Genomic DNA, 72,089 nt, shown 5'->3' with positions numbered 1-72,089 from the left:
CGATGCTGGTGGTGACCGACTGAACCACCGCATCAATCGGATCAGTGGAAGGAGGTGCGATCACCGCGACAGATGTAAATAAGTCCCAATCAGCCTTATTCAGAGCCCATCTGGAGGGGCGTTCAGAAGAGTGACGCTGTGGCAGTGACAGAAAGATGGGGAAATGGTCACTACCACATAAGTCGTCATGGACCCTCCAGTGGATGGATGGTGAAAGTCCGGGGCTGCAAATAGAAAGGTCAATGGCCGAAAACGAGCCATGGACCGCACTAAAGTGGGTCGCCTCTCCCGTGTTGAAAAGGCAGAGGTCAAGCTGTGACAGAAGAGTCTCGACATCTCTGCCCCGGCCAGTAATCGCGGCGCTACCCCACAAGGGGTTATGGGCGTTAAAGTCGCCCAGCAACACAAAGGGAGGCGGCAGTTGTCCTATCAATGCAGCCAACACATGACGAGAGACATCACCATCCGGCGGAAGGTACAAACTGCAGACAGTAATAGGCTGAGGCGTCCACATCCTTACAGCGACAGCCTCTAAGGGTGTATGAAGAGGCACACACTCGCTGTAGATAGAGTTAAGGACGTAGACGCAGACTCCACCAGACACCCTCTCATAAGCTGCCCGGTTCTTATAATAACCCCGATACCCTCGTAGGGCAGGGGTCCGCATTGCCGAAAACCACGTTTCCTGGAGGGCAATGCAGAAGAAAGGGTGACTGCTGACGAGTTGGCGGAGCTCAGCAAGGTGGTGGAAAAAACCGCTGCAGTTCCACTGGAGAATCACTTTGTCCATGGGCGAAATAGGCGTGAAGGGACCGAGGAGGCAGATCACGTCACTGGGTCACCTGCTGTCACCGATCGAGGACCAGTACAATCGGCGTCCTTGGCGTCTGAGGGTATGGCGAGATCCAGGTCCTCAGCGGACGGCAGGATCTCCACCTCATCCCCAGACGCAGAGCCTGTATGGAGCGGTGGGGTGGATGCCACCGCGCGTTCCTTGGCCTTAGAGGCCTTCTTCTTCTTCGTCTTCTCTCTCTGCTCCTTGGGCTTTACTGGCTGGGAGGGCTCCACCGAGTCAGTCTCCGGGACGGAGGAGGAGCGGGAAGCCCTGCGACCAGCCGCTGGCCTGCTTTTCAGCCATTGGCTGACGTCACCCTTCCCAGAGGTGGAAACCTGGGAAGGGAGGGACCCGAGGGATCCCTTGCGAGAGAGAGTCGCCGAAGAAGTCGGACGCTTCTCCGGCTTAGAGTTGGGGACTTGTGTCCCCGATGGTTGGGGGGTCGTTGCTCCTGAGGTAGGTGGTGCAGGAGCAACAGATGGGGAAGTGCCCCCCACCATCAAGGGGGCAGGTGTAGTATTCCGGCTCAGAGTGTTCAGTGGAATCGGTGCAGCAGATGACAAAACTACTGTTTTGGCAGCGGTGGCATAGGAGCTGGTCAGAGCCACAGGATGTAGCCTCTCGTATTTCCGCTTAGCCTCAGTATAGGTCATGCGGTCCAGGGCCTTATATTCCATGATCCTTCGTTCTTTCAGTAGAACCTTGCAGTCTGGCGAGCAAGGGGAATGGTGTTCGCCGCAGTTCACACAGATGGGAGGCGGCGCACATGCAGTATTAGGATGTGAAGGGCGTCCACAATCTCTGCATGTCATGCTGGAAGTACACCGAGATGACATGTGGCCGAACTTCCAGCATTTGAAACACCTCATCGGGGGAGGGATATAGGGCTTCACATCACATCGGTAGACCATCACCTTGACCTTTTCGGGTAGGACGTCACCCTCGAAGGCCAAGATGAAGGCACCGGTGGCTACCTGATTATCCCTCGGACCCCGATGGACGCGCCGGACGAAGTGAACACCCCGCCGTTCTAAATTGGCGCGTAGCTCGTCGTCTGACTGCAAGAGTAGGTCCCTATGGAATATAATGCCCTGGACCATGTTGAGACTCTTATGGGGTGTGATCGTGACGGAAACATCCCCCAACTTGTCACAAGCGAGTAACCGCCGTGACTGTGCAGAGGATGCCGTTTTGATCAATACTGCCCCAGAGCGCATTTTGGACAAGCCCTCCACCTCCCCAAACTTGTCCTCCAAGTGCTCGACAAAAAACTGAGGCTTGGTCGCCATAAACGATTCCCCATCGACTCATGTACAGACTAAATAGCGAGGTGAATAAGGTTCGCTGCCAACCGTAGCCTTTCGTTCCTCCCATGGTGTGGCCAGGGAGGGGAACGATTGTGGATCATATGCCTGAGCGTTGTATTGAGGCCGAGAACGCTTAGAGACTGCTGGCGGCTGGCCGCCAGCAAGAGATGATGTACCACGCTTCATCGCGGGTCATCCGCCCTGATGCCACCTACTCCGACCAAGGGCCCTCCCCACGGGCGCCACCCAGCCTCAGCAACGACCACCTGGCGGGATGGCCATTGCCGGGAGTCCCGATGCCCCAAGGAGACAGGCATCTACTCCTTGGCATACGCGGGGAGTTAACGGCGCAGGCATCAGTAGAGCGATCCCTGTGTTGTCAGGGGGCTACAACCGACAGGGTACATGGCGGCCCCACCACAACGGACTGGCTACCGTGCTGGATTTCAGGTGAAATGTAGCCCATGATCGTCATTGGCGCATAAAGCGACACAGCAGAGCAGACTGCAAAAACCGCACCCAAGAACAAAGCCACGCCCTAGAGATGGTGAGTGGGCGGGACAGCTATGCGACGACGACCAACCAAGCTAGAGATGGTAATGAGCGATGGACACATTGCACCTTGTAAGGCGCCCTTCCCCAATCAGCTCGCTCTTCGGAAGAATTTAGAAGATGGAGGTCAAACCCGGTAGGGGACCATCACATAAGGCCGAAACGTTTGAGACTCCTTTTAGTCGCCTCTTACGACAGGCAGGAATACCGTGGGCCTATTCTTACCCCCGAACCCACAGGGGGGACTGTCCCCAGTAGGGCCCATATCTCGGATGGTGGTCGGAAGACAGTGTCAATTTTATGTTGTTTTAGCAGTCTCCCAATTTTTGGTGTCATGTTGCCTGCATACGGTAGAAAAGCAAGGCTTCTTTCCTCATTTTTAGACTATTCTTCATCTGGGTTTCTGCAGTGTTTCCATCATCTTAGGGCTGTCTGAATCTGTTGTTTGCTGTATCCATTCTTGTGAAACACATTTTCTAGGTGTTTGAGTTTTGTGCAGACTTTGTTTGGCCGATACCGAGTATGCCCAATGAACCAGTGTGTTGAGCAGGCAATTCGAGGCATGTAGATATAGGTCTGTATGCGTAGGCTTGTGGTACATGCTATGACCCAGTGTGCCATTTGATATCCGCTCTACGAGTACATCAAGAAAAGGTAATTTACCTTCCTTCTCGATCTCCATGGTGAACCATATGTTGTCATGGACGGAATTTAGATGTTCTAAAAACATCTGTAGATGATCAGGTCCGTGGGGCCAGATGACAAACGTGTCATCCACGTATCGGTAAAAACACACAGGTTTCCGTTCAGCCACTTGAAGTGCCTCCTCTTCAAAACTCTCCATAAATTAGTTGGCTACCACTGGTGAGAGAGCGCTCCCCATAGCCACACCGTTGGTTTGCTCATAGTATGGCCGGTGTTACACTATCAAATTTCTTTGTCAAAGATGTGATCAAATATTCTGTCAAATATATTTGACAAAGATCTTTGACGTAGCACTCGAAGGCTATTACACTGTCATCATATTTTTTGTCAAAGTTCAAGATGGCTGACAACAACAACCTGTTATTAACCGCAGCAGTTGCATGTACCACAATTAAATTATGTGCACACGCAGAAGAGAAGCGGGGGAAAGAAAGGAAACATATCTGGGTGAAGCCGTGGGTTTTACGACAACATGATAAAAGCATTCAACAAAACTGGTTAGGTGAGCTTATAGTGGAGGACGTCAAGTCGTACATCAATTACTTAAGAATGGATGAACATAGATTTCTGTATGTGCTCAGTGAAGTGTATCCTCATACCACAAAGCACAATATTCACTTAAGAACTGCTACATCTGCAGAAGACAGGCTCACTGTAACACTCCTGATTCCTTGCTAGAGGAGAGGGTTGGGTTGGGTTGGGTCAGGTCAGGTCTACAATCTTCTTAATCTATTTTTGTATTCAGGGTGCCTCACGTTGTAAAGCACCTCATCAGCTTCATACATACCTATTAATTTTGTAGTTGTCGGCACACACCAATTGTATTTACCGCAATGTTTATAAAAACACTACAGAACGCTGCAGCGATGCTAGCGCTCCATGTGGTAACATATCACACTGCAGTGAACAGAAGACAAGCGACTTCTTTGATCAAATCTACAGCAAGGCCCTAGATTTGATTAAATATTGGACGACATTTGACAAATTTCCCTATTACACCATCAAATACCTTTGATAAAGATTTTTGACAAAGAAAATTAATAGTGTAATACTGGCCTATTGGCCGTTTAAGACAAAGTAGGTGGATGTAAGTACGTGCCTGAACAGTTTTGTCAACTCGGGACCGAATTTCTAGCTGATAAGGTGAATCGAATCTTCTAGCGGGACCCTTGTGAACAGTGACACAAGATCAAAGCTCACCAAGATGTCTGTTTCTCATAGGGTCAGCTCCATGGGATGACGAATGAAGTCTGTTGAGTTCGGAATATGGTGTTCGCACTTTCCCACTTACAGTCTGAGACCTGCCAGGTGTTGTGCGAGAGGGTATTTGGGCGCCCCTATGTTGCTGACAATGGGACGCATTCACACGTCATCTACAGACGTTTTTAGAACATCTAAATTCCATCCACGACAACATATGGTTCACCATGGAGATCGAGAAGGAAGGGAAATTACCCTTTTTTTATGTACTCGTAGAGCGGATATCAAATGGCACAGTGGGTAAGCGTGTACCGTAAACCTACAAATACGGACCTGTATCTACATGCCTCGAGTTGCCACCATCCTGCACAACTCAACGGGATGCTCAACACACTGATTCATAGGGCATACTCAATATTGGATGAACAAAGTCTGCACAAAGAACTCAAACACCTAGAAAATGTGTTTCACAAGAACGGATACAGCAAACAACAGTTTCAGACAGCCCTCAGACGACGGAAACACTGCAGAAACCCAGGTGAAGAACAATCTAAAGATGAAGAAACAAGCCTTGCTTTTCTACCGTATGCAGGCAACATGACACCAAAAGTTGGGAGACTGCTAAAACAACACAAAATTGACACTGTCTTCCGACCACCATCCGAGATACGGGCCCTACTGGGGACAGTGAAAGACGAATTTGGCCTCAAGAAAGCGGGTGTATATAATATTCCATGTGGTTGCAGCAAATCCTACAACGGTCAAACGATACAAACAGTTAAAGACCGCGGAAAAGAACACTAACGCCACACGTGCCGAGGCCAGCCCACCAAATCGGCACTGGCAGAACACCGCTTGGAAATTGGACAGAACACGAAATACTAAGAGAGAAAGATTCTGGCCCCTACCAGTTTCTACTGGGACAGCATCTTCAAGGAGGCCATTGAAATTTGCATAACACACAATCTCCTAAACCGAGCCATGGGTTTTCAACTAAGCAAGGCATGGCAACCATTACTTAATTCCATCGAGGAGTCACGCCACAAGTGGACACAAGACCCTTCTACGATGGCCGCAGAGGACACTCCATGGGATTCTGCTCTTCCACCACCTGGTGCGACGCCGGGGTGGGCGCGGACCTGGCTTGGCGCCTGCAAATGGATTGTCGGCGGCCACAATCGAAGCGTCTGCGCTCACAAACGGAATGTTGGCAGCCGCAACCAGAAGTTTGTCGGCCACAATCAGGCCGTCGGCGGAGGGAATCAAAGCGTGACTGACGGACATAAATAACACTGACAATGAGCAGACAGACCATTCCATCAGAACCACCTGATGGTGGTGGAAATGTTATTCGCCAAAATATCGTGGGTCTTCAACGATCGCATCTAGCTGGACATCCGAGAGCCCTGGAAACATTTGATAATACTTCTGAGATTTGTGACTAATGACATTGGTACATGTTACATCCCATGTCTGATAAAACTGAATCTGTTGTCACTGCACATTTCCATTTGTAGATGCAAAAAATAGTTGATGTCCACTAAAATTCAGTATAATTCAGTAAAATAGTTGATGTCCACTAAAATTCAGTATGTGCAGCATCAAAACCAAGAACATTATAATAATTGTAATTAAAGGGTAGCCATGATGATGCCTCAGATTCCAACTTGAATTTCCAAGCAACTATTGCACCAAAACTCTAACTTAGTTAAATTAAGGAAAGAGCATTAAGGGTGTGTAACAAGCACTGGTAATCTGCCCAAAAAAGGGATCCAAGTAACAATTTCCTTTATAGTTAGGTAAAGAAATACTTGTAGAAATTTTTTTCAATATCTGAGAGGCAGTAAAGTGATATTAGATGTGATAACGAAAAGAAGACATTTATTTGCAATAGAAAGTTACTGTGCATTGAGCATAGCCTGTAATTTTCTAGAATTCTTTGTCATTTTTGAGAAACTTGGTTTTTATATTATTTTATTCTTATGATATTGCATGAAAAGTTTTGAGGCAAATGTGTGAGGTATAAAAGCTTTCACTTTTTTGGGAGGGGGATTCATTATCTCTCCCCCTCAAATTTGCACGTGTGAATTACAAGAAAAATGGGAGGCTACTGTATGGGGCTAGCCTATATAAAATTATGAAAAAGATATATAGTGAACTTACCGAAGCAGCAGCAATTTATTTATTTAACCTGATCTGTATAGAACCATCTAGCCCTCTCTTAGATGGGATCAGATTTTAACAAACGCAGAACCTTGCTGTGTCACAATTACCCAAGAAATAACCATTTTAATGTGACTAAATGTATTAAAATGATTTGAGTGTGTATTGAGGCAATGCAAGTAAATATACTAAGAACTCATGAAGTTGCCACTGCTGTTGCTGTTGCTGCCACTGAGGAGTATAGTGATGATGATGGTAGGAGGACATACAAAAATAATTAATAGGTGTACAACGTAGATATTTTCTGATATAGCGAGTATTAATTTAATAAGACTACCAGCTAAGAATACTGGAAAATGAGGACGACCTGGTTGAAAGGACATAAACGGGGTAACAAGTGTATATGGAGTCAATGGAAGTTGCTAAGTTGCTTCAGTAGATGTTTTTAACAGTCTTTTGAAAATGGATATGTTATTCAATTATCTAATATAATATGGGATGTTATTCCAGAGTTGAGTTGCTGCTACTGAGAAGGACGCTGAGCAAGTGGCTGAGTGAGTGAGTAGCACAGAAGAGATTTTGCTGTGATGGGGATGGGTGTTTCTGCCATGTTTTTCACACAAGAGCATTTAGGTCTAGGAGAGACACAAGGGATAGTGTACATTGATAAGACAGTTGAGACACAGAGAGTATGGGAATCTCTGCATTTGTCTGCCAGGATAGCTGTGCATATGATGGTGAAATATAATGAAAGAAGTTAACATCACAGATATATTTAGCAGTCTTTCATATCCAGTTCCAGGTGTGGAGCTTTCCTGACAAAGACCTTGCTGGATAACATCACTGTAATCAATAACTGGAAGTGTAAGCATTTGTACAACTTTCTTTTTCAGGTCAAGAGGGAAGAGCTTATTATATTTTTGTAAGACATCGAGAGATGCTGATATCTTCTTGCATATCGCAGTTACATGCTTAGACCAGTTAAGATTTTCATCTATTGTGACCCCGTACACTCTTTGCTTAGAGAGTGAAATTGGAGGTCATCAGCTTATATGTGATATGTGCAGTAGGACAAAACTGATGACCTGTCACTGACATACAATGAAAGGAGTATAGGACATAATACCGAACCCTGAGGGATGCCTAACATTAGCTGTCTCCTCTTTGACTTTATGGTGCTGGATACAATAGACTGCTCGCAAGACATCAGCAGTAAGTGAAACCAACGCACACCACTTTAGTTCAGCTGTGGTTGTATGTAACGTGAAGTATAGGTTAGATCAGTTGCTGCTGTTACTTTGCCTATACAAGACCATGCAGCTATTTCCATAGAACAGCTGATCATAAAGTCCCATGCAGCTGACATCAATAGTCCCTTCCCTTCCCTTCCCCCCTCCTCACCTCACCTCATCTCCAGTTTACATATAATGTATCACAGCTACAGACTTGTGGTGTCTGTTCTTTCGGACATGTCTGAGAGAACAGACACCACATGTTCATATAAATGGCCTAATTCAGGTATCAGCGTATGTACGGGCATGCTTGAGTATATGGTAGTGTTTTTCACAACTTGACTCTCTTCCACTTCTGCTTGAAAGCAATATGATTTTCAGGTGTATGGTGTAGTCTGTATGCACCTCAGTTGCAAGTTCAGATACATTAATGTGTTCGAAGTCTCCATATGTAGTCGGTCTCAGTTTCTTTCTGGGACATTCTAGTGAGTATGTTATGAAAATTATGTCATGGGCAGACATGCCAGGTGCAAATATGAGAGAGGTATGTTTGGGGGTTCTGTTGCAAATTTACCTATGAGAGTGTGATGGGTAAGTGCAAGCTGAAGTAATGTTACATTTGAAGAAGAAAACATTCATTCAAATTTCACACTGGAATGACTACTGTATCAAAAATTTATGTTAAGTGTCACCAGCTATAATTATGCCCATATGCCGATTTGTCCTGACTTCCAAGTGACAGTTTTTTCGGAACATATTAAAGCAAACTATACCTGCTTAATACTTTGGCTCTAAATTCTAAATCCTTTAAAATGTTTTAAATTCCAACAGTTCAAACACAGTGCACTGGTATAACCACAAAGTCTTTCATGATGTATTTGTTGTATCAAATGTGGTGTACTTGTTATTTCTTGACATAAATCTGGGTTTTACACAGTATCTACTATTCTCTTCATCAAGAAGATAGTTGCTTTCCTAATGAAGACAATGGTCAGTATTGTCGAAAGTTAAGATTTTCATGGAGAATTAATGTAAGGGCACTGAGAACATTTCGTACTACCCTACACTGGCATTTGAGGGGCAGCAATAAGCATAAATTGTAGTAAAACAGCCCATGAAAGTACCACCTCATCACACACTATGTCACAGTGTGTGGATTCTGGTGTGAGCCACCCTTTCCATAGCAGGAGAGTTCCATTTACTTGAAGGGGAAGAATATCCAGGAAATTAGTGACCAACTGCATGCCACACAGTGAGACAAAAAAGGTGCATAAGGCAAGACAGCATTTGCCATTATAGTGAAGCAAGTAATATAAAAAGTTAGTTCCTTTCCACTGGCGGAAGCGAGTTATAAAAGTGTAAAAATCTTCACTTGCTATTGCACTTGTAAAAGCACAACAGCCACAGTACTAGTTTCGCCATCCAAGCAGTTACACTTACCGGAAATGCATAGCAAATCACAGCAAGCAGAAAAAGACAAATCCTTCGGTGTCTTTGCAACAATTATATCCACACTGTTACCACAAAAAACACAAGTCCCTTTACAAACTGAAGCTAAAACTGCTGGCTCATTCAACCTTATTGACATCATCTATACACCATGAGCTACTCTATAAATGTTAATTTGCCAAAACTGGTTTTTGGGTTTATAACCCATCATCAGTGACATCTGATACTGAGGAACAAACAACTATACATACATCTGTTTCTACAAAATGACAACTGTATATATAGTAGTGGAAATATAAGATTACTTACATTATGTACTTTATAGCAATGACAACATTGTGTCAGTTAAAGACAACAGGATATGAAAACTGTCTGATCACGTAATATAGGCCTACAGGTTGTCAGATCTTAGGCAGTGACAATTCCTGATTACATTTGACTTACTTATCATATAATGTAAACATGGAACTGACAGGTTAAAGAGTCCTGCACTAAAAATTCTCCAGTTTGACATATGTAGGAATATTTAGCAATTTTATACCTTTGTGTAGTTTACCTTCAAACAGCAATAGTCAAAATACTGTAATCTACATATATGAATGCACGTCACATATGTATATAAATACAATGTTAGAGATAACAAAAGAAAGGTAATGTAGACTCTTTGATCTGTCAGTTCCATGTTTACATGTCAAACGTAATCAACAATTGTCACTGCCTTACATTGATAGCAGTAACATTTGGTATCTGACAACCTGTATACTATGTGATAGGACTGATTCCATATCCTACAGTATTAACTGATACTAAGTCACTGCTATAGAGGTTCATAGTGTAATTTTGGTAATTTGTGGTAAGTTTCTGTGATACCAAACTGCTAAGGTCATTGCTACCTAGGTTCACACACTACGTAATCTAACTTAAACTAAAATTACACTAAGCACAAAACACACACACCCATGCCCGAGGGAGGATTTGAACCTCCGATGGGGAGACATAATCTAAATAAGCTTATACTCGTATTTCTGCTACTATAAACACAGTTATTTTGTAGAAATTGATGTACATATAGCTGATTGTTCCTCTGTATCAGATGCCACTGATGAGGGGTTATAAACATGAAAATTGTTGTCGGCAAATAAACATTTCTAGTCCCATTCCTGATGTACAGGAGATGTCCTTTAATAAATATATAAAAGCATTCAGGATTTTTACATTCAACCCTAATTTTATCTGTTGACTTTTTAAATAGACTTTCGACTGTGAGGTCAATTCCGAGTGAACCACAGAAACCTTCATCTAATCCCCTACCCTTACCCCATATGGATTTCTAACTTGATGAAAGGATAAAGGAAAAAAACATAGAAAAACTTCCTCCATTCAGATGGCTCGCAATGCAGTGGCACATTAATTGGTTCTGAATGCATGTGGTGTATTTGAAACTCCTGGTGCATACTTGTAATTGGAAGAGACACATTAGTGCCTGAGGAGTTATACCCTGCACTGCAAGTATGACTTTACTCAAGACAGGGCCAAATGTGGCAGGACTGCATTTAACAATGACACATGGCACTCTTTCAGCATCACATGCACTTCATCACTAGTGCAGGGTCATCTTCAGTCATAGATCCCACAGATCTCTTGTTTTGTTCTCCAGACTGCAGATTCTTATCAGTGAGAAGTTACTGATTACCAGTCCAGTGAGCAGTTGTACCAGATGGAACAGACCCGAAAGGAAGCTACCAAGATAGGTGATGCACAGAGCAAAGTAAATGCTAGAGTTTCAACTGTGTATTTACTAAAATTAAAATAATGTCCATGGTGAACCACATCATACCAATCTACCATGCCACTGATTTATCCATCCCTAAGTCTTCAGGTCACCCTGTCACTTGGTGGAATGGTGGGTGTTGCTCTGCAATCTGATAACGTGTGCAGCTCCATTACTGTTTAAGTTAAAACTAATTGCAGAAAACTTCTCTGCCTTTTAAGTTACAAAGAGCAAAAATTGACAAACAGTCAGAGTGGAGAAAAGAGGTCCCGTGAAGTATTACTGAACTAATTCAACAATTCCGATATCTCCACTCAAGTATGTCAAATAATCAGGAAAATTTCTCTTAGAACACTGTCCGCCACCTATTTTGAGGACGCTGTATTTCCAGGCATCTGGAGACATTATAAAGACAATGGCAGAACACTTTGATGGCATCTGCTGCTGTCAACCAACGTCTATCATTCAGCCACAACTATGTGATTGTGGAGAGGGGCTGAGCAGATTTCTGAATGACAACTAATGAGTGCTATAAATGTCCTTGCTCCCTGTGTCAGCTGGATTTGGCATTATATCAGTCTCTTGATACTGTGACCAATCTAAACTTCTAGAGATTTTTGCTACTTGACTTTCGGTCTGTGGGTGGATAGCGGAAGGGGAAGTGTAGTTTAATTACAGCCTCATGACATATTTGCTGTAAATCCTTTCACAAAATACAGACACTCACACTTCGGTTTCTTTTATTTATTACTAGTGAATCCTGAAATGCTTCACAATTGCTTAACATGTATGGGAATTAGACATATGTTCTAATCCCCCCTACATCTCCCACCTCTCTGACCTTGAGCCTTTCCTGTTATTGCAAATAAATGCTCGATCGGGGACTGAAGTCACTTAAAATGTATATCTAAATCACATGGGATGACTGATATATGGGGTAGGACAAGACCACTTCAGCTGCTGGATCTGAGAGGATGTGGTGTGTGTCATATATAAATATAAAAGTCTGAGATTTCTGCTAATGTTCGAGTCACATTAATGTTGTCACCACCTATATTTGATGTCAATGCCCAATAACCACTCACAGATGGCAGGGATACCAGTGGTGGAAGGTACTTGTATAAAAGTTGTTTAAGGGGGGGACAGTGCAATTGTTATAATGCAGGAATGGAATGATTTATCTCGCTTCTGCAATGCCCTCATCATTGGCTTTTGGGCTAAGGGTGGAAGCATTTCTGAAAAAGTTAAGTTTGTAAACTTTTTGCTCGGTGCTGTGGTTAAAGAATGCTGTGCATAGCAAAATGATGCTATCCAAAAATGATGCCAAAGCAGCTGTGGTGCACCATGGGCCAGAGATGACAGGGGTGGATGATGAATGCAGAGATGTGTACAGACAATTAGATGTGCAACTGCGGAGCAACTCACCACCCAGAGGAACTCCTCAATGACCGTTTAGCAAACTGCTGCTTAAGGGCCTCTGCACTGGTACCTGGTTCATACGTCCATGTTGACTGTTGTTCAGTGACAAAGTCTGGAATTTGCAAGCCAGTACCACAACTGGATGTCCATCAAGTAGCGACAGGCGATCTTTTCAGATGAATCACGTTTTCCGCTCCATCGGTCATGAAACATCTGAAAGCAAACTCCCTGTAACAATCATCAGATGGGTCCAGACCAGAGGAGGGAGTGTTATGGTCTGGGTAATGTTTTCATTGCATTCACTGGATGAACTCCTCATTCTGGAAGGCACCACGGACCAGCTCAAGTATGCACCTATCCTTGGGGACCATGTACATTGCTACACGCAGTTTGTTTTTCCTTGGCTTGAAGACATCTACCAGCAGGACAATGCAATGTGTCACACAGCTCACGTAAATGGCTCAAAGAGAACCAGGATGAGTTCACTGAAATATCCAGGCCACCAAATTCCCTGGATTTAAACCCAATTCAGAATCTGTATGACCACCTGGGTCGGGCTACTCACACCTTGGATCCTCAAATGAGAAATCTAGTGCAATTGGCTACAGCACTGGAGTCAGCATGGCTAAACATCCCTGTCAGAGCCTTCCTGAAACTCACTGACACTCTCCCTGCATGTCTCACAGCAGTCCATGTTGGTAAAGGTGGTCATTCAAGCTGTCGCTTTCATGTGACTGGACATAGAGAGAGAGAGAGAGAGAGAGAGAGACTGTGTGTGTTCCCCTTTATATTATACACATGAAAAAATATGTAACTTATGTATGAATGTTTATTAGAGCATTGTGTAAAAATTGGAACTCAATTTGTCAAGAACTTTTTTAAATTTTAGGTAACATTGGGAAAACAACCTGGCTTTATGTGATGGGGGAATCAAATTAAAACCTTAAAAATCATAGTATCCATGTTGTTCAACACACTTTTTCCAGTGAATAGGAAATGCACATGGATTCCACTGAAGATGGGTGATGGTGACACACACACACACACACACACACACACACCGTGCCATGGCATCCACGTTGCAAACACTTTGTGAAACTTAGGCACTTCATGAATGATGTGATTTGCTAAGCCATGACTAATGTTCAAATAATTTGCAGCTATTTCATCCACTGTCACACAGCAATTTTCCATCACAGTCGCTTCTAGAATCTGGTGTCACAGGTGATGTGCCTGATCCAGGCATTGAGCATTTGTCACAAAAGTCAGGCCACTTTTGAATTTTCTACTCCAGCCAAACAGTTGCTGCAGCAATAGCCATGCATCACCATACTAGACCTTCTTTCACAGATGGATTTCAATAGGTTTTGTACCTTCACTGCTCAGAAAATGTATGACAGAACACTGTTCTTCCTTGGTTCAGGTCACAAACCATTTTGAATTGGTATTGTGGCTGTATTTTGTTTGTCTGTAGTATGCTGCCAGTTATAGTGCATTCCTTACATCATTGGCAACAGTACTGGCAACTTACTGAAAAATGGTGCAATATGTCTGTTTTTAATTACACTTTTAAGGTTTTCATTTGACACTGCCTCGTATTTATATACTCTATATGTATAAAAAATATGTAGCCTATGCCCATCCCCAAATGTATATTAGAGAACCATGTAAAAATTTGAAGTAAACTGCTCAAGATCTTTTAGTGAAGAACTTTTCAATATCTCTGGCAAGAAAATTGAACAACTTGCCTTTATATACTGTAGTAATTTAGGTAAACACACACAGTCACTGGATGCACCCTCTAAGTCAAGGAGGACTAATATTGTCCAGAATGCACTAGTGAGCTTGCTATGAGCTTATTCCTCATTTGGCCACCAAATGGTTGCATATGTCTGTAGATAACAAATTACTGCAATTTATTGAAGTTCTATACGAAGCTATAGAACTAGTGGTTGCTCTTGCAGAGCCCAACATAGCTGAATAGTCCGGATACAACTATATGCTGCATGTTCAGTAGAAGTGGTTCACTAAAGAAACTTTCACCTTAACATCCATTCAGCTCCTCAGTGTGGGGCTCACCTTTAGCTTGAAATTTGTTTAAACAATTTTATAACATGCTTACGATCAAGTGTGAAGCCCACATCCCAAATCTATGCAACCTATTGTCCCCCATTGCATTCAAAAGTACTTGCAGAGCATGCCCGGAACTTACACGTATAAAGTATTGGCAGCACTGCTTAGTGCCCAGATCTGAAACATATGCACCATCAAATGCAAACAGAGTTATTTCTGGTTTAGCTTGCCGAGATTCTCATCATTAATACTACCCAGCAGGTTCATGTAGTTTATGGATCACAAGGAACTTGTTATTACCATCCAATGTGAAACATGTTGTCAGTTGCTGTAAACAAAACCACTAACAACACACAACAGAACACACAACATGATTTAGTCTGTGGATAAGTGTAAAATAGGTAATTGAGAACAATGCTGCTCCATAAATTTGTGGATTTTTGTTACATACTGCAGCTTTCAAAGAAACTGCACTTTTCTCAAAACTCACTGGTAACCACAACTTTTAGCATACTAAACAAAGTCCTAAGAACACCTGCAGTTTTTGTCACTGAACTGAAACAACTTAAGTATCAGAGCTGAAAACGTTAAGCTGTCAGGATAAAGTAAACTGGCGTTAATTTTGGAATGATCTATATGGCAGTTATGCATCAGGCAATTTGTAATGCCACACACTACAGACTAAGAACTCTCATAAAAATACAAAGGCATTTTAATCACAATGGAGCATCTGCCATATGTATACTCCCCGTACACTTCCACACAAATCAGGACGTAGATGACTTCAGAAAATATGATTAAAAATGAGAATCCATCTTAGGATTTGAGAGTAAAATGAAGTATAATTAAAATTAAACGTGCAGTTCAGCTTACAGTAAGGTAATACTGGGGACTGTAAGGAACAGTCTCAAAGAAACTGCTTTCTTTCTCTGTAGATATTCTGTAAATAGTAAAATCAGCAGCAAAAACACACATTATAAAGAGCACTTAAGATGCTGTTAGTTATGGATTTTGCACAAAGGTACTATTTTTTACAAATCTGCAATGTCTTATTAAAAGCACATAAGATGTGATGAAAATATATTACAATTTGTCATAAATATTTCTGCTGTCTTCAGGAAACAGAGTTTTTGGGAGCTTCTCTAGAAACAGAATTTTGAGATTCACAGCCACTGTCATATATCTGAAGTTCACGAAAGTTCAGTATTTCAGGATTTTCATCCCAAAACTGTTTTCCAATTATATCTATACAAAATGGTAAAACAACTTTGCGAGGTCTTCCACCCTCTTCAACTCTAATCAGCTTCCTGAGCAATACTGTACCCTTACGAAACATTGGAGGTTCATTATTGTAGTTTATACCAAATTCTGAGTAGAGTATCTCATTCTTATCTGCAGTGAGAGTACCACGTAGTCGTTCCTCTGCCTGTAATAAAAAACAATAGTGATATATGTGAATACAAATCAACATTTCTGAAAACAGTGCAATTATGTGACATAAATAAGTAATATACATTTATAAATTATGTTTATAAGCTTATATTTGCCTTTCCCTTTTGCAACTTAAACATGTATAATCTACAGTGGAGTCATATCATAAATAAGCACATAATTTTCCATTATTTGCAACTAGGATAGGCTTTTTTTGTGAAACACCAGATGGTCACCTAAAAATAAAAATACTGAATATGTAATGGTTTCAATTAATTCCATAAAAATTTGAGCAGACCATGTACTCTATGCCAAATATGTCTTGCAGTTGTTCAATGACAGTACACCATGGCTACACCTTTTAAGAATCTCCTCTCACATTTAAAATGAAGAAAGTACCATACCTAGCTTTTAGAAATGTAAGTTCTTCATGAAGGATTGAAGAGCAGGCTGGATGGGAGGGACAAGTCATTTAGACCTCGAGTTGAGAAGGAGCCATCTGTTGTGATGACAAAGACAAAAGTTCATGGGAACTAGTAATTTTGTCAATTGGCAAGTTTCTGACATAATTTGTGTCTCCGCCTGATTCTGTTCCAGGCCAGTTACTTCATAGCATGGTACCTTCCACTTTACCCAGCATATTTATTCTTCCCCTTCCTATTTTCCTCTGTTCTTGTACTGTACCTTTGATAGTTGAGATAATTCCTTTTCCTAGTAGCGTATGTCCCACCTTCCCAGTTCGCTTTTTTCTTTTCTTTCGTTAGTTTTAGGAGTGTTGCTCTGATCTTTCCATTGCTCCATTGTTCTTCATTGTACATTCCCATTTTATTTTCTTTATTTTTCTCCAAACTCATATCTGAAGTGCTTTAATTTTGCCCCTTTCTCTCTTCTTCAACAACCAACATTCAATGTTCATAGTTGCACAGAAAAGTGCTCGACATGAAGCACTGAACCACCCTTTTCCTCAACTCTACCTACAGTGCCACCATGCAAAGTGGCAAATTTCTGGGGATGGCAAAATGTTAAAATTTAATATGGTTCAAAAAAGATGAATTAAAGAAGACTACGAAAGTTTTTCATAAATGAAGAATGTGAGAATAAGTTGGAACTACAAATCATTCACAAAATCTAATTTGTTACTGGAAATTGTCTGCACTATAGTAGAACTGATGACAAATCAAGAACTGGAGATAATTACTTTGGGTACATCTTTCAAAATGGGAAAACTTACCAACTCTATTTCTATCATTTGTTACACAACACTTGAACTGTACCTACAGCAGCTTGAAAGACCCTATAGAAGTGGAACACTTTATTATAAAGAAGTAAAGATAAATGTCAACTTGTGATGGCCTAACAGTTCCTACACAGTTTACTCAAACACCTACAGTGCTATCACTGAGAAAGACATTTTGTAATAAGTGAATAAAGAATAAGTAGAATATGCATTGCCCATCACATGCCATACCCTTCTTTTATTCAGTCATTGAGATGAAGCATCGCTTACACGTGAGAAGGTACATGGCATCTTTCCCTCATCACTCTGTCTTTCTTGGATCTGCCATCAATATGATTTACATTTCTTCATGACACATTCCTCTAAATTAATTTTTCTTTCTTTCTCCGCAACTTCTTTTAATCTTTCCCTCATCATCATTTCTTTCTCTATGAAGAAGTCATAATTAATATATGTTAATACTGAGATTACTCAGGAAAAAATCTACCAAACCTTATTTTGGAGCTAAAGCATCGCAACAGCGTAGTACGAACTGTTTAAGCAGTTTCATTGTATTTCACACTGGTTGCAAGCCAACAACTTTGTTCAGGATTTAACCGTTGCTTTTTGCTACATTAAATGACAATGCTTTCAAAACTGCTTGTTTTGAGCCATAATTGGCGATTATGCCATGTCAGAAAGCATGCCTTCTCGATACCCGACTTCAACCACTTGTCCTTTATATACTGTGGACACACTATGCAGGCATTGGGGCTTTACAACTTTTTCCAGCAAATCATTTATATGTAAGAAGAATGGAAAGAAAATATAGGATGTGTTAGGTGCCTATGAGTTTGGCACCAGAAAGGCAGTTCTGAAATATTGGTTGATAATGGAAACAAGACTGAAGAAAAATCAAGATACATCCATAGGAATTGTTGACATGGAAAAAGCATTCGACAATGTAAAATGGTACAAGATGTTCAAAATTCTGAGAAAAAAAGAGGTAAGCTATTGGGAAAGATTGGTAATGTATTATATGTGCAAGAACCAAGAGGACACAATAATACTGGAAGTGCTCAGATTAAAAAGGGTGTAAGGCAGGGATGTAGTCTTTCCCCTACTGTTCAATCTACACATTGAGGAATCAATGACAGAAATAAAAGCAAAGTTCAAGAGTGGGATTAAAATTCAAAGTGAAAGGATAGCAATGAGAAGACTTGCTGACATCACTGTCCTGAGTGACACCATCTGTTGAATGGAAAGGGCTGTCTAATGAGTACAGAACATGGACTGAGAGTAAACCGAAGAAAGACGAAAGTAATGAGAAGTAGCAGAAACAAGAACAGCAAGAAACTTAACATCAGAATAGGGGATCACAAAGTAGATGAAGTTGAGCAATTCTTCTACCTAGGCAGCCAAATAACCCACGACATACGAGCAAGGAGGACACAAAAAGCAGATTACCACAGGCAAAAAGTACATTCCCAGCCAAGAGAAGTCTACTAGTATCAATAATTGACCTTAATTTAAGAAAGAAATTTCTGAAAATGTATGTTTGGAATACAGCATTGTATAGTAGTGAAACACTAACTGTGGGGAAAACCAGAAGACAAGAGAATGAAAGCACCTGCAGTGTGGTGCAACAGGTGAATGCTGAAAATTATGTGGACTGATAATGTAAGAAAGGATGTTCTTTACAGTATCAGCAAGGAAAGGAATATATGGAAAACACTGGCAAGAAGATGGGACAGGTTGTTAGGACATCTGTTAACACATCAGGGAATACCTTCCATGGTGCTAGAGGGAGCTGTAGAGGGTACAGGAACTAACAAAAGTGACGTTTGTCTCACTCCTAAATACCAATGTCAATTTTGTTATTCCGTACCTGCAACATTTGGTAACACTTATCTCTAAGCTTTTACATTTGATGGTTAGCCCATCTTTCATGCATGTCTTCAATTACTCTGTGAATAAGGCTGACTAGGTCTGCAAATGGAAGTAGGGTTGTGGGTGGGAAGGAGAGGGTCGTAACACTTGATATTTTCGCATGGTGCTGCAAAATCCCTGGACCCAGACATGTTATGGACATAACTCAACAGTAAAACAGTAATTCACTTCATATCTGGAAAGGGAGAAGCAGAAAGCTGTCATCCAGTGTCAACAAATAGGGAAGAGGTTTGAATCTGACTGGAGTTGGGTAAAGTGGAGGTTGCCACTGAACATGGCAGACAACACATTTCTCTTTGTAGATGATATACATGTTATTGTGAAAGACATGGAATGTAACATAAATAATGTTGCTAATATGTAGGTAGTAACATCAGCACATGACTTTCACAGAACAGATTAACATTTAACGGCACCAAAACACAATGCATACAGTTTCTGATATAGAACTCATCTAAAAGCAAAATTTTACTGTCGAAGCTGGACAAACAGCTAGTGAAGCTGACTATTTTAAATTCTTGGGACTGTGGACAATTGAAGACTTTCTTGGAAATATCAAATTCAATAACTCTGAGGAAAGAATGTGCCATCTTCACTCCAAGAATGATCTCCACTGCCTCCAACAAAAATGGTTGTATAATTTGACTATTACCCGTTATATTTTGGGGCAACTCTGTGTGCTCAGCAAGAATATTCTTAGCTCAGAAAAGGGTGATCAGACGACCTCCAGTGTCAATTCATGAAATTCATGCAAACTGTTGCTCAGGTGTCTTGGAATTTTAGCTCTGACATCCCTTTACATATGAGGTGTGGCTATAAAATAATGGGACTACTGCTGTAACACTTTTTGCTTCAAAAACATACATATTCAGTTACTGTCACCCTCAATATACTCCTCTCCTCTGTCCCTACAACACTCCTTGCTAATTTTCCATTGACACAAACCGTTCTGGTGGAAGTCTTCCTGAGTGAGCTCCTTGATGAGATGTGCCACTTTTTCTTTCACTGCTTCAGTGGACTGGAATCATGTTCCTTTTAATGCGCATTTCACCTTGGGGAGTAGATAAAAGCCACCACATGGTGCTACATCAGGGGAATACGGTAGGTGGTGTAGCACGAGGATGCTTTACTTCGCTAGAAACCTTTTAATGCTGTACTTTGCTAGAAACCTCTTCATAGATAATGTGGTACGAACCAGTGCAGTATCTTGATGCAGAACTCCATGACTTGTTCTTCCACAGTTGGGGTCTTTTTTTTTCTCATGGAGTTGAGCAAGAACCGCAAATAATAATGTTGATTAATAGTTTGACCTCACAATTCCACAAATATCAAACAAAATAGTCATCATTGCTTTGAATCTTGATTTGCTCATTTGAGCTTTTTTCACTCTCAGTGAAGTTGGGTCGTTTCGACATATGGATTGGCGCTTAGTTCCTGGATCGTAAGTGAAAAACCAAAATTCACCACATGTCACTCTTTCCAAAAAAAAAATAAAAATAAAAAAAATAAAAAATAAATAAAAAAATTAGGATAATTTTCAATGGTATTCAAAGTGTCAATACAAACATTCTCATGAGCTTCTTTTTGTTCAATTGTAAAATTTGTTAGCAACAGTCTCGCATACACTTTTCTCTTGTTAAACTCATTATATAAAATTTGCCTTACACATTCTTTGTCAATTTGTAGTTTCAGAAATTAATTGAGTACCTAACCAACAATCAGATTGAATCAAATTATATACTTTTAAGATATCTTCATCTACTTTTGATGTTGAGGGGTGTCTTGGGTGTGAGTCTCTTCAATGTCTTCTCTGCCACCTTGGAAATGTTAGGACCACTCTCTTGATGAACAGTCTCTGCCCTACACTTCTTTTCATAACATATGCATTTCAGTAACAGTTTTTCCAAGGTTCATGACAGTTTGTTGCTCTTTTATTACACTCATCTTTTTCCGGCAAAGCAAAATAATGGCTCTTACACAAATGAAGGCCACGGCCGCACTGGTTTTCTACAGACATGACATATGCCACATTGGACTAAGAAGCTTCACACTTCACTGCTATCAGTAGTTCATCTTTGCCACACGTGAACTTACTCTGTGACATCAGTTCCATTATTTTATAACCGCACCTCATATATTCCATCATGGCTTTGTTGTTACTAATACTTCACACATCCTTATGCACCATAGATTAGATTAATACTTGTTCCATAGATCATGAATACGACACTTCGTAATGATGTGGAACGTGTCAGGTTAATACAAGATGTCTGTACAAGAAATTACATTACACAAAATATTGCACGACACTAATGATTAAGTTTTTTTTTTTTTTTTTTTTTTTTTACTTAGTTTATATCTAAAAATTCAGCCAATGAGTAGAAGGAGTTGTCATCTAGAAATTCTTTTAATTTATTTTTAAATGTTAGTTGGCTATCTGTCAGGCTTTTGATGCTGTTTGGTAGGTGCCCAAAGACTTTTGTGGCAGCATAATTTACCCCTTTCTGTGCCAAAGTCAGATTTAACCCTGCATAGTGAAGATCATCCTTTCTCCTGGTGTTATAGGTATGCACACTGCTATTACTTTTGAATTGGGTTGGATTATTATCAACAAATTTCATAAGGGAATATATATACTGTGAGGTTACTGTGAGAATCCCTAGATCCTTAAATAGATGTCTGCAGGATGATCGTGGGTGGGCTCCAGCAATTATTCTGATTACACGTTTTTGTGCAATGAATACTTTTCTACTCAACGATGAATTACCCCAGAATATGATGCCATACGAAAGCAGTGAATGAAAGTAGGCATAGTAAGCTAATTTACTGAGATTCTTATCACCAAATTTACTGAGATTCTTATCACCAGCATACAGAAAGTTGTGCAGTATTCAGTAGGTTTCATTTTCACTTTCCAACAGAAATGAAAAAAAATGAGTGAGAAACCCCAAGTATTTAAATCCAAGTTGATAGGTTGCTTTGTGTCACACTCCTTTTCTGTACAGGAGTTCCTTGCAGTAGTTAACTTTTCTCTGTAATATGTTATTTAGTTGTACAAGCTCTTACAAATTTTTTCATGATTTATTAATTCTTTTGTTAGAAATTTTCTATTGAACATTTTGTAGACAATGTACTGACTCGTTCCATAAACAAATAGCTGAGGTCTGTATGGTCACACAAAACTGATAAATAAATAAATGAACTGCCCTTCTCTCTCCAAATCTTCGATACCAACACACACTTATTTAACCATTACTCCCTCACTTTCTGAGTACCCCTTCTCAACTGTTGATTTAATCTTTTGTGTATTCTCATCTCCTTTCTTTTTATATTTTCTTCTTCCTTCCATTTTCTGCATCATCTCCATTATTATCTAAGGTATATTTACTCTGTTTCCAGGGAAGTATCCTCTCTCTCTCTTTTTTCTTTTTTATTGGGGGGGGGGGTTATAATATCTTTGATCCTAGTCCCTCTTTCCTCTACTTCATCTTTTCTTGTTTCATGGTTTGTTTTTATTATTTTTCATCTCATTCTTTCTATGGTCCATGTGTTTACTTGTATGCTTTCTTCACTTGTTTCAATGTTGTACTATCATGAGGAACATGTGATCGCTACTAACACCAGTTCCCAGTAGCCTGTCAGAGTTTTTCACTGCCAGTCAACAATAATCTATTTAGTATCTAGTTCTATCTCCTGCCAAGACCCATGTACAGTGCTGTCTTTTGTGGTTTGCATACCATTTATCAATGATGAACATTTCCTTTTCAGACAAAACTAAAGTGACCTTTTTTTCTCTCATTTCATCTTGCCAATCCATATTTTCTCAACAGAGCTTCAATACGTTCATACACTTGCTGTATTACTACTACATCATCATCATCATCATCATAGGATGTTAGCATGTACACCTGGACTATTAATATATCTTTCTGTGAGCACTGAGTTTTCCTGCATTTGAGTACAATTTTCCATTGTTACAACCTCTCGATATACTACAGCATCATCCGCAAAAAGCCTCAGTGAACTTCTGATGTTACCCACAAGGTCATTTATATATATTGTGAATAGCAATGGTCCTACGACACTCCACTGCAGCACACCTGAAATCACTCTTACTTCAAATGACTTCTCTCCATTGAGAATGACATCCTGCATTCTGTTATCTAGCAACTCTTCAATCCAATCACACAATTGGTCTGATAGTCCACATGCTCTGATAACAATGCCTCTTCCCTACCACTTTTTCCCCAGTTGTAAAGTTCATCATTTGCTCCATTACTTTTTTTAAAAAATTTTCATCGCCCACCTCTTCTCTATTCCTCATTTTATTTGCTCTCATCTCTTTTCCTACTTTCCTTTGAGTTATTAACCATACTTTTCATTTAACTTCGAATTTCTCTTTTTCTTAATCCGTCTTTGTGGAAAAAACTAACAATACTGAAAGTTAAGTACGTTCTTTTTCCCTGTTTCTTTAATTTGGAATTTTGCCTGCCGAAGCTACGAACTAGCCATTAATTTCATCTCCTTGTAATGTTACAACTTTTCCAAGTGTTCCTTTTGATACACAGGCATCAGGTATATAACTGTTCATTTGTAAACATATTTTCAGCACACTGCAAATTATCCTAATTGACCTAATTCTCCTTCTTGCAATTAATGTCTCTCTTGTACTCTCACTTTTAAATCACAAAAGTGCAATGTTTATCCATTTATTTCAGGGGGCTCTTATGATCATAATGAGACATTACCTCATCAATTTCTAAACTTCAGATTTCTTCTTGTAAATCCCTTCCAGTCCGTGCAACATTTAATTAATCCAGAGATGATTTTCATTTATGTTTGCTCAAAGACACTTAGCAGAGTTTCTGATCGGTAGTAGGATTACAACTGTTTCTCATATTGATTTTATATTGCTTATAACATGAAACTTCCTGGCAGATTAAAACTGTGTGCTGGACTGAGACTCGAATGTGAGACCTTTGCCTTTCGCGGGCAAGTGCTCTACCAACGGAGCTACCAAAGCACGACTCACTACCTGTCCTAACAGCTTCAATTCTGCCAGTACCTCATCTCCTACCTCCCGAACTTCACTGAAGCTCTTCTGCAAGCTTGCAAACATATGTAAACATAGGCTGTGGCTCCATGTCTCCCCAATATCCTTTCTTCCAGGAATGCTAGTTCTGTAAGGTTTGTAGAAGAGCTTCTGTGAAGTTTGGGAGGTAGGAGACGAGGTACTGGCAGAATTGAAGCTGTGGGGATGGGTCGTGAGTCGTGCTTGGGTAGCTCAGTTGGCAGAGCACTTGCCCGCAAAAGGCAAAGGTCCCAAGTTCGAGTCTTGGTCCGGCACACAGTTTTAATCTGCCAGGAAGTTTCATATCAGTGTACACTCCACTGCAGAGTGGAAATCTCATTCTGCTTTTAACATATTAGATTAACTCTCAAAGTTTTATTTATTTTACTATCAAGAAAATTACACACAATATCTACACTTGGCCACTGCAAACCTCCAGCTTAGCTGATAGTTCTAATTAATAATTTGTGTGTGGTGAGTAGTAATCTGTCATTTCCATTGTGTAATAATGTTATTGTCTTGGGCATCAGAGGGATTTTTTTTGGGGGGGGGGGGGGCATTGTCAACTTAAGTTGTTCAGCTGTGTTGGGTACAAAATCAACAATACGTTTCTTTCACATGTACTTCAGACGTGTGTGTGTGTGTGTGTGTGTGTGTGTGTGTGTGTGTGTGTGTGTGTGTGTGTGTGTGTGTGTGTGTGTAGTAGATAGGCACAATAAATAAAACGCACAAACACACACACAGAATTTCGAGCTTTCACAACCGGCGGCTGCTTCGTCAGGAAAAAGGGAAGGAAAAGGGAAGATGAAAGGATGTGGGTTTTAAGGGAGAGGGTAAGAAATCATTCCAATCCCAGGAGCGGAAAGACTTACCTTAGGGGGAAAAAAGGATAGGTATATACTCGCGCACACGGGCACGCACGCGCGCACACACACACACACACACACACACACACATCCATACATACACAAGCAGACATATTTTTATGACCTTATAACTTATCTTAGAAGAAAGATTAAGAAAAGGAACCTACATTTATAGCATTTGTAGACTTAGAGAAAGCTTTTGACAATGTTGACTGGAATACTCTCTTTCATATTCTGAAAGTGGCAGGGGTAAAATACAGGGAGCGAAAGGCTATTTACAATTTGTACAGAAACCAGATAGCAGTCAAAAGAGTCGAGGGGCATGAAATGGAAGTAGTGGTTGGGAAAGGAGTGAGACAGGGTTGTAGCCTCTCCCTGATTTTATTCAATCTGTATATTGAGCAAGCAGTAAAGGAAACAAAAGAAAAATTCAGAGTAGGTATTAAAATTTATGGAGAAGAAATAAAAACATTGAGGTTCGCCGATGACGTAATTCTGTCAGAGACGGCAAAGGACTTGGAAGAGCAGTTGAACGGAATGGACAGTGTCTTAAAAGGAGGATATAAGATGAACATAAACAAAAGCAAAACGAGGATAATGGAATGTAATCAAATTAAATCAGGTGATGCTGAGGGAACAAGATTAGGAAATGAGACACTTAAAGTAGTAAAGGAGTTTTGCTATTTAGGAAGTAAAATAACTGATGATGGTCGAAGTAGAGAGGATATAAAATGTAGACTGGCAATGGCAAGGAAAGCGTTTCTGAAGAAGAGAAATTTGTTAACATCGAATATAGATTTATGTATCAGGAAGTTGTTTCTGAAAGTATTTGTTTGGAGTGTAGCCATGTATGGAAGTGAAACATGGACGATAACTAGTTTGGACAAGAAGAGAATAGAAGCTTTCGAAATGTGGTGCTACAGAAGAATGCTGAAGATAAGGTGGATAGATCACGTAACTAATGAGTAGGTATTGAATAGAATTGCGGAGAAGAGAAGTTTGTGGCACAACTTGACTAGAAGAAGGGATCAGTTGGTAGGATATGTTTTGAGGCATCAAGGGATCACAAATTTAGTATTGGAGGGCAGCGTGGAGGGTAAAAATCATAGAGGGAGACCAAGAGATGAATACACCAAGCAGATTCAGAAAGATGTAGGTTGCAGTAGGTACTGGGAGATGAAGAAGCTTGCACAGGATAGAGTAGCATGGAGAGCTGCATCAAACCAGTCTCCGGACTGAAGACAACAACAACAACAGCATCTTGTCTTACACTGGATTGAATATATTAACACTTATGGTGATTACTTAGTACTTCCATTGTATGGAACATTTTAAGGAACTCGGATACTCTACAAGTAATGGCACAATTGAGCCTAGATCCACAGCTGAAGAACCAACTTCTTGCAAGAGCTGTTACTTCAGTGAGATTAAGTTTCTTGAAGAATACAATGCTGATAGTGTTGGAGTCTGTAGAGGCTATTCAAAAGCAGTGTGATGAATGGGACATAAAGGAAGTTTGCATGGATGCATAGTACATCAGTGTACATAGTACATCAGTGAGCCTAAGAGCTATGACGCGTTAACTGAGACAGTGGTCTGTATACTGGATTGGAATAATTGATTCCTTGGTATGTACTGATACTCTTGAGAGAGGAAGCCGAAGTACAATTAAGTCTACAATTAGATGGTGTAATTATTTTCATGAAATACTTTAGGAAATGAAAATGACTTCAATAGCTACTTCAGTACCAATATCACATGAACTTGCTTATGCACTGGGCTATTTCACTGAACTGCAATTGCGGAATATCTTCGCCTATAAAATCATTGTTTGCACAACACCCCTGAAGTAAGTCTCAGCATGTTTCCATCCTGGGCTGACCACTTTTCACTCCTGCCCGCACTCATTCTTCATTTTTCATACGTTTCATCCATCATAACTTTGGACTCTCAACCCATTCCTCCATTTAGTTGTCAATTTTCCTAACCATTTGCTGCATGAATTGACATTCTGCCACTGTCACTATGAGCAATTTGCCTCCTCCTCATCCTCCTACCAATAATTCCTTTCGCCTTATCCACCTCCTTCCTGTCCGCCGCCCTCCCCTCCTTACCTCCCACATATTCCCTAATTCCTGCAGCCACTCATCAACCCTCTATCAGAACAACCACTCATTAAAAGCCTAGCGCGTGCATATTTATGTCATACCTTTTCCTCAGTTTGTGTCACAGAGCCTGACTGACACACACATTTTCATTACTAACAGCTAGTTCCCTTCAAATTCCTTGGTTTTTATGTACTGTAAGGAAGTCACACTAAAAAAGGAAACTTACTTTCATTATCTGGAGACTGACATAAGAAGGCTATTAAAGGAGCAGAATTACTCAACTCGTCCTTTGAAAGAAAGTCAAGTTATTGTTCTAGTAACAGTCCTATCCACTGCATTTTTTGAAACATAAAGCGTGGATCTGGTTGAAATTAAACTGCATGGCAAAACTGATATACTAAAGCAAATGGAAAATATATTTTCACATTTTTATTTTCACAAACATGAAAATATCTCATCCAACACAACAAAAAGTCACCATGTGTACAAATCAATCAGGAAAACTATCAAATACAACTTTCCAACAAACTTTATAGTCGTAATGTGCCCCCCTTTAGTCTCCCTCTCATGAAATGAGATATGTGACTGTAATATTACGGCCATGTAAGAAATACGGCTGAGAATCAGTCCCACACAACAGCACTCAGGGCATACAGATTCTTGTGGCTAGATAATACAATTTCACAAACCTGAAGGGAGCTTACAATGAGGTATAAAAATCTTTTATAAAGAATGGAGGAAAGGAAGTAATGCAAGGATGACTTGTTCTTTTAGTTCTTATGTCTGACTAAAGACTTCTGAATGGATCTTTCTACATCTTAATCAGGTATGTGTCAGACATGAAGACAAAATTATAGGGCTACGCGCTCACTCAGGGGATGGTTCACATTCAGTTTATTTGTGAACAAAAAATGGCTCTGAGCACTATGGGACTTAACACCTATGGTCATCAGCCGCCTAGAACTTAGAACTACTTAAACCTAACTAACCTAAGGACATCACACAACACCCAGCCATCACGAGGCAGAGAAAATCCCTGACCCCGCCGGGAATCGAACCCAGGATTTGTAAACAATATAATATTGGAGAGAAATGGTCATGGTAAGGATGATCATCGCAAGCGTCACAGCTACATAGTGTGGAGTTGACTCTAAAGTACCAGCCCACACATATCAGTTTTCGATTATAGAAGTGCCACTTATTGTGATGGGATTTGAGTACGGGTATCATAACATTATTCCAAAAGAATTGTAGTGAGAAGTAGTCTCATGCAACAATACACTCACAGCACACAGGTTATTATGGCTAGATATGTTGTGTACTACCTCTTCTTGTTAAGTCACTCTGTTTTGAAAGAGCTAAAATACTCGAGATTAATTATTAAGTATTCCCATTTGCTATACAACTTATTTCTCCTACTGGAAGTAAGTTTTGCATTGCATTGGACTCGCAGGGTTCATACCCCTGTCACTCCATTAAGATTTGTTTTCTGTAATTTCTTTAAATTACTTTTAAGGTAAATCCAGATATTACTATACTGGTACAGATCCTATTTCTGAAAGGCCTTTTTCAATCCAGTTCCTTCGACAAAGACATAACCCTTTTCTTCTCCTGCCTTGTCCAAGCCGAGCTTGTGGTCCAATGGTCCATCTCTAATCTTCATTTCTTTTATAAGATCTCTTCTCCTTTCCTTGTGCACACAGTACCACTTTTTTGGAAGTAGCAGTGACACACTGCTTAATATATCAATTGCCATTCACCTACCATAAATTCAGCAATGTTCTGGCACTTTAGTATACGAAAGTCAGTATATTGACACACACACACACACACACACACACACACACACACACACACACACACACACACACACGCTACAAATCTGTGACAACACACAAAAAAATTTCCATAGCACCGAACAGAAACATAAGACGATGACAGATCCTAAGCTACACATCCCAAATTTAATTTATACTGTTCTCTGGGACTACAATTTGAATTCTTCCCCTCTCTCTAGTCGCACAGCATTCCTCTTATTAAAGCAATGGCCTTCAAATGGACAGCACATCCAACCTACTTAAAGATTATTGCTGAATAATAACCGATGACTAGCACTGTGGTAAGGCATCTCTGACTCTTCCCGCATGGGCAAACGAGTCAGCATAATTTTGCCAACAGCCCTTTGCACATTTATATATCTGGGATAGCAAGGATTATAAACATTTCCATTTAGCGCATTTTATCCCACTTTTTCATCCAGCTGGAAAAGAAAAACTCTTTGTCTAGCACACTGTTTAATGGTCCCAGCCTCCGTGTACAACTTTCTGCAGACAACTGGTAGACTGCAACAGCTTGCACAGTGATACATCCTGCAAGACTAATGGACCACCACTGACTAACAACTATTTCAGTCACAACACATATCGACTCCAATTTCTTTTGACAACAGTGGCATGATCTACAGATTAAGAACTCTGAGTATCAGATGTGATCTCATGAACCATAAAGGACTGCTATTTGTATTTCCAAATCCAGTAATAGGGCATGTTTGACTTTTTAAGTTATATGTAAGAACTAACTTAGGCCTCCAACCAGAATACTTTTTTATAAAACAAACTTTGCCACTGTAAAAAACATTAACATGATTTACATTTGTATACACAACTATTTAGAAAAACTGATATACAGGGTATGGGGAGAAAGTTCTTCCTTCCAATAAATATAAATTTTTATACCTCTTGTAACCACAGTAAAAGCAGAAAAACATCATGGCATTCATGGTAGTCAATGTAGCTCACAATATTGACAATGCTATGCTGTTCTCTAAGTCAAAGAACAGCACTGATAGCAAAAAAAGGATTTTTTCGTGGTAATCGATGAACAGTTTAGTTCCCTGAAAGTTTATTCTATTAAGAATCTAACCATCATACTGGTGTAAGAGAACAATATAATTTAACACTGAAACCATGTGTGGACCCAGCATTTATTAATGCTTAGAGATGGATAAATAAATAAGCCAAAATGTAACTTGGCACTTTTAAGGTACAAAAAGCATAATCAGGGGTGAAAGCCATGTTGAGCTCCATGTGGGGGGAGATAATCATTATATTTAACAATTCATGAGCTGCTCATCCACACCTTGCAGGTTCAATAGGAATAATATCTCTGGATTGATAACTCAACGTCTAACAAATGCACTGCACAATCACCTCAATCCTACACTTTATGTTTATCTATCAGATATTTGGCACCATTGGACAAAGAAGTAATGAAATGGTTAAGTAACACAACACTTCATGGAACACAAGTAAGGATATAATTAATTCCTGATAATCTAGTAACACAGCAATTACTGCAAAGGGCTTGCACGAAGATCTACGACCAATAAAATACTTTCAAAGGATGGAAAAATGATTCTAAAATAGATCATATTTCTACAAGTGGACAAAAGGAAATCGACGCCCATGTAAGGCTTGTACAACAGTTAAAATACATTTTCAGATTCAAACAACTTTTAACGTTAAGTACCTCTGTATTAGTCATCCCCTTTCTTAATACGAGTGACCAGAAAGCAGTGTTATACAGGTTATTCACATGAACATCTGCCTGTCTCCAACTCAAATAATCTTTAAGATTATCGTCGGACGGATACAGCACAACCCGTGCGTCGAATGAAGGTGGGTACTGTAATGGAACTGAACCAAAACATTTTCCCCAATTGTAAACAAATGCCGACGAAAATAAACTATTTACGATGCTCATAAGCTTTGAAGATCTGCGATTGAACAACGTGGTGTCTTTCCTAAAGACAAAGCTGTACTCATCACTTTGTCCATAAGCTATACATATTTCTTTCCACTGATTCATTACATAAGTTGCCGCTTCAGTCATAAGATTCAGTCCTCGAACATCGTTAGGTTTTTCGTAACCATGAGCATCCGTAAACCTGTGAAAATCTTTCCCATCAATTCTAACCACTATCCAGCAGTTCGGCAGACAACTGTCATTCGCTTCAAATTTTTTTACATACTCGAATCTACTTTTCGCCATGACCGATAAGCACCGTTTCACAAGTATTTCTTGACGTACACGTGAAAATCCACGATAACAGCCTACACAGTTTTGCAGGCAACGTACTTGCGCATACAACATCCTCCTGTCACACATTCAAACATAATTTCTTTGCTCTGTCATGCTCCATTACAAACAACAATTACGTAAGTGGAAAGGCAAATTCCAATAATATGTGTTTCCGAGAACTACGTGGGTTTACAGTAGTTCTGGACGAAAAGTAGGTTACTCACTGACTTTCATTTTTATCGTAAGCAATAAACATACATGTCCCCACCACTAACTACACTGTACCCCACCACTGCCAACACTGCGGAAAAAAGACATCCAATAAAATGTTCCGTGTAATTAACATACCAATATAGTTCACGCAAATAATGCTCATTAATATTCTATAAAATTCAATTTTTCCATTTCACGTGTAGTGCGTGAACAACGAAACAACACGGTGGTCTATCGCCAACGCCGCCAAACTTTCGGCAAGCTGTGCTGAGCCGGTCACGTCCCCTGCTATGAGAACAGCTTTACTGGTTTCGACAGGTGGCCAACTAAAATTCAATGAAAATAGTGAAACAGTCTCGCAAAAAGGTCCAGAAATGGCTACATTATAATTTGTTTAATTGTCAAGACCTGATGCAGAAAGACATCGGGGATTGCAAACCATCCCAGTACTTGCAGCATTTGCGAAGCAAGATTGACGCTGGTCCAGTACTGGACAGCCTGCTGAGAACCACATGGATTACTCAGTTGCCACCCGCCATTGAACCAATCCTCACGTCGCAATCTGACATGCCTTTAGACGCAGTGGTAGAGCTATCAGACGAGGTGCGAGACACTATATTATCGGCGTCTATCAGTGTAACAACTCTGCAGTGCGCAAGAACATTTACCTCAGTATCGCACACGAACAAAAAACATGACAAAACGATTTTCTGTTAATAGGTGATTCTATATTAAAAAATGTTATTGTGCCGGACTGCAAGGTCGATGTACGACCTGGAATCCGATCGCATCAACTCAACAAATATTTTAAGAATGTATAGTCCACCAAAAGAAACACGGGCGAAACTGGTAACAAAACTTTAAGTACCGACGATTACAGAGGTGTCTTAATCCACGAGGGCACAAACTCCTTCCGCAGTAATAGTGAGGAAGAAATCCTGAATGAAACACGGAATCTGATTAGATCGGCGAAAACTGTATACCCAACATCCAGACTGGTAATTAGTGGAATTATTCATCGAAGATCGGTAAGTGACACTTACATCAACATGATAAATACCAGCATTAGGGAACAGTGCAACAGACTCGGTGCAGTATTCATTGACCCAAAGAAATTGTTAAACTGCAAGTGTCTGGGAAAAGACAGCCTGCACTTGAATAGATTAGGCTCTGTGAACCTTAGTAAAATGTTCATAGACGTGTGTAAAGTCCTAAGAAGCAAGGGAAACTAATTCATTCTGATAGGGGTGACAAAGAAAAAATTCAAACTGAAAATAAAAAGTTTAGGTACCAAACAAAGGATGCACGTGAAATAAGTAAAAGCAAAAATGGTCTATTGATGCACTGGAATATAAATGGCTTACGGGCAGAACTACCAAATCGTAAATTCTCAAAAATCGATGAACTAAAAATTCTGCTTTCAGAATCCGTAAATATTGAAATAATCTGCCTAAATGAACATTGCTTAACAGAAGATAGTATAAAAGTACTAAATAGTATTAATAATTTTAAGGTAGCTGCTAGCTTTTGTAGAATAAGCAAATCTCGTGGAGGCTCCTGCATTCTTGTCAATTCTTCCGTAAGTTATACAGTAAGAGATAGTTTTAATTATTTAAATGAAGAGAGCGTGTTTGAAAGTTGCTCTGTAGAACTAAGTGATCTGAATACACGGGTTATAGCAATCTACAGAATTCCTGGATATGCAGTAACAAAAGTGTTTTTAGCCAAATTCGAATGCCTCCTGGAAAAACTCCAGAAAGAAAGTAAGAAAAAAAGTTGTTATAGCAGCAGACTTCAACTTAAATGTCTTAGTTGAAAGCAAATGATTCCACAAAATTTCGTGACTTTATTCAGAAATCTGGTTTCAAGCTAAGTTTTTCTGAAGGCACTAGGGAAAACAGCAGATCAGTGACCTGCATTGATAATATTATTACTAACTACAAATTTGACAGTGGAAATAAGCACAAATACTGCTTAGACTTGGGTATTTTAGATGACTCAGCTCTGTTTATTGAGCTCCCAAAGGGAAAAAACCTGAAGCCTCCAGAAGTGTGTATAAAAAGGGATCTCAGTGTAAGTAAAATGGATTTATTCCGCAGTAAATTAAGTATAATAAGCTGGCCTGTAGACTACAATAGTTCAAGCTCAGTAAACTATGACAAATTCTTAAATTGTTTCTTAGAGGTATTTAATGAATCATTTCCTTGTAGATATAAGCAAAAGAAAGTTAATGGTAAATTCAAATGGAGTACAACAGGAATAAAAATCTCAAGTGCCAGAAAGAGAGAGCTCCACAATGAGTTAAAATCAAACAGAAATCCAGATTTAGTTATTTATGTCAAACAGTATAAACCTGTATTTAGGAAAGTTGTAGTGGCAGCTAAAAAAAATGGCAAATAATAAATTCATACAAGAACACAGAAATAAGACAAAAGTGCGAACTAGGAGCCAAAGTAAAAATTCATGAGATTTCGAAAATTAGACATGAAAATGAAATTATAGTAAACCCTGTTCAGATGTCAAGTTGTTTCAATGAATTCTTCCTAAATGTAGTAAGATCGAATGTGGATATGACATTCTACCAGGGCATCACAAATTTCGAAAACAGCCAGAACACATCTTTTAAACAATTGGAAGGAATCACCCAGAGGGATGTGGAAAAGGAAATATTGTCTCTAAAAAACAAAACCTCACATTGGTGGGATGAAATAACAACATCTGTAATCAAGTATGTGTACGATATTATTTCCCAACCACTGTCAACTGTTACAAATCAATCTTTTGAACAGGGATGCTTTCCAGGGGTATTGAAATATGGTGAGATCAAACCTCTATTCAAGAAAGGATCGACCGAAGATATGGGGAATTACCGCCCTATCTCTCTCTTGCCGGTCTTCTCTAAAGTGTTTGAAAAGATTGCAGCAAAACAAATTAATAACTTCCTTACATTAAATGATATAATTTTTTAAAACCAGTTCGGACTCCAACAGGGCAAAAGCACTGTGAATGCTATAAATTAGTTTATCCAAAAAATATGCTCCACGTTAGATAAAGTTAGAAAGGTCACAGGTGTATTCTGTGATCTGACTAAAGCTTTTGATTCAGTGAACCATGCATTACTCCTCCACAAATTACAGATATATGGAATCAGAGACACTGCTTTAAAATGGTTTAACTCTTACCTGTCAGGTAGGAGAGTAATTTTAACTTCAAATGGAACCAATTATTCATCAGACTGGAAAACAGTTCCCCAAGGAGTCCCACAAGGTTCGATATTGAGTCCCTATCTGTTTCGTTTTTACGTAAATGACCTACCACTTGCTATTGATGTTCATTCAGTCTTATTTGCTGATGATACATCAGTTCTAATTGAAAATACGGTATCTGAAAATATTCCAGAAAAAGCCAAAAATACTTTAGAAAAACTTGAATCTTGGTTCTACCAAAATGGACTAAAACTAAATGTAACTAAAACCAAAATGATGCAATTTGAAGCTAAATCAGTAGAAAGGAGTGAAATACAGATAACTTGCAATGATCAGGATATCACAGAAGCAAACCACGTGAAGTTCTTAGGCCTAAATCTTGACAAAAATTTAAATTGGAAGGTACACATAGATTTCTTAGCAAATAAACTGAACAACTTAGCATTTGCAATGTGTACTTTGTCAGGTGCCACAAACATGGGTACCAGAAAAATAGTTTATCACTGCTACTTTGAGTCAGTTATTCGTTATGGCACAATCTTCTGGGGAAATTCAGCAAATGTCACTAGGCTCCTAGTATTACAAAAGAAAGTAATTAGAAACATGTGTGTTGCAAAAGAATGGGAATCCTGTCGACCACTGTAAAAAAATTTAAAAATACTATCTATCCCCTCACTTTACATATATGAGATGGTGGTGTTCCTATATAGAAATCAACATACACTAGACACTTTCCATTTTGACCACAACTACAGCACTCGCCACAGAGATAACTTCAAACTTCCAACACATCGTTTAAAACTTTATGCCAAAATGCCAGAGTATATGGGGTTAAAAATTTTCAATAAAATAAAAGGCAGTAATATATTTAAAATGGAAATGGGTTCACTGAAAAGATTGCTCTTTACTCCTCTGGTGGAAAAGTGTTATTATTCTGTCGATGAATTCATTGAGGACAGCTTCACAATCTGAACACAGGGATTGTATTACACTTATTATTTTATGTATATGTAATTTAGAAATGTAAAATGTAATGTAAACATTTGTATTTCTCTTAAAAAAGTGAAAAAAGTTTCTTTTGTAAACCTTGACATGTCTCCTGTACATCAAATCAAATGATTTGAAAATTGTATGGAATGAGACGAATAAACCACATATCACATATCACATGACTACGACGCTCTGGCGGCAAAGGTGGAGGTAACCACACAATAGATCGTGCAGTTGTTATCTCATTGCGACGCCAGCAGTGACCGTGGCCGATCCAGATTCTGAAAGTGTTCACACAGCAGACTGTCAACCACCTCGACTATATGCCTATATGCATATTCAAAAGTATTTCTTCATCAAGACATTGTAGCTTATGTCACTGAATCAGTTATGATCGGCTTCTTTTACATTTGTTTCATAATTCATGTATCTTGATAATTTACTAATGCTTGGAAAGCAAAAATATAATAAGTATCTCCTTGTTGTTGTTGCGGTCTTCAGTCCTGAGACTGGTTTGATGCAGCTCTCCATGCTACTCTATACTGTGCTAGCTTCTTCATCTCCCAGTACCTACTGCAACCTACATCCTTCTGAATCTGCTTAGTGTATTCATCTCTTGGTCTCCCTCTACGATTTTTACCCTCCACGCAGCCCTCCAATATCAAATTGGTGATCCCTTGATGCCTCAGAACATGTCCTACCAACCGATCCCTTCTTCTGGTCAAGTTGTGCCACAAACTTCTCTTCTCTCCAATCCTATTCAGTATTTCCTCATTAGTTATGTGATCTACCCATCTAATCTTCAACATTCTTCTGTAGCACCACATTTCGAAAGCTTCTATTCTCTTCTTGTCCAAACTATTTATCGTCCATGTTTCACTTCCATACATGGCTACACTCCATACAAATATTTTCAGAAATGACTTCCTGACACTTAAATCTATACTCGATGTTAACAAATTTCTCTTCTTCAGAAACGCTTTCCTTGCCATCGCCAGTCTACATTTTATATCCTCTCTACTTCGACCATCATCAGTTATTTTGCTCCCCAAATAGCAAAACTCCTTTACTACTTTAAGTGTCTCATTTCCTAATTTAATTCCCTCAGCATCACCCAACTTAATTCAACAACATTCCATTATCCTCGTTTTGCTTTTGTTGATGTTAATCTTATATACTCCTCTCAAGACACTGTCCATTCCATTCGACTGCTCTTCCAAGTCCCTTGCTGTCTCTGACAGAATTACAATGTCATCGGTGAACCTCAAAGTTTTTATTTCTTCTCCATGGATTTTAATACCTACTCCGAATTTTTCTTTTGTTTCCTTTACTGCTTGCTCAATATACAGATTGAATAACATCGGGAAGAGGCTACAACCCTGTCTTACTCCCTTCCCGACCACTGCTTCCTTTTCATACCCCTCGACTCTTATCCCCTTATAAAGTAGAAAAATAATTAAAAAGAAAGGTTAAGCTTATGATTTGGTTTGTTGTTGCTAGGGATTCTAGTATCGTTCCAATTGTCAGACAGTAACAAGAGTCACAGTAGTGTCGCGACTGTATATGTTAAACTGTCCTAAGCACAGATTTGTAGCGCCAAAAAACAGTAATACATCGTTCATAGGCTATGTTTGTTATATTGTGTTGTCTTCAAGACACTGGCGAATTGCCTGTGAATGCACATTTACTTGTGTTCACTTGTGATTGTCACAAAAGTAAAGTAAAAAATAATGCTACCATTTTCACCCAAATATTCTGGGGTTGAAGAATAAAGTAGATGAGCTCCTGGTTTGTTTAGATGACATTGAATCTGATAATGCAATAGATATACTATGCCTGTCTGAGCATCACATTGTGTCTGATTTGGAAAATGTAAATGTCAGTGGTTATAAACTAGCTGCACATATGCGTAAAGATAATAAGGTGAGAGGAGTTATCACTGTGTAAAAAGCTTAGACACAAAAAAGTTTTGTCTACAGCAACATATAGAAGCATGTGCCTGTCAACTTAAACTGAAGGAGGGCTCTTTTATAATTCTAACAGTATATAGGTCCCCTTCAGAAAAACTTTCATTTATTCCTGGAAAACTTGGATGTCTTGTTGTGCTATCTGTCAGATAGGAGAAAGCAAATTATTATTTGTGGGGACTTCAATGTTAATTCACTGAAAGAGGGTAATAGGAAGAATGACCTGGAAGTCTTGCTCAGTTCTTTCAATTTGAGATCTGTCATTAATTTTCCTAATTGGGTAGTAAAGGACAGCAGCACACTGATAGGTAACACTTTTATAGACCAAGATAACTTTAAAAACGTAATTCTTGTCCTGTCGAGAATGGCCTTTCTGATCATGGTGCTCAGCTAGTTACAGTACATGTCATAGCTCCATTCAGTAATTTAAAAATACCCTCCAATGTTGTATGTTCAATTAATGACTCAACAATTAGAAATTTCAGAGAAAATCTTCAGAAGTTAGACTGGGATAAGGTGTACAAGAAACCCTATGCGAATTTAAAATATAACTTATTTCATGATACACTTGTAAGATAATTTGAAAACTGTTTCTACAAGAAAATAGTTAAATCTAATTATAAGAAACCACGCAAAAAACCTTGGCTTACTAAAGGAATAAAAATATCTTCTAACCACAAAAGGGATCTGTGTCTAACAACAAGAAAGAATAATGACCCAGAAACAGCCAAATATTATAAAAACTAGTGTGCTCCATTAAGAAAGGTTATTAAAAAGCCCAGAAGCAGGTGAATCATGTCTGAGGTTAATACCTCTGATAACAAAATCAAAAAATTTGGAATATTATTACAAGGGAGACAGGGCAACCAAGAGTACAGGATGACAGCATTACCATCAAAGTGAATGGAAACTTGACAAACAACAAGCCGGAAGTCGAAAACATTTTGAATAATCGTTTTCAAATGTTGTAGAGAAAATAGGATCTAAATGTTCATTAGAAGAAGCAAGGCAGTTAATGGAACACCATTTGATACAATTGAAACTCCATCCACCTCTCCTTCTGAAATTAGGAAGATAATAAACTCTCCCAACAGTAAAAGCGTACATGGAACTGATGACATTTCCAGCAGGATAATAAAAGTTTGTTCCCAAGAGATAAGTGGGATTCTTAGCCACATGTGTAATAGTTCTGTGAAGCATGGTATTTTCGCAGATAGACTGAAGTATGCCATTGCTAAACCACTGCATAAAAAAGGGGATATGTCTTATGTCAACAACTACCTGCCAATCCCTCTTCTAACTACCTTATCTAAAATTCTTGAAAAAGTTGTGTATTGTAGAGTAGCTTCACACATTTGTAAAAATAAAGTTTTAACAAAATGTCAGTTTGGTTTCCAGAAAGGTTTTTCAACGGAAAATGCTATATATACTTTCACTAATGAAATATTAAATGCTCTGAGTAACCGGAAGTCTCCCGTTGGCATTTTTTATGATCTCTCAAAGGCTTTTGATTGTGTAAATCATGGAATACTTATACATAAGCTCAAATACTGTGGTATGAAATGGATGGCGCTCAAATGGTTTAAATCATACCTAACTGGAAGAGTTTAGAAAGTTTAAATAAGCAGTGCACATAATATGCAAAAAACTGGTGATTTCTCAAACTGGGAAACAATCAAGAATGGGCTGCTGCAAGGTTCGGTCTTGGGTCGTCTGCTGTTCTTAATATATATTAATGACTTGCCATTCTGTATTCACAAAGGCACAAAGCTGGTACTTTTTGCCGATCATACAAGTATAGCTATGCATGATGATTGATGAGGGGATGAACTGAAAAAAAAACACGCTGAAGATCTGCCAAAACGTTTGCATTCAGCTACTTATGCTATTAGGATCACTGAAAATTTTGGCAATACACATCTCAGTAAATTAGCTTATCACATCTATTTTCATTCTCTGCTTACGTATGGCATTATGTTCTGTGGTAACGCATCAGTGAGTAAAAGAGCGTGTAATAATTGCTGGAGCTCATCCAAGATCATCCTGCAGACACTTATTTAAAGAGCTAGAGATCTTCACTGTAGACTCACAATATATAATTATATATTCACTTATGAAATTTGTTATTAACAATCCAAATGATTTCAAAAGTAATAGCAGTGTACATGGCTACAACACTAGGAGAAAGGATGATCCTCACTATTCAAGGTTAAATCTAACTTTGGTTCAGAAGGGGGTAAATTATGCAGTGAAAAAAGGCTTTGGTCACTTACCTAATAGCATCAAAAGCCTGGCAGAGAGCCATATAGCATTTAAAAAGAAATTAAAACAATTTCTCAATGGCAACTCCTTCCACTCATTAGACGAATTTTTGGATATAGTAAGTGGGTAATTTCCCCAACCCCCCACCAAAACAAAATTAAAAATATTAAGTGTCATATAATATTTTGTGTAATCTTGTATAGACACCTTTTATTAACCTGACAGGTTCCACATCATTACAAAATGTCATATTCATGATCTATGGAACAAGTACTAATCTAATCAAATCTAATCTAATCCAATCTTCCATTTCTCCATAGTAAAGGGATGTTAACACAGCATAAGAACAGTCAACATAAAAAATTCATAACTGACAACAAACGGAAAGAAGTGTCACAACTGATCAGTTATAATCATTTCTAAATCTGCTAGGAGTTGCTCCTGTCACTGAAAACAGCCTGAATTTCAAGACATCTTCAACTGAAGTAATTTGTGTATGAGTAACTTTATATATGGGAACAGTAATCCACAATAAGAACTACACATAGATAATGCAAAACAATGAAAGTAATGCTTAAACCCTTCAGCAGAATACATGTAACACGGCACCAGTCCAGATCACACCAAAACATGGGAGTACAAAGAGCACTCTGAAATAAAGATTAAGAAAGTTAAAGATATCACTTGTCTCTCTCAGTCAATATGTTTTATACTCAGAATAATATTGTTGCTACATTGCCCCTCTCCCCCAGAACAGAGCTGTGGAAAAGTCTGCAGATGTGTTGCACAGTGGATCGATGGTATTATTCATAGCATGCAGGGGTGAAGTGAATGATTACTTCAAATTGCATGCTTTGTGAGCTGTACTGCGGAACTTCTCCATTGCATGACAGTTTTCTCTGTAAGGAATTTCGTCATCTCAGGCCAGCAGCAGTCTACAAATATGACAGGCAACAGCCAGCTTGTACGAGGGTTGCCCAGAAAGTAATGCACCACATTTTTTTCTTCAACAATTCTTTATTGAACATAATGAGAATACACACACGAAATAATGGTGTTTTATCTACGCACTCTGTTTTCCCACTTAATCTCCATACCATTCTCAGACCTTCTTCCAGCGCGAAACAAGGCTGTGTATGCCCTGTCGGTATCAATCATTGTCCTGATGGCGGACCCGGCTGCCGAGTAGTAATGCGTCTGTCCTCGTGAATGACATCAGCTCGCTGCAACGTGTCAAGTGTGACAGCCATGGATGGCCTCCCTGTCCGCTGCAAATCGCGGAGCTTCACCGAACCGCCTTCTGATGACCTCACCATCCGTGCCCAGCGACTAACTGTGCTTCTGTCGACAGCAGACGCTCCGTAGTCTTTGCACAAGCGTTTGTGAATATTTCTTATAGTTTCTTTCTCTACAGTGAGAAATGGCTTGTAACGTACGTCACATACAGACGCCACTTTAAAACTATTCTCCAGCTACCTATCTGTCGGAAGTGAAGGAAACTTGGCACGCTCTCTCAGGAGACTTCAAATAATACGTAGGTAACGTTTCGCATTCGTAGCATTGTTTTGACTGAGAAAAAAAATGTGGTGCCTTACTTTCTGGGCAACTTTGGTACAATGCATCATTCTTCTCGGAGTTGTTATCGGGACGTTGTCACTATACATGGAATCAGCATTCCATGCCAGTTATCTGAGCTCAGCGAGCAATCATCTCACAGGATTATTCCCAATGTAAGATTCGAATTTGCTGTGAGTAGAGTCATAGGCGTATGCAACTTGACAGGCAGTTGCATACCGTACATGTCGTTCTGTGAAGCTGCTGGTATGGCAGTCAGAGAGGTCGCCTTCACAATATACCACAGCAGTCTCTAAGCACTTGAAATCTGTGTAAACAACTAAGGCACTTTGTTCCTGGTTTTGAGTGTTCTTAAGCTTTAGAAATTTTCTGTCATATTTTAGGTATTTCCACATGTACTGGTTCCTGACTTAAGCAGTCAGTGAGGTGTCTTTCAAGATACTCATTGGTGCCAAAAATGTTGAGGCATCTATGACAAAAATACCTTGCTCCATTATGTTTGGGAGGAAAGTAAGAGAGACACATTTTTGATCCACAGGTAGTGTTGATCATTGCCATCACAGACTAGCAAAAATGTCTATGTGTCTCAGACGTTTACCAGCTAATTTGAAAAATTACAGGGGTCCAACTACTTTTTGCTCGACTTCTTTGTTGTTCTGAACAGTGCTCTCATGGTTGTCCTCTTCTTGCTTATAAAATCCATGCTGTATACCTGAACTATTCAGTTGGGGCCCTGCCTTCGAATTTGGAATGTTCTGGAGTTTTAAAGGGAATTCAATACTTTGGAAACTGCAATGCCCATGGATATCAGATGTTTTGTACATATCTATAAGAGTTCCATCTTTAGGGTAATTTCTATTGCTAGTCAGAAGCTAACATGCGAAGCAATATACGTCCCTCTTATAAAGATTATGGGCATTAATACATGTTTTTTTACAATATATATTTCAGAAGAGTGATGTAACTGGTTCCCCCATTAAATGGATTGTAGGTATGAGAGTATATATAGAGATGGAGTATATGGCTGAGTACCTTGCCTGACCCTCTTTCCTATATTTAGGAAGACAGTATGAGACTCTAGGTAGAAGTTACAAACTGCTCGTGGTTGAATAGCCCCATGATATCATGCCAGTTCTCCCAAATTTCGATAAAGTTTCTCTCCTCAGCACGTCACGTCGATGCATCTTTTGGGGGAGGAGGGTGCATCAGTTCCCAATACAGAATTGCTTTGCCCTTGGGATATTGCAGATGTTGACATAGCCAGGGAGCTTCCTTACTAGAACTGCTTGGCAAGCACTAAGGAAAGTGACAGGATCTTGGTAACCCAAATACGAATTATCGATTCAGGCAAATGAGTTCCTGACCCTAAGTGAGCCAGTGATCACTGTGTGGTCCAGTGCAGTTGTTGGCCTTACTTGATGATCCATAACAGCCTGGGTGGGGAGTGCTGCTATTGCTACTGCTACTAAGCTCGACGGTGTATTGCGCCAGTCTCCTGAGATGATCGTGGGATGGTCCATGGGATGAAGATCCCTGTCCAGACCACGGCAAATGGGCCAGAGCTGTGATGCCACATGCAGATGTCGAAGGCCTGGGGTGTGGAGGTGGTGCTGCTACTGCAGCATGGGGTGGTGATCACCAATTTGAAGGCCACGTCTGTGGAGATGTGGGCAGCCACCAGTTCGAAGACCTGGACTGCAGAGATGTAATTGTTATGGCAGCATGGGGTGGTGGCCACCAGTATGAAGACCTGGGCTTTAGCGATGATGGCTTCCAGGGAAATGGGCCAGACTGTATCACAGTTATCGTAAATCACCACCTCCCAAAAACTATGTGCAGTAGAAGAAAGAAACGAAAGTGAAATAAATAAAAATCAGTTTGTGGCCACTGATAATAATTTCGGAGTACTTACATATAAAATGGGTAGCTTGTTCATTGCTGAAATGTGCATCCAGCAGCCCATCAGCAGCAGGTGTGTTAGTCCTTAGTAGTGCTTCCAGCATGGGTGTTGGAGGCAGTGAGCGGCACCAGCTGGACAATGGTTCTGAGAGAATTTGGCCAATCCTGAATGATGACAAAAGTGTAGGTGCACCAGCATCTGGTGGGGGTTTTGGAACGTAGATATTCTCATTAGGCACACTTACAAACAAAAGAAAACCATCTGATAAATAGCAACAAAAATTTTATTATTGTAGATTAATGAATGAAATACTAGTCACATATCTGCTTCTGAACAATCAGAGTCATTTTCCAGGATCAATCATCATCATCAAGCTATCGCATCTAAAAAGGCAGAAGCAGAATGCATACGAATAATCAAGACATGAATAGAAACACAGTTAGTACTTTAATGTAGATAAAACTTGTGCTTACTTTCATCCTCCACCATGTCGTTCATGATGAATGACTACATACCACTGCCTGTAAATGGAGACAAGAGCTATTATCATCAACAATCACTGGATGCTTACTGGATTCTTCATCATCATGATTAGTACATAAGCATTTCTTTTCATCATCAACGCTTTCCAGTTCACATATTAAAAGACTGGGATTATACTGTGTACAGAGACACGAAATGGAAAATGTTGGCTGTAAACAGCTGCTGATCGACTACATTTTGAATGATGTGTTGCAAAGACTTCAAAGAGTGTCTCTAAATTCTCGATGAAGAGCATAGATGACACATGTTAAAAATAGCTTACCTGATAAACAAATGGGTCGGGAGTATCTAAATAAACAAAAGAGATTCTTTTAAAAAGCATTATTTACCTCTCAACCATTGTAATAGTATTTGCACATTATCTGAAACTGTTTTCTTCTTCTCCACTATCATACACTTGCTGGAGATGTCGAATTGATGTATAGTTGAATAAGTCTTATTTCCAGATAGCAGCATTTTTGAAAATTTCCTACATCCGCACAACTTTCTCATGACCTTGGGTGTACACAATGCTGTCTCTGTGATCAAAGTTTCGAAGTGATGTCAGCATATCCTCGTAGATCATTCCTGTATCGTTCTAGATTTTGCCATGATGGAATCGAGTCAATCATACTACTGTCTTCCAAGTCTTGATACATTTTATTGTTCTGAACAGTTGTGCCGAAGCGTCCATTGTGTGAAAACTTGTTAAAACACATCTAGCTCCTGTAAATGTGACAAAAGCTACATCTTTGAACACAAAGCAGCCACACTCATCAAGAAAGCCTTGCACATCAGCAACAATATCTGCACGCTGTGGATTCATTATGAAATGATAGGTATGTGACACACACACACACCTTCATACAATTTGCTGTACACCTTCGAAAGGCGCATAATTGAACATGGAGTTGTGCTGTAATAATGCGCACACTGCAGTGTCTTCTGGGAAAATTTCTGATGATTCAAATTCATTCCTTATATAAAAATTGACCTACTTTAAACTTTCATTTTGCTTAGAACAGTCTACCACTACAACTGGTGCCAAGTCCCTATATTGCTGCGAGGTGACATCCAGATTCATCTCTGTCATAGTAAAAGAGTGAAAGTTGAAATACATTTTATGTAGTAGACTGTTCATGTTATTACCCCTGTCAAGCTGTACGTTATTATATGTGGAAAATATTCTGCAGTCAGAAACACTCTTGCTTCAGTTGGTTTACAGTTGTCAAATACACTCGAATCCCTTTTCAAGTTTGCTCTGCTGTCTGTTTACAGCACCAGACTTGCGAGTATGTAGCGAGGTGTGTCTAGCTGATTGACGTTTTACTGAACAAAGCCTGTTTGCATGTTGTCAGTAGAAACGGGTATTCACACAATTTCCATGACCGGAAATTTAACGGTAATACACATACATCAAAAAAAGTTTTGCATCACCTCGGTTCCGAGAGTTCCGGAACCTGTAAAGAAAACTGGAAAAGAGATCAACATAAACATCATTTCCGCCCTTTTAATTGGTCATGAAAACCACACATTGCATGTTGTACCACCATACAGCGAGACTTTACAGGTGGTGGTCCAGATCGCTGTACACACCGGTACCTCTGATGCCCAGTAGCACGTCCTCTTGCATTAATGCGTGCCTGTATTCGTCGTGGCATACTATCCACAAGTTCATCAAGGCATTGTTGGCTCAGATTGTTCAACTCCTCAACGGCGATTCGGCGTAGATCCCTCAAGCCCTCAGAGTCGTTGTTGAGTCACATCGTCCAATCTATCCCAGGCATGATCGATAGGGTTCATGTCTGGAGAACATGCTGGCCGCTCTAGTCGAGCGTTGTCGTTATCCTGAAGGAAGTCATTCACAAGATGTGTACGATGGGGGCTCGAATTGTCGTCCATGAAGACGGATGCCTCGCCAATATGCTGCCAATGTGGATGCATTATCAGTCGGAGGATGGAATTCATGTATCGTACAGTTATTACAGCTCCTTCCATGACCACCAGCGGCTTACGTCGGCCCCACATAATGCCACCCCAAAACACATTGCTGCACTCGCTGGACAGTGTGTCTAAGGCGGTTGGCCTAACCGGGTTGCCTGCAAACATGTCTCTGACGATTGTGTGGTTGAAGGCATATGTGACACTCATTGGTGAAGAGAACGTGATGACAATCCTGAGCGGTCCATTCGGCATGTTGTTGGGCCCACCTGTACCTCGCTGCATGGTGTCGTGGTTGCAAAGATGGACCTCGTTATGGATGTCAGTAGTGAAGCTGCGCATCATGTAGCCTATTGTGCATAGTTTGAGTCGTAACACGACGTCCTGTGGCTGCACGAAAAGCATTATTAACCATGGTGGCGTTGCTGCCAGGGTTATTCCGAGCCATAGTCCGTAGGTAGCGGTCATCCACTGCAGTATTAGCCCTTGGGCGGCCTGGGCGAGACATGTCATCAACATTTCCTGTCTGTCTGTGCCTCCTCAATGTCCGAAGAACATCGCTTTGGTTCACTCGGAGACACCTGAACACATCCCTTGATGAGAGCCTTTCCTGGCACAAAGTAACAATGCGGACGCGATAGAACTGCGGTATTGACCGTCTAGGCATGGTTGAAATACAGACAACACAAGCCGTGTACCTCTTTCCTGGTGGAATGACTGGAACTGATTGGGGGTCGGCCCCGTCCGTCTAAAAGACGCTGCTCATGCATGGTTGTCTACATCTTTGGGCGGGATTAGTGACATCATAGAAGAGTCAAACGGTCTGTGTCTGTGATACAACATCCACAGTCAACGTCGGTCTTCAGGAGTTCTGGGAACTTGGGTGATGTAAAACTTTTTTTGATGTATTTAATTCCCGAATTTAGCAGTTGTAGAAATTTCAGTCTCTCCTAAATTGAAACAGAAACATGCAGTGTTATCCAAACGGATTTATTCAACAAAGTCTTGTTTATCTTAGGGTCAGCTTAAGTCGCCTGCATCTATAGATTATTGTCCCTTTCAGATCGTACTAGAATGAGCTACTGCTTTGCATTCGTGATAACTTTCTTCATATCCTCAAAGAAATACATAGACATGTTGTGTGGGATGCACGAGCTAAAGTGATTGTTGATAGATTCATCTATGAACTATCCTGCATTCAATAAATTATTCAAGTCGGGCTTTGGTGAGGAGATACATGTTTGAAGGGTTGAAGTGATTTGAAGTGATTCCAACAGTCCATGTGCGCTTGATTTCGTCTTGAGTTCGTAACGGATCTCCTGAAATAGGTAAGCGAACGCATTTCACGTAAACTGTGATGACGCTGTAGGTGTTCCATCCTTCTTCAATAATCTTCCTTTGAGGTATAAGAATCTGTTTCTTGGAACTGTTAAAGTATTTTGGTACTGAATGGGAATTTGTATCTCATCATTATTACTATATGTAGCTGGAGCAAACAGTTTGCGGACGACATATTCCTGTCAAATCATTAGGTCGAGTGGTGAAGTCTTTGTGTGTTTTTTGTCCTATCGATTTAACAAACTTGAAATTCTGCTGTGTTATCACGTTGTGCTTCCATTGTGAAATGACGCTTTGATGGCTGTGTGGTGTAATTTTGTATCTCGCACCCATGATGATAGTTGCTTCAAGTGGAGACATATTACGATTTCCTCACCTCGAAAATCGATTAAATTCGTGTCCTGGTCCACAATATTCAGCTCGAGATGGTCTAACGTCTGAGTTGTCACTGGAAGTGCATGGGGCTAGCTAACACTTCAATGATTTCATGTTCTCGGCCCACTGTAGGAAAAAAATCCGCAAATTGTGTCCATCAGTCTACTACTGAGACCAAGATTTGTTGCCACATTGCACTCAACTTGAATCATGCTGAGTGGCAATATTTCTGATTCTTCCTTCGACACGTAAATTTTATAGTGATTCTTCTATAAACATAATTGAAAAGTAATAGTTTTCCTAATCATCTTGGTATTGAAGCTCTTTTTTTCCGTGTTTGCTTTAACAATATATATGTTTTTGGATAGGGTCCGCCTTTAGCAAAACACAGTTTTGTTTTATAACCCAAACATGTTTCACTGCAGTTGCAGCATCCTCAGTGGGCTTTTATTTTCCATCTGTTAAAGATAAAGAAACGTTCTTTGTTGTTTTGTATACATGTAGCTATTAGTTTTTAAAAAATGTAATCATAGATATTTGAAAAAAACACATAAATTATGAAAATCCATACCTTTTTACCACATGGTGTGGTTTTTCTGACGTCATGTGGTAAAAAGGTATGGATTTTCATAATTTATGTGTTTTTTCAAATATCTATGATTACATTTTTTAAAAACTAATAGCTACATGTATACAAAACAACAAAGAACGTTTCTTTATCTTTAACAGATGGAAAATAAAAGCCCACTGAGGATGCTGCAACTGCAGTGAAACATGTTTGGGTTGTAAAACAAAACTGTGTTTTGCTAAAGGCGGACCCTATCCAAAAACATATAAATAGTTTTCCTATTGAACCTTGCTGGCTGAAGTCTGTTGTCTGTTTAGCCGTTCTTATTTCCGCTTTAAACGTATTAACTTTTGTTCATAGCGCCAACCCATTTCCAGACCTCTTTATAATGTATTTACATCATCAACATCGTATTTCCAGAATTTTACCACCTCCTAGATGTAGTTGATTGTCACCCTTGGCGATATTAGGAACGCTATTTCCAAGCCTGTCAGTCCAATACTCCATTCAACACTGCTTGATCCACTGATGGAAAGTAATTAGCATTTACCACTGAGGAACGCCCTTTTGCAGCCAGAGTGTATAACATCACACCTAAAACGCAACTGATGCAGTGATGCTTGTGGCATTCAGTTTTTTGCATTTGTCAGGATAAATACAGGCGCAGCCACCCACAAATATAAACTGAAGTGCTGGAAGCACTGAAAATTGTAGGACACGTGGCGGTGTAGTCCTTCTGATGGCTTTATATCACCACATGAGTCAAAGTAGGGTACAATATTTCGATTCCTCTTCTTAACATATGCATCCCAGTTTGTTCCATATCCGCCAGTGGCATTTAAATTCACGGTTAGATCTTCGCTTCATCCTTAGCCTCGTATTCCAGATAAACACACCACGAAATCTCGGAATGTTGAGTTTTTTGACGGGTTTAAGAAGATCCATACTAGTTATCAGTCTTTTTGGTAGTATAACTTGGAGTTATTTTTTTAGTAACTAGACCAAGGCCTTTGCTGTGTGGTTTTAAACATAATCCTTTCCTGATTGCGACGGATTCTGTAGCTTTATTATGTCGCTTCGCTTCCTTCACCTACTCTTCTGTGTTTCTTGTGTTCTTAACGGTACGAGCTGTGGCCACAGCTCCACTTATCAGTGAGCCAACCACAGACAGTCCCACAAGTGCCGGAATTAGGAAAGGTATAATTCTATCTCGGGTATTGGTAGAACTCCTGGAGTCTTAACATGACGTCTTCTTCTTATTAAACTATTCTGTAACTTCGTGATGCTTTCAGCCCCGACACAGGTGCTTGAATACTGTTTCTTCCTGTTTTTCTTCCCTTCTTTGGTTAACAGCCTTGTCACAGTACTAACAGAAGTTCCTATCAGATCACCGAAGTTATTTTCAAATAACTTCCGAGAATTCAGCCAGGTAACACTTCAGGCGACCGCCGATATTTCTGCGGGAGAACACCCCGCCATTTTCAAGGCAAACTGCAATGGACAGGCGGCGTACAAGCAAATTTAATACCTCGGTTCTCAGACTGATAAGATAACACACACGCACTGAACACTAGTGCCACCAAAGAAGACCAAAGTCAGAGCTATCGATAGTGAGACTATAAGTTCGCAGGTAAGGTAGCATTGCCTCTGTCCCTCTGTTTTTTGACAAGATGACCAAACTCAGAGCTATCGATAGTGAGACTATAAATTCGCAGGTGAGGTAGCATTGGCCCTGTCCCTCTGTTTTTTGACAAGGGAGAGATCCGGATTCCAAACAGAGTTTAAACAGAAACCTTCATCCCTGTTAACGAGGTTGCTCGCTAATTTAATCTCAACTGCCTCCCTAATAACACTGTCCCAATAGGTGGGCGTGCATGCCAATATCTCGGTCTTATTATATAACATGGGGTGACCAGTATCCAACAATGTTCGGCAATAGCAGATCTATTTGGCTGCTGTAATCGTGTGTGCCGTTTATGCTCAGTACATCGGTCCTCCATGGTCCTGATAGTTTGACCAATATATGCCATGCCACAGCTACAAGGAATACGATATACACCCGCCTTACGCAGTCCAAGATCATCCTTAACGGAACTCAAAAGTGCTTTAATTTTAGAAAACAAATTTCACATCGTATTTCCGTAAAATACGACCGATCTTGTTGGACGTATTTCCTAAGTAAGGCAAAAAGGCAGTAGACTTGGGTGTTGACTCAGAATTGTCATCAATCACCCGACGTTCAGTTGGTCGATAGCGCAACGCACGTTCAATCTGTCTATCACTATAGCCATTTTGACGAAATGTAACTTGGGACAGCTCAGCTGGCAAAGTCTCAGCGTCAGAAACGACATGTGCCCTGTGTACCAAGGTACGAAGTACCCGTTCACGCTGAGCCGGATGGTGACAACTATTAGCCTGTAAGCACAAGTCGGTATGAGTACGTTTCCTGTAGACTGCATGTCCCAATCCCAATGATCCATCATCCTTCCTCCTAACGAACACGTCAAGAAAGGGAAGGCAACCATCCTCTTCCACCTCCATCGTAAAACGAATGATCGGGTGGATCGAGTTCAGATGTTCTGGAAAGACATTCAAATTCTCCCTACCATGAAGCCAAACAACGGAGGTATCGTCCACGTATCTAAAAAAAACAGGCGGGTTTCAAAGGCGCCGACTCCAATGCACGTTCCTCGAAGTCTTCCATAAACAAATTTGCGATCACAGGAGACAACGGACTACGCATCGCAATTCCATCTGTCTGCTCGTAATACTAGTCATTAAATAAAAAGTAAGTAGATGTCAACACATGCCGAAAGAGGTTAGTTAATTCAGCACCAAAGCTGGTTTCAATTAACCGCAACGAATCAGACAGAGGGACACGAGTGAAAAGAGACACCGCATCGAAACTCACTAAAATATCAGAGTCATTCAACCTCAGTCCGTCCAAACGACGTAAAAAATCAACTGAGTACCTAATATGATGTTCACACCGATCTACTTGTGGACTCAACAGAGAAGCAAGATGCTTGAATACACGATATGTCGGAGCGCCGATGTTTTGACTGGGGCTCGTCCACCCAAGAGTAATGTAACAACAGCAGAGAGGGTTGCTTTTTGCTCTCTCGAAGTGGATCCTAGTATTGTTATTTTACCTGCTGACAAGGACAATGCCACCGTTGTTTTAAATAAACATGATTATGTACAAAAGATGCAACGTTTACTATCTGATTCAGCGTATCGCAGAAGCGATGCTGACCCCACAAAAAGTGTTGAGAGAAAGACCAACAGCCTCCCGAAGAAAAGTGGAAATGACTGGGAGTGCAGTGTGCTAACCACAAGCCCCTCCATACCCGCATCTGGTGATGACCATAGGCTGAGGATTACTTGGCAATTGGTTAGTAACGCTGGGCCTTCTGAAGCCTCTTTGGACAGAGTTTAGTTTAGTTTTTTGTTCTTTAGCGTATGACAGGCTGCGGTTGTAGTGTGTCTGAAGTTTACTCCAGCACCAAATTTAATCCTTGCATGCACTGTATTATCAACTGCAAATGTGGCAATATGCTGACCTATTCCAACATCCCTTCTTAGACACCTTTTCTTGGCCTTAGCTGCATAAGCATTATCATGCTCGTTACATACATTGTCAGTTAAATTAATACCTTTGTCATAGCAAGCCAAAGAGTTTTTCAGCAAAGTTCCAGATATACAAAATGTGTATACCAGGAAGTGCAATTCAACTGATAATTTATCAAAAATACCACACTTCAGATTGACAATGATGTGCTTCCTACCATGCATTGTATGATATTACATTTGACGTTTATACACACTGTTAGAGACCAAATTTTGAGACCTCATTCCACTGTTCTGTGACGAAGGGAATCCTAGCCGTTTTGCTAATCCCTTGTTTGCTGTGCTTCTTATGACACACTGTATGAGATACATGTCTGGTTCAGAGCTTCCCTGTGATTTATCTGTGTAAAAACTCCAACTTATTTCGTGTCCATTGTTGTCCTTTAAGATGTAAGTTCTTGTATTTGCACCTTGAACATTCAAAACTATAAATATCTTCATTGGCCAATTAGATAAGTATAATTTTTCGAATGCTGTCTGGTATTTTGAAATATACATCAACTCATCTATATTACATTTCTATTGGTCTGGATCCATCATTTTAATTCGATCTTACACCATATTTAGATACTCATTATCATGGATATCAGTAGTATGCATTTGTATCATTCTTTGATGAATGTGGCTATACTGCATGATTACTTGTGGGAATATATCTAACCATCAGTATGAACCACTAAGACTGATTTGCTTCCACATAAGTGATTTTATTGTTCTGTCAGAGTTACACAGTACTTGCTTTCAGTGTGAAAATGTTGAGTAGTATCACATTCCATACCAACCCAGTACAGTCTTGAAATCCTTATTGTAGAATTCACCCTCGTTGTTGATTTGCAGGTTATGTGAGTATTGGTTCATTCCTGTCTGCAGCAGCTGTTCAGATACCTATGAAATCTCATCTCGTGTCTTTCCTTTATCAGACAGACCACTTGTGAATTGGGAATAGATATCTGTAACCATTAATACATATTTAAAATCTCTGTTTACCCATGTGCACTGTCACACATTGACAATATCTGCCTGCCATAAATCATCCAAACCTTTTATTATAATATGTCTACAACGGAATCTTTTGTGTGCTGGCATATTTAATTCATGAACAAATGTCTCCACATTTTTACCTTTTGATTTGCCTTTCCCATAGTTCTGAAATTATTGATATAATTTAATTCGAGTGAGCTATATTTTCCATGCTGGCTGATGCTGTAAGCGATTGTTACCAATCTATTATTTCATTCAGCTTATCATAGTATATAGACTTAAGAGGTAGACTGGTCATTCTCTTCTGCTGGCTGCCAATCCCCTCACTGATACTATGACCAACTTCTAATATTAATTTGATAATGTTCCTGTATTTCCTAATGGTTGAGCTTGCCATTTCTACCTTGAGTTTCTCAGAACACCTGTCAAATGTAATATATCACAGTACTTTGGTACATCTTTCAGTAAATTGTTCTCATGTTTTCTTGGTCTTAGGAATATTATATTCAGTAAATCAGGTGCGATTTTTCAATGTTGTTGACAGTTATATTTACCACATTGATTAACTGCAGATTCGTTCTAATACTTTCTTCAAGACCATTTTTCTTCTTAATATTTACTGAGGGATTTATTTTAGATATACTACTGTTTCATCTATTGCATGGAAATTAACAGTTACCACCTGCATTCCATTACCTAATGTCTGCATTTCCATAACCAGCGAGTAAGAGTTTCATTGATGGCTTCTAATGTTCCTTCTGTTTCATGAACCTTTACAGTTATCATTTGCGTGGCGTTGCCCAACGACTGCATTTCCATAGTATGATGATTAAACGTTTCGTTCATAGCTTGATCTTTCGCACCCACAAATGGATGAATGTTTTTCATATGCATAATCCTCCTATTGCCCGGAAAGCTCAACATATGACTAAACACAGCCCTTGCATATTGTATACTGACACTATTTTTTAATGACAAGAAGTTTTTTCTATACCACCCATCATTAGATTTTCTACGTTTGTCGGCATTTGGAAACCCATACTGCATATAATTCCATAATTCTGCACAAATGTTTATAAATTCATTGAACAACATGTCAGTACGTACATGTACTTGGCAATAAAGCTTTAAATTAGTATTTCACTATTTGAAAGTGATGATGAGGTTAGTATTATTACGAACTAACTGCTTTTGAATCCAAAAATGCGTCTGGCTCAAATAAAGAACATCCACTTTGACATGTTAGCCAAAGCAGAAATATCTATTTATCTTGTCCTGATTCTCCGCATTGGCATGATCAAACAAAAGTATGGTGTTTCGTGTTACATTTTCTGGTGGTAGGATATTACTGCTTTCGCTGGTATGTAACTTCATCAATACCATGTAAAATTTCCTGTAATAGCTGGTATTTTGGCTGAAATAATGTTTTTGAAAATATATATACACATTCGAATCGAATCCCCTCAGGACGCGTTAACAGTGACATATCAAGATTAGTCTTTCCACATCCAGAATATCCCACAATTAAAGCATGGATATCATTGTGAAGTGACAATCCATTCTTCTTCACATTCTTCCTCAGGTTTCCAGCATTACTACAGGACCAGTCTGTTACTCCAAGCTCCTTATGATGGTGGTGTTTCGTCCACTGAGCAATGGTAGCATGTACTAGCGTTTTTAAATGTACATGAGACTTACTTGCAGATTTTTTTTATCTTTATAAACTATTGCATATTAATAGGTACTTTGATGTACTTAAACATGAACATAACTCCATGCAAGTATCTGGCACAGCTGTGTTATATACAATTCCATCCACTGATAAGCACCAAGTGTCATACAGTTGAGCTACCATTTCCTCCAATGGGAGTAGTGTGTTTTCTGTTCTATAGTTCAATTCTTTTACCTTGGCAGTTCGCGCATGCCCACCCAGTCGCGGGAGATTGCTGCGTTGCCAGTTGTACGCGCCAAGAGAAGCAGCGCCATAGTATAGTTCATGAACTCACGTTTAGAGGAGAGCGCGCGGTTTATGAATTAAAGCCACCATGGCTGCATTAAGCCTTTCGCTACTACAGAGACATGCTCCCTCATTCCGCGCTGTGCGCGATTTTGTCATCACTGCACTGTTCGCCTATGCAGACACACGGTGTTTCGACTGCTTTGACACACTTTATCATTCGATGTCACAAAAACTATTTGGCTTAAAAATTTGATTTTTACACACCTTCTTGACTGATACCTCCTCCGCATAAATGACTTAATTTTGTTTCGACGTTCAAAGCAGTTATTGTGCAGCCTCAGATGTAATAAACCATTGCACGAAATTTTGAAGAGTTTACAGAGGTAAAAGTCCATAGCGTATACTTTCCGTATGGTCGATTTTAGTTGCCACTAAAAATTTCAAATACTTATATTCAAACGAATAAAATTCATAAAATAAGACACTTCGATATTGTTTTTAAATAAAGAAAGTATTAAGAACCAAACAAGGTTTGAACTCAGAACCTTTCACTTAGCACTGATACACTTTAACCATTATGCTAACACTACTCGTCAATCAAAAGATCTCCCAGCCGACGACTTTAAAATAACAAGCAAAATACCGACAAACACTGTTGGTATGACTATGAATTACTCACGTTTCGTTGAAGTCCAATAGGAAATAAACAATTACCGCTGTTCTTTATTGTAAAAAAGCGGTTATTGAGAATGACACAAATACCTTTCCTTGCTGTCACCTGAATTATTACTTATTGTTTATTATGTTTAATTAATTAATAGAATATGAAGCAACTGGTATAAAGAATGCTTTTTCCAAACTTTTTATAAAAGAAAGTCTGCTATCAAGATATTGCTTTTGTTCAATTACTTTGTTTTTGATTGAACGTTTCTAAAACTGAAGACACTCGTCCGTGCTCTGCACTGCAGTCGATCTCTGACAACGTCATTCTCTGTTCATTGGCTGACTGTGTTTTGTGATGTCAGATGCGCAGCACGAACCTAAACTCGGCTGCCGTCGCAAATGACGCGCATTTTAGCTCCAGTAAATTGATCCATAATTCCTCTGAGGATCTGTGGACACTAGGTTGTCCGTTACGTCTGTGGCCTAGCGCCTGCTGGATCTCATGACTAGGATACATTAAATTTTTGAAGATAGATCCCTGCATGTATGTACACTAGCTCTCATTATAGATTTTTGTTGATCCAAAGCATTCTGCTGTAACTATATTGTTTCCAACTCTACTGATGGCGACTGTGTACATCCACAGAACACTGAGCAACCTGCTCTGATTTATCACACAGGCAGTTCCACTGTTCTCTGGAAAGTATTACTTTGGCGTCACTATGTTTAAGATTTTTGAATATCACTCCTGGAAAGAACTCACAGCCTGAAGACATCCCGCCACTGACATTCTTACATCTCCTGATGTTTAGATCGTCCTTAATGTTGAGCAGAAGTATTTTTTTGAGCGTCAGGTACTTATTTTGCACTACACCTGTAAGGGAGAAGAAGAGGTTTAAATATATCTGTTTCTTCGATTATGTCCATCTCTTATCAGCACTAATACTTACATATAGCTACTTTCTTGCTGCAGTGAGAGTAGCTAAATAGTACGATATGATTTACTGAAGGTAATGCACTCACGTGATTGGGCCATTAAAATGCTGATGTTTTTTCGCTAGCACTATCGCAACATTTGAATCATACAAAGACTAAAGGTGCAATGAGTGCAGTGGTCAGTTAATCGCCACAGTAGCAATGAATAACCTCCTCATGTTCTTTGACACTGAGACTTCACACAGTAGGACATTCGCTGTCACAGCTAACTTGTGTGAAGGCAGTGAACGTATTACAGATGTTGCGACTGCGGATACAACTACTTGTGGATGGAAATCGCTGCTGCTGCAGGGTTATGATAATTGTGAATGCGGGACTCTGGTATAGTCAATAAATTACCTTAACAGAGATGTGTTAAAAATTCTACAGCAGTTCTTTACTCCAGAATGGTACACACTGGTTCCATTTTAAGATTACGGATTTCCTGCTCAAGAGGACTGCTTCGATGTGTATTACATGTACTTTTGGCTAAAAGCGAAAAACATGTGTAAGATGCTCATTGATGTTTATGAGAGATTTCGAAAAAGATGGTGGTGTCTGAATGCTGTTGATAATTGCTTGTTTCCAACCCAACTTATATCACGACTGTGTGATATCTCATATGGATTTCATTTCCTACCTCAAATATTTAAAAATGAGTCTGTCATTTCTGAATATGAGCTCAGCTGTAAGTACTATAATGTGAATGGTCAACGTCCTACTGATGGACCACCACACATTAGGATGTATTGTGTAGAAAACAAGACTAATAAAAAATTCTTATTACAAGTGCTTTTTTGGTCATGACCTTAGAAAAGGTCAAATTAGTCTGTCATGTTAATTTTGCTGCTGCTGCATATGACTCTAGTACTATACTGACTGAGCCATAATGATTACATATGATATTCACCTTTACTTTTAATGAATATGACAATACAGAGAATGATTATTTTTCTCAGTAGGATTTTTCAGTGCATTAGCAACCCAAGCTCGTCTGGGGCGTTTGTTCAACCCAATTATATAAGCATTTCTTAAGCATCTGGGGAGTGGTGCCCATAACCACTTTCGAAACCAGAGCTCTTGTTCACAGCACTGTAGAAGACAAGGTGTACTTACGTGTCTCTGTTGTGAGAACTATGATGGTGTCATTTGCAGACAGGTTTTCATATAAATACCTGTTCTTTGCATGACTTTTCATTTGTTTTTACACATGTGCAATGCATTCAAACAAATAAAATCACATGACGCCCTCTGTTCCACATTTGGAAGTATACAGCGCTCGGCTTTCCTAGTGAATCTGCTGCACGACGTTCTCAATCACTGCGATCCGTTCCTTCTTCTTCTGCGACGGAAACCGAACTACAGTTCCCACAAGTTCAGGCAGTGCATTATATAATTGCTGAAAATATCCTCAATACAGTTTGTGGAATATTGTAACAACAGCAAGTTGCTTCAATTGCATACTCAGCACTGCAAATAGAACTCGCCTGTATGTCATCATTATCGTCATCACGTTGTGTTGTGGAAGAAGAGTACAATAAAAGACACTAATTGCTTTGCAGTGAGACTGCCACCCTTTTTCATATACTTACAACTGATGTCTTTCGTCGTCATTGACAGATCACAAATACAGCAAGATAGCGCTGTACATGGATTTTTTTTTTTTAAAGCTTCCCAGCAATTGTCGATTTTCTCTCTTAGCGGATCACAGCTTCACACTGTCTTTATAGACTGCCATGAGCACATACACTGGCGCTGGAATAGTAACAACAGCAATAAAACAAAACCCAAGGGATGTTGTCATACAATTATAATAACAATAATGATAGATAAATGCATAGGTACTGCAATTGCTTACGCTTCTTGTGTGGTAGGAGACTGGATAGGCATTTTAGGAAGGGCTCACAATTCCAACACATGCAGCACGATGAGTTTGTGGACCTAATCATGGAATGCTTCTTCTTGCCGCTCTGATGCATTGCCATTATTTTTCTAAACAGTATTCTGCCTGTCTACAGCCTTACACTCCTCTGCCATCATGCCCCTCCAGTCTTGATGTAGAAAGCTGTGAGCACATTTCTCTGCCAGAGTTCACAACAAATACACTTGTCAAATTCTTCTTTGTTCAATGCAAGAGTCTTCTCAATTGAACATAATACCGCAGACAGCAATGAAATGACAGCGTTATCAACGAAAAAGGGTGCTGAAAAAATTTTATAATAGCATAATATATAAGAAACTAACAGCCTCGATTGCTGTAATGAAACCAACCTCTTACCTAGGGCTCAGCCCAAATAATTGAGTTTTCTTCAGAAGATATACCTGAATCTATAATTTGTCTAAGAGGGCATGGTCTAGAAATAAAACTAAAATAGCCTGAATAGGCGTAGTCACATTTTAAAAATGCGGTACATAAGTACTAAGTCAACACCAAGGCTTAACTTAAGCTATGGAGTCCGCCTCGTCTCCATGGACGCCGTGTGGTGGGCCTAGGGAGCTCACGTGAAACTAAGTAGGACTAGATAACGTGCTGCAAATCAACATGGTGGGGAACATTGTGCATGTCTAACTGAGACCATGACTGTCAAAGATAAAAGACCAACACAGTTACATTTTAAAACAAATGACTTATAGAAAAGTTGAAAATCTTAAACATAAAGCCTCTGCACCAGTTTATGATTAAAATGTAACATAGTATGTATGGATTTATATAGGTTCGAACACACTACCCCGACTTACACTATTAGAATATATCGGCGCTTTCACAACGAATGCTGCATAACGCACCCATCGTTATTAATAAAAGATGACATAGGACATAAAACAGCGAAACTGTAATATGTAAACACCATAATGCAATAATCTCTGTTAACCTGTGCACAGATGGTCGAGTAGGTGTTTTTATCAGTTGATGTAGATATACTTCTTATTGCTGAGACGCACTGAATGAAGAATATTATCCAGCTTAATTTTTTATATTATTGCTAAAAATAACGCATAAAGTGAATGAACAACCCCACTTCATCGCCATGTAATAGCAGATGACCAGCATAGGTCAAATTATGTCTTACGTGTAAAATATATGGTACTTGCGTGATAGGACGTGCAACGCCCTTTCATCGCCCTTATACTCTATAGACCGACAGAGGTCAATTTCGCTATGCGCTACAAAAGAGAATTATCGCATCTTATATTAAAGGCTATTGTTAAATAGATATGATATGATAAAACGTGCTTGACCCGAAAAGACACATGGGAAAATTTTATGGGCACTTAACATAGGAAAACTACATGTTCTTCACAGAGAAGAATTAAAAAGAAATAAAAGATAGCCACTAATATGCCCATGTGTATGCCATAAATGGACAAGGATGAAGACGTCTCTGGATTGCAACTACAAATAAATGTAGGTAGAGATGGATCAGCTGAACTTCATCTTTTCACCTGAGGCTCCATTACACCGCTCGTGGGCTAGTAACCACTTATATGAAAATGACTATTGTCTATGGTATATATGCGGGCATCTTCATTATTTAAAAACCATGTGTGCCACATTACGTAAGCACCGTATGTGGAAAGCCCACCTGATGGAGATCATATACCAAAATGTCACGCATGCTGGCCACTACTTTAAGGGATATCTAAAATAAAGTACATCAAACACCGACCGTCTGTATCACACCGCCAATGAAATACTGCTCGGCTACTGCCAACCAACTATTATCTGGTCATGATATTCTAAATAACGACATAAAACATTCAAAAAATTCTTGTTTTTTAACTGAAGTTGATCATTAAGGAGGTTCTCCTTATCAAGTTGCAGATGTTTAAAAATCTCCATTTCTTCTCGGATATCTAATCTAGTACTTCTAATCTCATGATGACCACATGATATTTTGGTATATGATCCCCATCAGGTGGTCTTTCCATATACAGTGCTTACATAATATTGCACACATGGTTTTTAAGTAATTAAGATGCATGCATCTACCAATACACAATAGTCACATTCATATAACTGGTGACTAGCCCACGAGCAGTGAAATGGAGTCTCAGGTGACAAGATGAAATTTAGCTGGTCCATCTCGACCTTCATTTATTTGTAGTTGCAATCCAGAGACGACTTGATGCTTGTTCATTTATGGCATGCACATGGGAACATTTGGAGCTTTCTTTTATTTCTTTTTAATTCTTCCCTGTGAAGAACATGCAATTTTCCCATGTTAAGTGACCACAAAATTTTCCTATGCATTATTGCATTATGGCGTTTACATATTAATACAGTTTCGCTGTTTTATGTCCAATGTCATCTTTGATTAATAACGATGTGTGCATTATGCAGCATTCGTTGTGAAAGGGCCGATATATTCTAATAGTGTAAGTCAGGATAGTGTGTTCAAACTTATATAAATCCATGCATAGTATGTTACATTTTAGTCACAAACTGGTGCAGAGGCTTTATGTTTAAGATTTTCAAACTTTCTATAAGTCTTTTGTTTTGAGATATATCTGCGTTGGTCTTTTATCTTTGATAGTCATAGTCTCAGTTAGACATGCGCAATGTTCCCCACCGTGTTGATTTGCACCGCGTTATCTAGTCCTACTTAGTTTCACGTGAGCTCCTGAGGCCCACCGCACGGCGTCCATGGAGACGAGGCGCACGTCATCGCTTAAGTTAAGTCCTGGTGTTGACTTAGTATTTGTGAACCGCATTTTTAAAATGTGACTACCCCTATTCAGGCTGTTTTAGTTTTATTTATAGACCATGCTCTCTTAGTCTAATGAAATGAAATGTCGTGTGACGAGGGCCTCCCGTCGGGTAGACCGTTCGCCTGGTGCAAGTCTTTCAATTTGACGCCACTTCGGCGACTTGCGCGTCGATGGGGATGAAATGATGATGATTAGAACAACACAACACCCAGTCACTGAACGGAGAAAATGTCCGACCCAGCCGGGAATCGAACCCGGGCCCTTAGGATTGACAGTCTGCCGCGCTGACCACTCAGCTACCGGGGGCGGACTTAGTCTAATTATAGTTTCAGGTATATCGTCTGAATAAGGCTCAATTATTCGGCTGAAACCAGGTAAAGGTTCGTCTCAATACCGCAATCGAGGCTGTTAGTTTCTTATCTATTAGATTATCACGATTGCTGACTGTGCTGCAATGTTGAAAGTACAAAAATTATAACAGAACCAATATCACAAATATATTTGACAATATAATTTTTTTTACCAAGACTGATATTTACAGACGTTTACTGGCTGCTTGCTGACCGATAGTGTGACCTGGCACTACAAACAGGGGTAAAGATAGATAAAAGGCCAAAAGGCTGGCCAGAATTCTCTTCGATATCCTACTAACGCTATGGGGAAAGCGAACCAAAGACTGCAAATTTATTGGTAGAACACTTGGAAAATGCAACACATCTACTAAAGAGCCTGCCTACATTACATTTGTCTGTCCTCTTCTGGTGACTGCTGCACAGTGTTGGCTCTCCATCAGATAGGATTGACAGAGGATGTCGAAAAAGTTCAAAGAAGGACAGTTCGTTTTGTATTATCTCGAAATAGGGGAGAAAGTGCCACTGATATGATACACGAACTTAGATGGCAATCATTAAAACAAAGACATTATTAGTTGTGGCAGGATTAATACCGGTGTCCCGGTAGGACTTATGCATGCGTTTCAGTGCAGTAACACACTATGAAAGTACCACGGAGTAGTGAATAGTTAACTATATAGCTTTAGTAACGCTGGTTACAGAAACTGTAGACTGCAGGTTTAACCTACCTGGCCTGTGTTGACTGCGGTTCCATGAACACGAACTGAATAAGGTTCTCTGAACTAAAGTCGGAAGAAAAGTAATCTTCTGTTTTGAGGTACTATTCGAAGGACAGTTCCAAACTAACAGTACTCAGTTAAAACTCTAGGCAGCCGATCTCTGTCCATACACGATAATTCTGTCACTGTTCAGTTTCTAGTGAAGACTGTCTATCTATCGGCAACTGTTGCTACGCATTCGACGATTTGAAGGCATGAGGACACGACGAACGTCCTAGAGAAACTGCCTAACAAGACTCGGACTGACTTACAACTTACAGATGACAACTTCTGCTCGTGAGCTGTTACTTAAACGCACGTCTCTCTTCCTAGTGGCGCTGCCACTCCAGGGGGCCTGATTCTCATGGGCAGCACGATTGGTTTGAGCGCAGAGATGTTCCTGCTGCGGATGGACGTCCACGGTGTATCTTATATCAATTGTCGCAAAAGCTTCTTGTGTAGTAAGCACAGATAGCATCGCCCATCCGTTCCTGTATAACTATGTCAGAATCCGGATGAGCCAGTGGTGACTTAAGAACGTGGCATGAGCCTGGACGATCCATTAGTCGAAAAGCACTACTTCGGCTTGTGTCCAGAGGACTGGGCACCCATTATCGCTCTTTCATTAATTTCACGGACCACTATAGCTTGTGGAGGGAGGAGGGGGGTTGGGGGTTGTTCCAATGCTGCTCGCAGGGCAGCATTGGCAGTGGGATGGGCGTATGCTCGCTGGCTGAGCTATGGGTGTCTCTGGCATCATGTGTGTATTAATTGCTGACTGGTCGAGGGGGGGGATGCTCACCGTGATTAGAACTGCGTCTGTATCTGATTCCTGTGGCATACCAGTCGCTTCCATCTGGCCAGGACTTCAAAAAGCTTGCACTCTCTGAGACCGATCATGATTTTGAATTCATCCCCTGACTCCGCCGAAGGTTAGAGCCCAGACTTGGTAGCCCTGGCGACCGTATGGTGACTGCCGGCAGTTGTCTGGGCTTGCAGTAGCGTGCACAGATCATCGAATAATATAGAGTTGCTGTCCCCATGCAGAATTTCATCTGGGGTACGTCTGTTGATGGATGATCTCTTTTGAAGGTAAGAGCTTCTGCAGAAGAAGTAGCACAGCCTTCTGCACTTCCATCTTAAAAGCACTACCTATCCACCTCGCCTCAGAATTAAACAGTAGGTGAAGTGGGGCGGTCTAAGGTGCTCTATGCCATTGCACTAGTGGAACTGTTTAAATTGGAGCTGTGGATTCTGCGTTGTGGCTGTGACTACATCCTTTACAATGGCTTAAAATGGCTCTGAGCACTATGCGACTTAACGTCTGAGGTCATCAGTCGCCTAGAACTTAGAACTGATTAAACTTAACTAACCTAATGACATCACACACATCCATGCCCGAGGCAGGATTCGAACCTGCGACCGTAGCGGTCGCTCGGTTCCAGACTGTAGCGCCCAGAACCGCACGGCCACTCCGGCCGGCCCTTTACAATGATTACGATTTCATCTACAGCCGCAGACACGTTGTCGTCGAGAGTAAAACACAATACCTCATAGTTGTTGATTGGACTGGTAACTAATATTATGATTGTAATTCTGAAGTGGAGAGCCCACTGTCAAAGGTGCGGTGCTGCTCTTCTCAGGTATTTTAACTGGGAGTCACCGGGTCGTCAGGGGCTTGTGGTCTGTGATTATGGGGAATTCTGCACAGTAGCAGAGATAATGTGAAATTTTTAATCCCATATGTGATTGCGAGAGCCCCATTTTTCAATTGAGAAGTAATTACTCTGTATGGCTGTGAGCGTCTTCGACACAATCGTAGGTGGCTGTTTCGTAACATCTGTATGTTTACGACAGTACGTCTCTGATCTTTTACTGTGTACTGTTGGTCGCTAGGGTAAGGCTGTTGCCTGGTGTAAATATTTCCAGGCACCGGAGTGACTGCAAACACATTTTTAATCGCAGGAATGCTTGCTAACCTGCGTCAGACCACATGATTTTACACCCTAACGGCGGAGATTATGTAGTGGATGTGCAATTAGTGCCCGTACGGTATAAATTTTCTACATTAGTATACTTTCTCAAGGGAACTTGTTCCTCCATAGGCTAAGCTCTATTTTACTTAAGATGTTCCCCGGGCTTTCATGCTCGTTTGAAAAAATAATGCATTTTTCAGTCGGCATTTAAAATTATTGTTCTATAGACCGTCAAACAACGTTTGGAGGCTAACCTCATGTTGTTTCCTCTTATCTCCCATTACCACAATATTGTCTAAATAAGTATCGAAATTAGGGATGTCCTGAATCACATTTTTGAGATACCTATGGTGGATGTATTGCTGCTCTGAACGGCAATCGGTTTTGCTGGCATATTCCAAACGGCATATTAAGAATGTGGACCTTTTTTTGGTCTCTCATCTAAGAGTACTTGTAAACAGGCAGCGAGATTCCAGTTTCATGGTATTCCCCTTAAACATTTTAGACGAATTATGTCTTCGACAAAGTGTAGTTGAGTTCCTGCTCCATTCTTAGGAACTACTGCAACTTGGGTGTCCGTATCTGGAGTAGGCAGAAATAGGAGTGCCGTTACAGCTTCGTACAACTAGCTGGTAGCTAGTTGCTTACAGTGCTGTTCTATTTAAAGGCTAGCTGCATTATTATTATTACTTAAGACTTTTAATATTAACTACACTGGTGTCCGAAATTAAAGCAATAAGCTGAAATTTTGCAAAGTTGCATTTATTTTGCCACAAAACAGTTCAAACAGATGACAGTAAAGTAGAAACAATGGAAAGAATACAGAAAGTAAACAACTGTAACGTGAGTAACTGTAGACAAAAATGTTTATTTTTTCTAACTTAACAGATTTGCAGACACATTCTGATAACTGGTTAATGTGCTCAATATGGGATGTGGCTACCTCTGGCCTGACAACGACAGTGAATAATGTCACCAGTCTCATGTTGAGACAGTAACTCCCATACTTCCTGCAGAGCTGCTCACAAATCCCGTAGAGTTGTGGGTGGATGCTGACATGATGCAAGCCATCTCTCTAGTACCTCCCAAATATGCTCTGTGGGATTCAAATCGAGAGAACGAGCAGGCCACATCATGCATACAACAGCTTCCATTTCCAAGAAACATCAACCACTCTTGCTCTATAAGGTCGAGCATGTTCGTCAATGCTTATGAAGTCTGGATCCATTGCACCTCGTAACAAGCACACACGAGATCCCAAGATCTCTTCACGATACGTGTCAGTAGTTAAACCTTGATGATTCACACATACAGTTTCATGAAGAGGTATTCGAGTGGTCCCTGCCTTCACCGTTATGGACCCTCCCCGATACCAGTCTGTTTCCTCAATGTTTGGGTCCCAAAATCCTGTTCCACGTTCCTTCCAGATGTGAATCGGCTGAGAATCACTCACTAGATGAAATCTAGACTCATCTTTGAAAAGAACCACTCGTCGCTAGATGTTCCCTTCTGTGAAAGAGTGATAGAGGTACACATACAGAAGGTCTCTGATAGTAAAGGACACTCTGCCGAAGCCTTCTGTGCACTGTTTGTCTCAATACAACACGTCCAGTGGATGCCGCGAGGTCAGATGCCAATTGCCATGCAATGCTGAGGCGGTACCTTCTGTATTGTCTCGTTGTCACTGTTGGCTTGTAACCTAGGAAGCAAGGAGAGGATGTTCTTTGGTAGCTGGTATCCTCTTTCTATAACATACTATATATTAACAGGGTTCTTTATTCATAAAAATAAGAATGCTACATAAGATAGTCCAAGTGTTGTGGTGCGAGTTCTTCGGTAACAGTCCAAGTTAGCCTCATTGCTGGTGAAGTACAAGTCCGCTATGTACACTACTCTGGTCGCTAGGTACTGACTGACTCTGAGTTGGTGATTGAGCTAACTGCAACTGCAACTCCAGTGGTCTACGACTGATGATTCCATTAGGTGACTCACTGAATAACTGACTGGAACTGACTGGGCCCTCCGGTACAAGGCGGCGATCTAAATACTGGTGGCCGAGTGGGCGTTGGCGGAGCGCTGTTTGTGAGTGTCACGTTGGCCTCTCTCCTAATAGGCTCACTTGCCCTGCTGTCTATTATCGATGTTCTCGCAACCTCTTTACCACCTGGTGTGCTGGCACCAGCTTACACCAGCACAGTACCGTCCTGTCCTTACAACCAAATAAAGGTCCTCTCTTTTGGATGTCACATGTGGTCAGCCCTGCCCAAGTCTTTGGGATATAGTTTCGGTCTCTATACGAGAAGCAACAGAACGATTCATATTAATCAAACAGGCCTCACCAATTTCCGACTGTCCTGCTCCCATTCTACCTATAGCTCTCCACCGCAGAGCCATAATCCACCGTCTGTTACTGAGTACATAGAGATTGCGGATACGGGACTAACTGGCAAACACTACTCCGTTTGATAGGTGCCCTGACGTCATCGTTGGCGTGGTTGTTCATTGACAGGAAAGCCATCATCCGTGCAGAACACGATCGTATATACATCTATTGACAGTGTGTATGATTATATCGTAAATTAGACACAAAACGGGGAAAAAGTGGTTCACTGCTTTAATTTTGGACACCAGTGTATACTTGTTTTGCATACTGCAAGGCGCCACTGGGATAAGCCTCTAATGGATCTGCTTTGCCACTGACATGCGCTGAGTAACCCCTCTGAAGATGCAAATCCCCCACTATGTTCCAGGTGCACGTAAAGGAATTGTGTGCATAGAAATGGAAGGAAAGGGTTGCTCTAACAAGTGAACTATAGTTATGTGCCTTAATTAAACGTTAGTAATTACTTAGCAGTATTGGGAACTATCAGCTTCTGCAATGAAACAAGGGTTAAAAGTTACATACATTTATTGTTATGACTCCAATGATTCCTCAGAACAAACAAGGGTCAAATACTCATCACGGGAGAATGAGCTTGTGGATCGTCAGAGGGAAAGGACTGGAAAGTTCTCACAAGATAGCCGGGCCGAACAAGAAATCGTGTTAACTGATTGTAATCGCGGAAGGTTAGTAAGTAAAGAGAAATCCCAAAGATTAAAATTGTGGCTGAATGGTCACCACACATTGATTGATTGATCAATTTGGACCAATGCGCCTGTCATCCCGTACTAATTTCGTACGCCGTGGCTGCGACACATACATCATTTGCGCGAGACGAGGCACAGTGAGATGGCATGCAGACACGGACGTTAGCGTAGCGCGGCCCGCCTTCTCCCTTACCGTGAAGAAGGCCGTTCTCTGCGCCTTTCGACGACCAAGTTCGTCTACTGGTGCTCCCGGCGAAGAAGTGCGTAGTACGTCTCTCAACGAGGAAGTGTCTGATAGTTTACTCTCTTGCTCCTTCTCGGCGTGAGCCCGCAAAAACTGCCATTTTGGCCAATCTGAGCCCGTCTTCTTTTTATCGCCAATCCGAAACCTCCTAACAAGTTTGTTCTGGAAGGTTCGGTGTAGTTTCTTTAAGAAGATTCCGAATGCCGATCTATTCGAGCTCCTCTTTCTAGCAACTTGCCAATAACGCCCTATGGCACATCGCCGTGCCCAAAGATTCCGAGTTCCGGTCTATCAAACGGCGCTCCACCAAAAACTTCCCGTAACTTTGTCTTCTCAGTGTTTACGCTCAAGGCGTCAGTGGCCCGTCTGTACTAGACAAAGGACTTACCTGTGGAGGCGCCCCGTAGTTACTGCACAATATTGCGATGTTATCGTACGGTGCATGCCACTTGCATGGGTGGTCTGTCGCTCAGAGAAACCCCTGTATTCGTGTGAGCCAACTGGCGGGGACAGAGCGAGTTCTCTGAACACGGTACGCAAATGCATTCATTCCCGAGCGTGGCTTTAAGGTGGATTCACACTTGACGGAATGTCACTGTCACGTCCTTCACGTCAAAAGATTCTCCTCTGTAGTCAAATGGTGGCATTCACACATGCCGTCAACGGAACGTCACCGACACGTCAGCGTCACGTCAAAGTTTCTCGGAAAGAAAATTTCAGCGGGCCACTGACGGAGTTACGTGATATTTCCTTGTTGCTGCCGGCAAGTAGCACTTCCATATTTCTTTCGCTTAGTTCAGCAAAACGGTCAAACCGTCAGCTTCTACCGTGGTGATATTGATGCCTAAATCTTGAATTTCTCTTCGTAATTTTTATTTGTATCTTGCTTAACAGGTAAAAAAATGTTGTTAAGACGTTCTGAAACATAGAACGATGACTCCTCCTCTTCCAGCTTCTTGTAACGAGTGTGGAACTCTCCTTCACAGTATCGATTTTTTAACTTTTTTCCCAGTCACCGCCTTGTCTGCTGAAGGCGAGCCAAGGCAAGCAGAAACTGTAAGCGCCATGTTTTCACTCTCTGCCAGCTACCAAAATGAATTAAATATGTAATTTAGAATTAAGAGAAAATCCTCTACAGCCATCACTCACTCTCACCGATAATATCGCTCTTTTGTGTATATATCGGAATTTATTGATTAATTAGACCTACCTTATTGATAGATTAAGAGTGCTGGGTAAAAATGAGAATGAAACACGAGGCTGGCTACAGCCTGATGGATTTCAATATACATCTCGCAGTTCCCCACTAACCCAGAAAAACTTTTCTTTGTTCGAAAGCTTTACGATAGAATTACATGCGGAACGCACTGCCTGACAAAAAAGTGAGGGACCCAGCAAGGGAGAAGGAAACGAAATGGAAGTTCATGGGTTGAAAGGGTATGTGATATTATAGCAGTGATTACAAAATTGAATCAAATTTACAAAGAAGTTGTTTGTAAGGAACCAATTATTAGTACACTATGAGGTTGCAACTCCTCTGGCTTAGATGTACAGACTAATTCTAAAAGGGTGTCCACCCCTAAGGCAAGCTGCCCTCAACTGTTATAACTAGAGAAACTTCTCTATTTATTTATCTGAACCTATAATTAAATTGTTGAATGGCTGAGAAGATGATACTTCTACGTTATTTGATTCTGAAACAGCTGAATAAAACTGTACGTACTGGGCCTACTTTCTCTTTACTTTTCCTTATCATGTCAACACTGACCCACAATATTCTAGCGCAACGCAATCTGACTGCTCAAAAAAAATTACCACCTGACTTCAAATAATTAATTCAAAAGAATGGCCCTGACTAAAAAAGAAATCTTAACAATAACCTATACATTTCATTAAGCACTTACCTCATAAAAATCTTCATTACGCGAACTACTGCAATACAGCGAGCGTCAATACTGCCAGCTAAATAAAAGATTCTAACTACTAAAGCCACTAAATACTGCCGGCCGGTGTGGCCGAACGGTTCTTGGCGCTTCAGTCTGGAACCGTGCGACCGCTGCGGTCACAGGTTCGAATCCTGCCTCGGGCATGGATGTGTGTGATGTCCTTAGGTTAGTTAGGTTTAAGTAGTTCTAAGTTCTAGGGAACTGATGACCTCAGATGTTAAGTCCCATATAGCTCAGAGCCATTTGAACCACTAAATACTAATATGCAAGTGGTTAGCAAAGGAAAGATTTTGTTGCAAACCAAATAATGTATTTTTTACCTTAGTAATGTGACATCCTGTTCAAAGACGAATATAAATCTCCAATGACATCTAGTACAAAGATATATAATCATTAATAATTTTCAATCTCCAAGTCGGATATTTCCAGATCGTTAGGCTACGCTAACACTTCAGACCTCTACCCCACATCAACGCTAATTTCTCACGTTTAACATCCATCACTGCTGGCTGTTCACCTCCAACTGCCCAACAGTTCTTCCATCACTGCTGGCGACTGACGTCCAACTGCCCAATAGTACTTCCATCGCTGCTGGCGACTAACTCACAACTGCCCAGCAGTACTGGCGATTAAGTTCCAACAACAAGTCCAACCAGGCACAGTCTCTTACAAAGAAAGAGCAGTCAGAGATCCAATGCAAAGCGCTACACAGCGCTGCCAACACAGAAGCAGCCCACTTAAACTAGTCCTGGATAGTGGTACTGGAACAGATTTGACGTCCGAGCTTGTTCTACACGAGACAAAACGGGATCTTTCTGGCTACAGCAGTACCTCAGCATCTCGCAAACATTCATAGAAACACATGCTGTGTGCAGACGAACATTGTCCTATTGAGAAGGCAGCACGATACTCTCACATAAGAGGAGGAAGGGATTAGTGTTTAACGTCCCGTCGACAACGAGATCATTAGGGACGGAGCACAAGTTTGGATTAGGGACGGTTGTAGAAGGATTAGGGACGGTTGGAGAAGGATTACGGACGGATGGAGAAGGAAGTCACCCGTGCCCTTTCTGAGGAACCATCCCGGCATTTGCCTTAAAGATATAGTGTTTGTGTGTGTGTGTGTGTGTGTGTGTGTGTGTGTCTGTCTGTGTGTGTGTGTGTGTGTGTGTGAGTGTTTGTGAAATATTATGGGACTTAACTGCTAAGATCATCAGTCCCTAAGCTTACACGATACTTACCCTAAATTATCCTAAGGACAAACACACACACCCATCCCCGTGGGAGGACTCGAACCTCCACCGGGACCAGCCGCATAGTCCATGACTGCAGCGCCTTAGACCGAAAGATATAGGGAAATCACGGAAAATCTAAATCTATATGACCAGGCGCGGGTTTGAACGGTCGTCCTCTCGGATGCGAATCCAGTGTGCTAACCACTGCGCCACCTCGCTCGATTCTGTCTCACGTAAGAGGTAACACATGAGTATACAGAGTGTCTGTGGCCTACTGTTGTGTCATCAGAATTCCGTCAACCACGATCTCAAGTCATACACGACGGCTCCTCACATTATGATGCAGGAGTATCACCACTGTGTCTCTCCAAAACATGGGAAGAATGGAACCTCTCTCCACGTCGCCGCCGCGTGCTCATCGGGGTAGTGCAGAACTATGATTCAACGCTGAACACAATGCGACCCCATTTATCAGCAGTTCATGGGTCCAGATCACGGCAACACTCCAATATAACAGTTTGCTTTACGGTGTTAACGGCAGCCCACGCTAGGATGCTAATTCCGTAGTAGGCTGCAGCTAATATTCGACCAATGTTGCAAGATGACCCAGAATGTTGCAATGCGACCATTACAGGCGCAGATATGAAGGGGTTACGATACGCTTGGTACTCAATGCAGCAATCCTCCTCTGTGGTGGTCAGACGCGGTCGACCGGAACCTTGATGATGAGTATGTTTGCCCTCACCGTCTTATGCAGTCCACTATCATGCCACTGTCACATCCGAATGCACCACAAACCTGGATATTATACTTTTCGAAAAGTCGGCCAAATGGAGACCCAAAATGACGCTTCCTTCAAACCCTGTCAGATACTGATAACTCTTAGAATGCAGACTTTCATAGCCAGATTTACGTAATTGCTGATATTTGTTTTATTGTCGTAACTGTGTCTTCGGCCAAGGCCTTATGCACATAAAACAAGTCTAAGCAATGGCGCTGTTAACTCTGTCTCACAAGAGTACGTGGCATCTCCGTGTCCTTCACAATGATAACTCAACTTCTGACGCTGTCCATGCCACTTCTATACCCTACTAGGCTTCCTAACAACACTAAATACGAACACTGGTTACATCTACAGCTATACTTCGGAAGCCACCTTACGGTGTGGCGGAAGGTTCTTTGTGTACCTTTGTCACTTTCCCCTGTTTCTATTCCAGTTGGGTATGCTTCGCAGGACGAACGATTGCTGGTAAGCCTGTGTATGAGTTCGAATCTCTCTAATTTTA

The 72,089-nt window shown here is 40.4% G+C and overlaps 1 protein-coding gene across 3 annotated transcripts; it reads right to left on the bottom strand.

The window, feature by feature from the left end:
- Nucleotides 1-15,528: 15,528 nt before the first annotated feature.
- On the bottom strand, nt 15,529-31,731 carry LOC126272897 (probable tRNA(His) guanylyltransferase). 3 transcript variants are annotated; one of them, XM_049976155.1, is made up of 2 exons: nt 30,877-31,731; nt 15,529-16,132 (listed from the first exon to the last, which is right to left on the bottom strand). In XM_049976155.1, exons 1-2 carry the CDS (start codon nt 31,513-31,515, stop codon nt 15,821-15,823), a joined length of 951 nt encoding a protein of 316 aa, XP_049832112.1. In that variant the 5' UTR covers nt 31,516-31,731; the 3' UTR covers nt 15,529-15,820. The 3 variants fall into 3 exon arrangements, 2 of the variants coding, with proteins under 2 accessions (XP_049832112.1, XP_049832111.1); XM_049976154.1 differs by having other exon boundaries at nt 31,486-31,646; XR_007549273.1 differs by having other exon boundaries at nt 16,091-16,132; nt 31,653-31,714.
- Nucleotides 31,732-72,089: the final 40,358 nt, after the last annotated feature.

The sequence above is a fragment of the Schistocerca gregaria genome, chromosome 5 (genome assembly GCF_023897955.1).
Source record: "Schistocerca gregaria isolate iqSchGreg1 chromosome 5, iqSchGreg1.2, whole genome shotgun sequence".
NCBI lineage: Eukaryota > Metazoa > Arthropoda > Insecta > Orthoptera > Acrididae > Schistocerca > Schistocerca gregaria.
Note: the sequence above shows the minus strand (reverse complement) of the source record. Positions and strands in the feature narration are given on the sequence as shown.

Excerpts from the sequence above, each read along its gene's own strand:
- LOC126272897 (XM_049976155.1), bottom strand. The coding sequence starts at position 31,515 with ATGTGTGACAGGAGGATGTTGTATGCGCAAGTACGTTGCCTGCAAAAC. Across the intron at positions 16,133-30,876 it reads AGGGGATGACTAATACAGAG|GCAGAGGAACGACTACGTGG; the intron begins GTACTTAACGTT and ends TTTTTATTACAG.